The sequence below is a fragment of the Vigna unguiculata genome, chromosome 4 (assembly GCF_037176805.1).
Source record: "Vigna unguiculata cultivar grain cowpea cultivar isolate G323 ecotype 2 chromosome 4, ASM3717680v1, whole genome shotgun sequence".
NCBI classification, from domain to species: Eukaryota; Viridiplantae; Streptophyta; class Magnoliopsida; order Fabales; family Fabaceae; genus Vigna; species Vigna unguiculata.
In genome coordinates this window covers 21,296,293-21,368,381 of record NC_140795.1, presented here as the reverse complement: position 1 = coordinate 21,368,381, position 72,089 = coordinate 21,296,293, and the positions used below count along the sequence as shown (strand labels likewise).

The following is a 72,089-nucleotide window of genomic DNA, read 5'->3' as shown; positions in this document are numbered from 1 at the left end:
TTAAAACACTTAAAATGCAATATGTGACAATTGAACCAAGTCGTCTCCCAACGACCAATGTTTTTGTTCAAAGGTTCAATTTCCAGATTCAAACACAACACAATAACATAGGGGGGTTGGCAGATTTAGATTTTACAATTATGAACAGTTTGCAATTAGTAATAGAATGAATTAAAATCAGTATTGACTCCTATAATTTGAATGCAATTTTACTCATCACGTGTCATGTAATTAAGGTTTTTGTCTCACCCAACAAGACCCACTAAGTGAGGGTTAAAAACGTTTTTCGATATGCAATTAAGCAATGCATACATCCATTCATCTGTGATAGTTAATACAATTCATTAAGCATGAACGAAATCAACATGAACAACTAAACCAATATGAAATTAAGCATTAACAGATTAAAAGTAACCATTCACCACAAATTGACGATGAAGAGAGACACAACACGAATTCAAAACAGAACCTCAAAGTTGAAATGCATCTCTTTCAAGGAGTCAATACACGAATTTAGCTAGACATAGAAATGGGGAAATTAAACACTTCAAATTTGAATTCAATAAAATGGAACATCATAAACCTTAACTTACGAATTTTGCAACGAAAACTCAAGAACAAAATAGATTTTGAAACCTTTAAATCAACCAAAATTGCTGTTATCACATAAAAACTGAAAACCCCATCAATGAGAGTTGTTCGAAGTCAAAAAAATCCAAAAACCGAGCTGCCCAATCTTCCAAATGCATTGAAAACGTAATTCCCACAATGGGTTCTGATAAAAGTGCATAGAAATGGCAAAAGCTAGTGCAAAAACATCAAAAATGAGTGGAACACCTTAATGGACACACACCAAAGCTTGGAGAATGATAATGGAGGTTCGAGAGAATGAAGAAGAAGAAGTGTGCGCCTGGTGCATGGAAAAGAGACCTAATTATAGTGGTCCCATCACCCATTGCCATAGTATTTACAAAAATGCCATTTTGCCACTAAGAATTACAAAAATGTCACTCCTGGGCCTCTAATGTTGGCCCATTCACTCAGATGACGTGGAAATGATGATAGACACCGTACCCCACCAAATGAAAACACTTAAAATGCAATATGTGACAATTGAACCAAGTCGTCTCCCAACGACCAATGTTCTTGTCCAAAGCTTCAATTTCCATATTCAAACACAATACAATAACAGAGAGTGGGAAGGGTTTGACAGATTTAAATCATACAATTATGAACAGCTTGCAATTATTAATAGAACGAATTAAAATCAGTATTGAATCCTTCAATTTGAATGCAATTTTACTCATCACAGGTCACATAATTAAGGTTTTTGTCTCACCTAATCCACTCGTTCAGACCCACTAACTGAAGGTTAAAAACGTGTTTCAATATGCAATAAAGCAATGCATACATCCATTCATCTGTGACAGTTAATCCAATTCATTAAGCATGAACGAAATCAACGTGAAAAGCCAACCCAATCTGAAATTAAGCATTAACAGATTAAAAGTAACCATCCACCACAAATTCAAGATGAAGAGAGACAAAACACGAATTCAAAACAGAACCTCAATTGCATCTCCTTCAAGGAGTCAATACACGAATTTAACTAGACATGGAAATGGGGATATTAAACACTTCAAATCTGAGTTCAATAAAATAGAACATCATAAACCCTAACTTACGAATTCTTTACCGAAAACTCAAGAACAAACAGATTTTCAAAGGTTTAAATGAACCAAAGTCGATGTTATCATATAAAGACCGAAAACCCCAATAATGGGTGTTGTTCCAAGTTAACAAAATCCACAAAATAAGCTGCCCAATCTACCAAATGCATTCAAAACGTAAATCCCACATTGGGTTCTATTAAATGTGCACAAAAATGGCAAAAACTAGTGCAAAAACATCAAAAACGAGTGGAACACCTCCCTGAACACCCACCAAAGCATCGAGAATGAAAATAGAGGTTGGAGAGGAAGGAGAAAAAGAAGTGTGCGGCTGGTGTATGGAAAAGAGACCTAATTCTCATGGTCCCATCACCCCGTGCCACAATATTTACAAAAATGTCATTCTGCCACTCAAAATTACAAAAATGTCAGTCTTGGGCCTCTAATGTTGGTTCATTCACTCAAATGACGTGGAAATGATGATAGAGGTCGTACGCCACCAAATTAAAAAACTTAAAATGCAGTATGTGACAGTTGAACCAAGTCGTCTCCCAACGACCAATGTTCTTGTTCAAAGGTTCAATTTCCATATTCAAACATAACACAATAACATAGGGGGGTTGGTAGATTTAGATTGTACACTTATGTACAGATTGCAATTATTAATAGAATGAATTAAAATCAGTATTGACTCCTACAATTTTAATGCAATTTTACTCATCACAGGTCATGTAATTAAGGTTTTTGTCTCACCTAATCCACCCGTCCAGACCCACTAAGTGAGGGTTGAAAACATTTTTCGATATGTAATTAAGAAATGCATACATCCATTCATCTGTTACAGTTAATCCAAGTCATTAAGCATGAACGAAATCAACATGAACAGCCAACCCAATATGAAATTAAGCATTAACAGATTAAAACTAACCATCCACCTCAAAATCTAGATGAAGAGAGATGAAACACGAATTCAAAACAGAACCTCAAAGTTCAGTTGCATTTCATTCAAGGAGTCAATACATGAATTTAGCCAGACATGGAAATGGGGGAATTAAATACTTCAAATCTGAATTCAATAAAACAAAACATCATAAACCCTAACTTAGGAATTTTGCAACGAAAATTCAAGAACAAAAAAAATTTTGAAAGCTTTAAATCAACAAAAATCGCTATTATCATATAAAAACCGAAAACCCCATTAATGGGTGTTATTTCAAGTCAATAAAATCCACAAAATTGGTTGCCCAATCTACCAAATGAATTCAAAACGTAAATCCCAAAATGGGTTCTGTTAAATATGCATAGAAATTGCAAAAACTAGTGCAAAAACATCAAAAACGAGTAGAACACATCCATGGAATCCCACCAAAGCATGGAGAACGAAAATGGAGGCTGGAGGGAAAGGAGAAGAAGAAGTGTGTGGTTGGTGCGTGGAAAAGAGACCTAATTCTCATGGTTCCATCACCCCTTGCAATAGTATTTACGAAAATGTCATTCTGCCACTCAAAATTACAAAAATGCAACTTTGGGCCTCTAATCTTGGCCCATTCACTCAGATGACGTGGAAATGATGATAGATGTCGTACCCTACCAAATTAAAACACTTAAAATGCAGTATGTGACAGTTGAACCAAGTCGTCTCCCAACGACCAATATTCTTGTTCAAAGCTTTAATTTCCATATTCAAACACAATAGAATAACAAAAAGGGGGGAGGGGTTTGACAGATTTAGATTGTACAAGTACTATCAGATTGCAATTATTAATAGAATGAATTAAAATCAATATGGAATTCTTGCATTTGAATGCAATTTTACTCATCACATGTCACGTAATTAAGGTTTTGGTCTTACCTAATCCACTCGTCCCGAGCCACTAAGTTAGGGTGAAAAACGTGTTTCAATATGCAATTAAGCAATGCATACAACCATTCATCTGTGACAGTTAATCCAATTCATTAAGCATGAACGAAATCAACTTAAACAGCCGACCCAATCTGAAATTAAGCATTAACAACTTAAAAGTAACGATCCTCCACAAATTGAAGATGAAGAGAGACGAAACACGAATTCAAAACAAAACCTCAAAGTTCAAATGCACTTCCAATCTGAATTCAATAAAACAAAACATCATAAACACTAACTTACGAATTTTGCAACGAAAACTCAAGACAAAACAGATTTTGAAAGCTTTAAATCAATAAAATGAGCTGCCCAAACTACCAAATGCATTCAAAACATAAATCCGACAATGGGTTCTGTTAAATGTGCATAAAAATGGCAAAAACTAGTTCAAAAACATCAAAAACGAGTGGAACACCTCCATGGACTCCCACCAAAGCATGGAGAACGAAAATGGAGGCTGGAGGGAATTGAGAAGAAGAAGTGTGCGGTTGGTGCATGGAAAAGAGACCTACTTCTCATGGTTCCATCCCCCCTTACAACAGTATTTACACAAATGCCATTTTGCCACTCAAAATTACAAAAATGCTACTCCTTGGCCACTAATGTTAGCCCATTCACTCAAATGACGTGGAAATGATGATAGAGGCCGTACCCTACCAAATTAAAACACTTAAAATGCAGTATGTGACAGTTGAACCAAGTCTTCTCCCAACGACCAATGTTCTTGTTCAAAGCTTCAATTTACAGATTGAAACACAACACAATAACAACTGGGGGGTTGGCAGATTTAGATTGTACAATTATGAACAGTTTGCAATTATTAATAGAACGAATTAAAATCAGTATTGACTCCTTGAATTTGAATGCAATTTTACTCTTCACAGGTACTGTAATTAAGGTTTTTGTCTCACCTAATCTGCTCGTCCAAACCACTAAGTGAGGGTTAGAAAGGTATTTCAATATGCAATTAAGCAATGCGTACATTCATTCATCTGTGACACTTAATCCATTTTATTAAGCATGAATGAAATCAACATGAACAACCAACCCAATCTGAAATTAAGCATTAACAGATTAAAAGTAACCATTCACCACAAATTCAAGATGAAGAGCGACAAAACACGAATTCAAAACAGAACCTCAAAGTTCAAATGCATCCCCTTCAAGGAGTCAATACACGAATTTAACTAGACATAGAAATGGGGCAATTAAACACTTCAAATCTAAATTCAATAAAACAAAACATCATAAACCCTAACTTACGAATTTTGCAATGAAAACTCAAGAACAAAACAAATTTTGAAAGCTTTAAATCAACGAAAATCGTTTTTATCATATAAAAACTGGAAACCCCATCAGTGGGTGTTGTTCCAAGTCAATAAAATCCACAAAAATGCACTGCCCAATCTACCAAATGCATTCAAAATGTAAATCCCATAATGGGTTCTGTTAAATGTGCATAAAAATGGCAAAAACTAGTTCAAAAACATCAAAAACGAGTGGAACACCTCCATGGACTCCCACCAAAGCATGGAGAACGAAAATGGAGGCTGGAGGGAATGGAGAAGAAGAAGTGTGCGGTTGGTGCATGGAAAAGAGACCTAATTCTCATAGTTCCATCACCCCTTGCAACAATATTTACACAAATGCCATTCTGCCACTCAAAATTACAAAAATGCTACTCTTGAGCCACTAATGTTGGCCCATTCACTCAGATGACGTGGAAATGACGATAGAGGTCGTACCCCACCAAATCTCTTTCAGTTCACAATGGAGACAAGCTATCATAAGATGAAATTTTAGTTTAAAAGCATGCGCTCATTTATTGATGGATTAAAGCTATCGAAAACAAAACCATTATCGACGGATATTATCGACAAAAAATTTTATCAACAAATTTAGCATGGAAATCTCTTTGTAATTTCTTTAGAAATGATAACTTACCAAAGAATATTAATCTGTTGGTAATCTTTCATCGCTAATTTTAAGATTTGTTGTAGTGGAAGGTGATTGTATGAATTAAAACAATATCATAGACAATGGTTTAAGAGGTTTGATTTGGTCATTGTCTCTTAAAGGTAAAATAGAAGTTCTTATGACCTATGTGTATATCATAAGAAGATGAAAATTGGTGAGTTTGTCTACCTTTGTTGTAAGTATATGTTATGTTGATCACATCTTAAATTGTGGCTAGAGCTAGATGGTTGAAGTCATTACTACATAGTGAATTCAAGATGAAAGATATTGACACAACAAGTGATTTTGAGGATGAATATCAAGAGGTATTGAGTCCAAAAGAAGCTCTTTTTTTTTCTAAGATAAATTACATCCAAAAGGTTCTGAGAAGTTTTGGGATGGAATGTTCAAAATTCATACACCTTTGACAAACTCTATACATCTTTCAAAGTTTAATACTACTTAGATTGATGAAGAGAAGGAATACATGTCTTACACTCCTTTTGATAATCTAATGGGAAGTTTAATGTATGTGATTGCTTACAATAGATCATATGTTGCCCAAGTTGTTAGTTTGGTGAGTAGGTATCTGAGTGAACCTGGGAATGAGCATTGCTAGATTGTAATATGGATCCTGAGATACCTTAATGGGAAATGAGGGTCATGGAATTCTCTTCAAGGATAATTCATAATGTAAATTAGGAAAGGCCCTCTAACTCTTACTTTGTTGAATACTTAGATGTTAAATGGTCCACATAGGCTACTTTTTCATGATTGGCGATTCTTTAATTAGTTTAAAAGCTTGAAAAGAATCAAACCATTTTGAATACTTTAATCAACATGGTTCTTAGGGCTAGATTTAATCATGTGAAGAAAATGATGGAAGTCATCATTTATCCACATGGGTTTGTGAAGATCATCCAAGAAGAAGAAATTTGGTACAAATAAAATCATACAAAGCCTATTTTCTTCAAAAAGGTTGTAAGGAAACGTATTTGACACAACATTATGTCTTATAGTTGTATATTGAATCATGTAATTTTAACCTAACAACTTGGACAAATAACCTTTTTTTTAGGTTTAGATAGTTTAAGGAATCAAATCTTTCAAACTTTTGTTATCTACAAAGATCATGAAATTGTGATTTAAGAGGTTCAGTCAACATTTGTTAACTACATAATTGCTAGTGTAGAGTTTCAAATGTATGTAGAAGCTTGAAGGAGACAAAAAAAAAGATATCTTATTGAAATAAGATATATGATGGTCTTATTACTTTAACATAACTCCTATGACCAGTCTAGATGCATTTTTTTCCAAAACAAATGGTAGTGAGATATTTTTGAGCACTAAATTCTAGTAGGGGTATTCTTTTGGTGCAAAATCCTTGAATGAACTTCAAAGGTTGATAATTTTCATAAGACCATTGAAGCTCAAAATGATTTTTATTTACATTAAAAGGACAATGAACCATAAATTGAATGTTGGAGGGTTCAAGCGCAACAGATCCAAATCCTATCGTAACATGTAAGGTATTTGTGGGCTATGTAGGAAGGCCTAAAAACTTGATAATTGCATCCTAGACAAAACTATGAAGGATTCTCACACCTGCGCCTCATATGAGTATGTAAAGGAGGAAATGAACATATCATGCCTTGTTATCATTCCAAAACCTATTTTTGTAAATCCCAACATTTATATGAACACTATCCCAGTAGCATTGCCTCAAAATTTGGGTCACAAAAGAATCATTCTTAGCATTCCAACATTCATTGCCATTGGTTTGTCTACTATTATTGTAATTCATCTTAATAGTATATTTCTCATTAATCTTTTTGCTTGCTACTCTATATTTTGAGATGAAAATATTTTATAGTAGATGAATTCAAACATTCCTCATATCATTGAGAAAAACATCATCCAGTTACTCAATTTGGTTACAAGAAATTGCAACAAGACAAAATACTTCAAAATTGTAGAATTCAAAAAGTATTTTCTTCCTAAAAATTGTGTCTAGATTGTAGAATCTAGAAAGTATTTTTTTTTCTGAAAAAAATACTTTCAAATTTTACAACCCATAATCAAATTTCAAAAAAATAACTTTGAGATTATGTAATATGAAAGTCAATGTCATATTTAGAATCACATAATCCAAAAACTCTTTATTTTTATGCAAAAAAAAAAAAAAAGCTTCCAAATTTGTTCATTCAAGAAATCACTTTTGATTCCAAATTACATGATCTAGAAGTCATTTTTTACATAAAATGATGAGCCTTTAGGTTGTGATTTGGAATACAATATTGATTTTTGAATTACTATTTGATTGTGTAATTAAGTAGACATTTTTTTTAGTTTCAAATTGCATATTTCGAATGGTTTTCAAATTGCAAAATTCAAAACAAACTTTAAATTGAAGGACAAAATGAATATTTTAATATTAATAGGGTGTAGAAGAAAATTATAGGGTGCAAAAGGAAATGACCAACTATGAATACTCGCACTATCAACAAATATGGTGATTGGATGTTAGCCCAATTGGCCCATTAAAGTCAAGGCTTCTTGAGATTAGTTTCTTTGAAGCTATTTGGGCCAATTTGTGCCTTTATAGGTATAATTGGATTTATCTAAAAGATTTAGGTAAGATCAGAATAAATGGTTTATATAAAATCTTCAAAATCGAACACAATAAGAAAGAGGAAGAAATAAGTCTTTTATATATTTATAAGCCTAAACTTATCATCACAATAATTAGATAAGCTTTTTTTTTATAATGATTCACAATCATGGCTTAGAAAGGTCTTTACCCAAAGATGAAAAGATAGTTAAAGATAGAGAGCACATGTCAATAGAGTGACATCAATTGTCAATTTTTTTTCTTCCTATAGTTTTGCTATATCAGTTAATTGGGGAAATGAGATTGATTAATGCATTTGAACTTCTACTCTAATTTTTGGGAAGAAACAATATATGAATTAGCTAAAAAGAAAAGAGTGAGACATCCCCCATGATGTGGTTATTACTTGTTTTGTCTAACTTAAAAATTTGTCACGGTGCAATGAGATAAGAATTCTTCAAATAAAAACATAAAAAGGGACCAGAATATTACATAGTAATAAACTATGTAATCATATTATTGATTATCCTCCTATTCTATTGACATGTATAAAAGAATTTACATAGAGTTGTGTAAAAGAAAGCCAAGAGAAGAACCTTAAGTGGAGGGGTTCAATTGATAAACTCTAATGTCTTTCTTCTATCTATAAGAAAAGATTATATAATCTTATTTCCATTCCATTCATAATCATTCAATTGTGAATTGGTTCTTTTAGGTATGGAGTTGTAGTTGATTGTTGTGTCACACAAATTGTTTAACATGTGGTCCCTACTATCTATATTTCCAAATTCCTCGACCACCTTTCATTCCTTTATGTTCATTACATTTCCTCCCCCATTAAAAGCGATCTTGAATCCAAGGTTGAGATAACGGAAAGTTGATTTGAAAGTTGCATGGTCTTCCTAAATTTGATTCAATATAGGTAAGGGTTGAAGCAAACTTAAAGGTAGAGTATTGAGAAACTTCACTTGTTAACATATTAAAAAATTTTGAACATAATATTTGATAGTAATGTTCATGTTAGTGTAATAAAATTAAAAAGGTAATACTTCTTTGAGTAAGGGTATCATCTATATTTGAGGTTTAGATAACGACTTATACAAAAATCTTGAGAGGGAATTAATAACTTTAATCTTTATACTAGACTTATATTTAATGATCAAATCATAACCCAAGGCCTTATGCAACTTGTTCTATTGCTATGAGATTTGTATTGCCTAATCCATGAGACTTTGCAAACTTTTTTGATATATTTTAACTATGAAATGATGTCCTGATAAATAATGCCCAAAATCCTCCTTTAGAAGTCCATTGGCTTTAAATCCTAACACCCAATTATTTTGAGATAGAAAAATAGTAGATGACCATTTAGACTTTTTACAATACTTACACATGATTTTAAAAAGGAATGACATGATTTTAACATCTATTATGAGGCAAACCTAAGGGAACAAACACTTCCTTAAAAGTATTTAACAACAAGACTAGTTCTGGTTCCATAGTGGTAAGCAAGTCTAGCCAGTGATCCGAAGGAGATATAGAGCGAGTGTAATGCATTTTAAGCAACTAATGAAACTAGGCTTGGACTAGTAGTTTACTTTTCTCCCGATGTAAGATAATAAAGAGATTATCAAGCAAAAACTTTAAAGTCTACAATGTTATAATTTGCAATGTGTTGTAGTATTGTTGCTAACCAAGCAAGCCCAAAACCAAGTCAACACTTGGAACTAGAAGCAAGTAGACAAGTACATTCAAGGTATGATCTTGAATCTTTATTTTAATTCTTTGACCAATCCTGCAGCTACTACAACCTTACCATTTCCTATAAGCACTTGAATAGGAATTGGTTCCACTGAAAGCTAAGGCTATAAACAATTATCAAAACTCACACCGTTCAACAACAACTAAATTTTCATGCCATTGATAGTGCTTTAGAATCTTGTTAATACCAATCCAGATGAACCTTTTAATGCATTATCGGACAAAGGATGTTCTTGTAGTGTGAATGTTTCCATATTTTCAATAATAGGGTCAAATGTACGATTATCCATGTAATCTTCTTCCATCTTTAGAAGCAAATAATGCTTATTAGGACATCTATTTACTAGATAAAACTTTTCATCACAAATAAAATATAATCCTTTCTCTCTACACAGTTGCATTTTAGTAGGGGACGTTATGTTTTGAGTTCTCTTGTTTAAGGTTGTGTTGGGATTTGTAGGATTCAAAAGCAATAGTGATAAGTTAAAAGATTTTAATTTTTAGAGTAAAGTATAAGGTAGAGTTTGGGGTTTGTGTTTTGGATTAGTGAGAGTTAGTGTGAGTCTGGGGCTTAGCCATGTATTTCTACTCATATAGTTTGGATAAAGACAAAAAGCAAAAGACACAAAGCGAACCAAGGAGGTTATTGAGCAATAACATCATAATGAATGTTTGTTTTAAGTTTCCCTAGAAAATAATATAATAGAGTTGAACATCATGCACATAACATATTTGAGTAAGCTTGAAAAAGTTAGATCATGGATATTTATATGGAGAGGGGCTAAATTAAAGCTCTAGTTTCCAAGTGAAAGCCACCCATATTAAAAATATATCCCTAAATATCACTTGAAACCAAGGGATGACTTCTTTCGCTATGTGATTGGCAAGTATTGTCAATATTTGCTCATATGTGTATGATAATTATTATCCAAAAAAAAAAAATTCTTAGCCTTAAAAATTCGTCACAACACATTTGTACCATTAAATATTACAAAATCCACTTAGAAAATCCAATTTTACTTTCCTCACCTAGAAAGGAGAATGAATATTCGTGTTAGATGAGAATGATTCCACATGCTTGGGATGTTGATAGTTAATCAATGGTTGATTCCATTGTCTCAAACTGAGTAAAATACTATTTCTCTTTTGTTTCCATCAATTTCTAGCAAGCGGATAATGTCATACGAGAGCTCGTTGAGGTATGTTTTTTATCATGACTCAATGAAGGCACTAGTGTAATGGGATAAGAACAAAAATGGAAAAGGAGAATAAGAAGCTAGTAATGGACTGTGTAAATGTTATTATTGATTATCCTTCAATGCTATTGCATGCATTGAAGAATTTATAGTTATGTAAAAAGGATGAAATGGAAAAAGTAGAATGGAGAATGGAGTGATAAGACAATTGGGTGAGAATTACATAATCTTAGTCAATCTTAATGGAGACCTATTAGGATAAATTGATTTTGGATAAATAAGTTCATATTCTCTCAAAAGGTTCTAAAATAAGTATTATTTATCATAACAAGACCCAATTGATATAAGCATACTAAATCGCCTTGACAAAATCTCCAAAATACAAACACGTAAATTGACAATTCACTTGCCACTTTATTCATTATGTATATGTAAAAGATGGCTCAATATATCATCAATAGTAATACATGAAAGCATGAATAGAATAAGGAAAATAATTTTTTAATAACTAAATTTTAACAACTTTTTCTTACAATGTGAGGTGACATCTTCTAAGTGGTTTTCCATTTTCCCATTTTCTTATTTTTCTATATTCCAAAACCACTTAGAAGATACCACCTCTGGTTGTAAGAGAAAGTTGTCATAATTTAGTTGTTAAAATATCATTGTCCATAGAATAACAAAACATTGCAATGATGCAATAAAAAAGGTCTGTGCTAGAATAACAAACTAAATAAATAATTAGATTGAGAAATGTATATTGTATTATGATTGAGATTTGGATCTTCAAACCATATAACGAATGGGCTTTACCATTCTCATTTCATTTTCTTTTCTTCACCTAAATGCTTCTTGTTATTACGTGTATTCATCTCTTTGTCATTTTGATCATAAAGCTAAGCATTGATGTCATCTAATAAACTATCGGTATGTGCAAACTATAAGTATTAATTTTAATACTAAATTATTAAATATGTTTTTAATCTTTAATTTTTGAAATTTTGTTCCAATTTAGACCCTAACTTTAGAAATACGTGAATTTAATTTCTTTAACCAAATTTTGTTAAGTTAATTTGACGTTTCAAAAAAATTTTCATGATAGCATGTGACTTGTTTACAGTATTTGACATATTTCCGCTTCAATATTAGCTGAGCAACGCAAGTTTGAAATGACGAATAAACTTATAAAATTTGGTTAAAAGGACTAAATCGACCATTTTTTTAAGATGAAAGATTAAATTAATCTAAAATTTCGAAGATGGAATAATTCTAATTCACACTACAAGCGACAAAAACATATTTTTCCCTTATTTTGAATGTCCCTTGAACTTGAAGATATACCTATAATACAGCTTAAAAAATAAAACAAAGTTTACAAATGTTTGGAATAATATAAAGTGTCTTGATATAATGAGTATTTTTTACTTTATTTTTTGGAGTATTATTTTAAGAATGTAAAAAGTAATTATCATTATTTCGTTCACAAATAATTTAAAGGAAACAAAATTGAGAAGATTTCATTAATTATATAAAAGAATAATCGATTATTTTATTTTATTTGTTTTAGAAACTACATCAATAGGTAATTAATTATTTGTCAGATAATTCATTACTTGGATAATTGATTAAATGTAAATGTATGTTTGAAAACAACAATTAGATAATTAGTTATTATTAGAGATAATTAACATACTTAACTAATTACATGAAATGATAATCGATAAATATGTTCTAAAATTTCTTTTATAAAATGAAAGCTTTATAATAAATATTTATCTTATCACACTATAATCACCTATACATGATGTTCATTGTCAAAACAATCTTTAAAGTTTTTATTTTCACCTAGTTTACCCATTTTTTTATTAAAACTATATTTGTTACATCAAATTAAAAACAAAAAGTTCCCAAATAGCAGCAAATAAAATTGTTTACCCAAAATTTAAACCGTCTCTAACTTTTAGGAACAGGATATTATGTGGGTTTCAGATTTCACAGGTAACCTTTGTGCTCAAACCTAAATACCCACCTCATTAATCTAGTGTATTCGTATCCTGATTTGTGTTGTTTTATTGACAATAACTAATATATAAATAAATGAGTGAAATATTAAGATTTTTTGAATGTGTACAAAAATATCCATAGATATACATTAAAAGTGTAAATGTGAAACTTTTAAATACGTAGTAAATCTTCTTTCAAAGAAAAAAGATTACACAAATAAAAAATCCTCACAAGATAAGCAAAAATATTATGTATCTTTTGAACCTAAATCATTAAAAAAAATTATTTTTACATATATGCTAGTTCTACTTGAGTTGAATTTTTGCCTACTTAAATTTGCTTGAAGGAGTGTCTAATATTAGTAAGTATCAGGAAACTCTGCAGTGAAAGTTATCTCTCTACTTCTGAAGAAAGGTGTTGCAGAATCTAATATCATATTTCTAAACTTAGTTGCAGTAAGTGAGTTTGATTTGTTTTCTTTACCCTTTTGTTTTGATTGCATTGTTATTAAGAAACTTTGATGCATGCAGGCACCACAAGGAATAAATGTAGTGTGTGAGAGATTTCCACTGATAAAACTTGTGACATCAGAGATTGATGTATCACTCAATGAGAATTCTCATGTCATCCCTGGCTTAGGAGAGTTTGCTGATCGTTACTTCGCCACTGATGATTAGCACAACAAACAAATCCAACAAACTTTCACTTAATAGAATCTACATAAACATCTAGAACTATGAATATAAGTGTACCACACCTAGCCAAACTCGACCAAATAAATAAACAATGTGCATATCAAGGAAGCCAAGTATCTAGCCTAGACCGACTTAGCCTAACTTATACCATTTTTGACCTAAACTAAGCATCTAAAGGGACAACCTACACCAGCATAAGCCAGCATAAGCCATCAAGACAAATAGCCGGCCTAGACCGACTACTCCAGCATATCCGGTAAGTTTAGAACCTAGGCCGACCACTCTAATGAACTCAATATAACGGAAGCGTCCGCGTCCAATAAACCTTAAGGGCCTGGGTTAGGGCCCTAGCCCACTCACAAGCCCTAGCTAGAGCCCAAGTCAAGGCCCAACCCATGGGATGGTCAAACGCCATTAATGCTCTATAAATACACGTGGACCCCATCATTTAAAGGTACGCATTCATTAATCACTGATTTGACTCTCTGAGAACTTTGACTTACTTGAGCTTCGGAGATTCTTCTGCAAGTAACCCCTCCTGGGTTCAAGTTGACATGTGTCGACCAGAGAGAGGCCAACCGAAGAGATAGCGGATTACTTAGTAAGGTGACGCTTGTGCCTAACTTATCTTATTTGTTCTGCAGGAACAATTGGCGCCCACCGTGGGGCACGAGACGAACACCTTTAGTACCCGTTTTTCTCTGAAGATGGTTTTCACCCGCAGTAGAGCTGAAGCGAACAAGCAAGTGGATGGTGGTCCCTCTGGACCTCCTAGCATCACCCCTGATTTGGTCGCCATCCTAGACGGCCAAGCAAAGATGCAACAGGAACTCGCGGACCTGAAGAAGCGCAGTGCTGAAGAAATGGAGGCATTGAGACAGGAGAACTCCCGCCTCAGGTGAAGGATCGAGGCAGATCCCAACCTGAAGGGAAAGGCTAAAGAAACATCTGAAGTTGTGAAGTCTCCAGCTTTCCAGCCTACAGAGGAAGAAAGTGAATACAATCCCACCCCCCACACCTTCACCACCACCCAACAGACACCCGTTACCTCTACCCATCCCCATCACTTTCCATCTGGTCAACCGAGGCTTACTACAACCCCAATCCCCGCCCCCACCCTCCCTACCACCCATATCCCCTACAACATACCCACCGCCCTCCACACCACACATATTCCACCCTATAACCCACAATATCTTCCCACAACCCACATTCCTCCTCACAACATCACCTCCACCTTTCCCACTATGATCAACCACCCACCCCCACCTCACATGCCCCCTCCTCACCAGCCCAGACGCCGCCACCCATTCACGGATTTTATCGCCAACACCCCTCTCCCGGCGCAGTGGGAACCCTTCACCCTAGATCGCTATACTGGCGAAACCGACCCTGACGAGCACCTTAAAGTCTACATCACCCATCTCGCCTTGTACACATCCCAAGACGCAGTCTTTTGCAAAGCTTTCCCCACCACCCTCAAAGGCCCTGCCCTAGAATGGTTCACAACTCTCCCGCCCTACTCAATCGATAGTTTCGACATCCTCTCCCACATGTTTTCCACCCACTTCGCCGGAAGCCGTCCCCATCAAACCACCACCATATCCCTACTGGGTATCAGACAGGAACGTAACGAACCACTCAGAGCGTTCATTGACCGCTTTAGTAAAGCCGCCCTTTGTACACCGCACCTCAACCAGGAGATGATTCTCCAGTGCATGACTCTTACCCTACAACCCGACCCCTTCGCCAACAACGTCTACCTCCACCCACCTGCCTCCATGCACGAACTCAAGCTACGCGCAGCCGACTACGTCCGCATGGAGGAAATGCAAACACTTCACACCAAATTCTGCAACGATTACGCTGCCACCACCTCCAACCCCACCCCACAACCTAACCCACGCCCTAAACCCGCTCGCGCATTCTAGACGAAGCCCTCCAAGCCGATCTAATCCCTCCACCACGCAAGACAAACACACCTCCCAATGCCGACATGACCAAATATTGCCCCTACCACCGCAACCATGGTCACACTACGGAAGAATGCAAAGCACTCTAGGATAAAATAGAAGAACTGGTCCGTGCTGGCCATTTTCGCCGCTTCATCCGTAGGGATGACCATTCCTCCTCCTCTCGATCCCGCCACCCCCCACGACCTGACCACAGACGTCAACCAAATGACTCCCATCACAATAGCCACCCCACCCAACCCAACAATCAACAACCAGAGCCCGCCCGCACCGACATCACCCCTGCCGACGCCCCCTTACGAGGCACCATTAACACCATATCTGGTGGCTTCGCAAGTGGAGCCTTCACCTCTTCTGCCAGAAAGAGACACCTCTGCCATATACAATCTATGAACCATATCACCCATTCCCACCACAGACGCCGTATGCCCCCCATCGTATTCACAGATGATGACTTCCACGGCCTCGACCACCAACAAGATGACCCCATGGTCATCACCGTCGAAATCGAAAATTATGTTGTTAAGAAAGTCCTTGTGGATCAAGGCAGCTCAATTGACATCCTCTACTGGGCCACCTACCAAAAATTACAACTTCCTGACACCGTCATGATCCCATATGATTAGCCCATATATGGATTTTCCGACGAACAAGTATCCACCCGCGGCTACATAGACCTCCACATTGTCTTTCGGGACGGAACCCAAACTAAAACCATCCCAATCCGCTTCCTTATTATCGATGCGCCAACATCTTACAACATCCTCCTGGGCCGTCCTTCCCTCAATACACTTGGCGCAGTCGTCTCCACCCCTCACTTGGCCATGAAGTTCCCTGCCCCATCCGGCGACATCCTGACCATACACTGTGACCCACGCTTGGCACGCGAGTGCTACATGGCGAGCTTACGACCACAACTCCCAATCCAACAAACCAACCATATCGAACGACCCCCTGGTTCCAGCATAGCCCTATCCGGCGAGGACCTTGACCCCAGAATAGGCCGGGATGTCCGCCTCGAACCAGTCGAGGACACCACTCCTCTAGAGCTTCCCAATGGTCACTCCATTAACTTAGGCACCGGTTTAAACTTTGACGAGCGCGCCACAATCACACCTATCCTCATCAACAACACAGGTCTTTTCGTCTGGTCGGTCGTCGACCTCCCTGAAGTAGACCCCTAGGTGGCATCCCACAAGTTGTCCATATATAAAGAAGCCCGCTACGTATCCCAGAAAAAACGCAAGCTTGGGGAAGAGCGCCGACAAGCAGCCAAGGTGGAGGCTGACAAGTTACTGAGCGCAGGATTTATAGAAGAAGCTCAATACACCACTTGGCTTTCTAACGTTGTCTTGGTGAAGAAAGCCAATGGCAAATGGCGGATGTGTGTAGACTACACGGACTTGAATAAGGCTTGCCCTCGCGACGCCTACCCCTTACCCAACATTGATCGACTCGTAGACAGCGCGGCAGGAAACAAGGTGCTTAGCTTTTTGGATGCATATTCAGATTATAACCAAATCCCCATGGCCACAGCAGATATGCATAAGACCGCCTTCATCACGGACGATGCCAACTACTTCTATAGGGTCATGCCCTTTGGCCTAAAACATGCTGGGGCAACTTACCAACGATTAATGGGCAAAGTCTTCAGCAACCTAACAGGACACTGTGTCGAAGTATACGTCGATGATATGGTTGTCAAGTCCCCAAGCCATCATAAACACGCTGAAGACCTGGCGGCAGTGTTCTCCGCGCTGCACCAATATAACCTCCGCCTAAATCCCGACAAATGCGTATTCGGCGTCAACCGGGGTAAATTCCTTGGTTTCATGTTAACCCAACGCGGCATAGAGGCTAACCCTGAAAAATGCAAGGCTATCATCGAAATGCGCAGCCCCACTACCGTCAAAGAAGTCCAACGTCTCATTGGCCGTCTCACAGCCATCTCTCGCTTCCTACCCAAACTAGCTGAACAAACCCAACCCATAATCCAACTCCTAAAGAAATCCACCCGGTTCACGTGGATTGATGATTGTGAATAGATCTTCCAAAAACTCAAAACAACCTTAACCTCACCGCCTATCCTCCACAAACCGGACACCAGCCAACCCCTACTGGTATACATCACGGCCACCGACTATACCGTTAGCGCAGCGCTTGTTCAAGAAGTAGAAGGCACACAACATCCTGTGTATTTTGTGAGCAGAACACTGCAAGATCCTGAAACCAGGTATCAGATGGTAGAAAAACTAGCCCTATCCCTGGTCCACGCAGCATGCCGCCTTCGCCCATATTTCCAAAACCATACCATAACCGTTAAGACCGACTACCCAATCCAAAAAATATTACAAAAGCCAGATCTAGCCGGACGCATGTCATCATGGGCCGTGGAACTATCAGAATTCAACATCCGCTACGAACCCCACGCCCCATCAAAGCCCAGTGTCTTTTAGACTTCGTCAACGACCTACAACAAACACCCATTGAGGACCAGTGGACGCTTCATGTAGATGGCTCCTCAAACCCAAGGGGTGCCGGCGCCGGCATCGTCTTAGAAGGCCACAACGACATCCTCATCGAAAAATCCCTTCACTTTGCTTTCAAAATGTCAAATAACCAAGCTGAATACGAAGCCATCCTCGCCGGCCTTTCCCTAGCCCGTGAAGTCGGCGTCAAGAAGTTAACATGCAAAACCGACTCCAAACTCACTGTAGATCATCTAAATGATGAATTCCAAATCAAAGACCCCATCCTCCTACAGTATTACCATATGGTCCGTGCGGTTATTCAATCCGCTTTCGAACAAGTCCGTGTCGAACACATCCCGAGAACCGACAACGTCAGAGCCGACATCCTTTCCAAATTGGCCAGCACCAAGCTCAAAAACTGTAACCGATCCCTACTACAGCAAACACTATCCACACCTTCCATCACACACACTTGCCAAATATTAACCCACACCCCAGCTAACAACGTCACCCCCTCCCAAACCCAAAACTGGACCACCGCCTACATTCAATACCTCAAAACCGGCAACCCCCCTCGACGCGGACAAAACTTGGATGGCTAAGGCCGCCAGGTACACTATGATAGGCGATGACCTCTACAAACGCGGATACAGCCAACCCCTACTTAAGTGTGTCACGGTAGAGCAAGCCCAATATATAATCAAAGAGCTACACGAAGGACTTTGTGGTTATCATTCCGGTGCACGCACCATGGCTACAAGAGTTCTCAGAGCCGGATACTTTTGGCCCACTATAGAAGCAGACTGCCAGGATCATGTCAGGAAGTGTAAGCCATGTCAGAAACACGGCAACCTTATTCATCAGAAACAGGAACAACTACACCACATACTATCCCCATGGCCATTCGCTAAATGGGGAATGGACATCCTTGGCCCCTTCTCACTCGGCAAGGGGCAAGTAAAATTCCTAATCGTAGCCGTTGATTATTTTACCAAATGGATCGAAGCCAAGCCGCTAACCACCATCACGGCCCAGCAAGTCCAGCAGTTCGTGTGGAATGACATTATATGCAGATATGGTGTACCACATACCATTATAATAGATAATGGCCGACAATTCATCGATAAGGAGTTAGCCAAATTCTACACCGGCCTAGGCATCAAACACATCACAAGCTCTGTAGAACACCCACAAACCAATGGGCAGGCAGAGGCAGCAAATAAAGTCATCCTCATAGAGCTGCGCAAAAGGTTGGATACCGCCAAAGGCCGATGACTTGAAGAATTAATAGAAGTACTATGGGCTTACAGATGCACCCTCCAATCATCAACAAACGAATCTCCATTCAGCTTAGTCTACGGCACAGACGCCATGATACCGGTAGAAATTGGCGAACCATCCCTGCGCTGAGAACTATACGACCCAACCCGCAACCACCAAAACATGGCCTTACATCTCGACCTCCTACCCGAACTCAGAGAAAAAGTCCAAATACGCAACCTAACTACCAAACAACGAGCTGCCAGGAAGTACAATGCGAACCTACACCCACGATCATTTGTCGTCGGGGACCTAGTATGAAGAATGGCCAACAATGCTAGAAAGAAGGATGGCAAGTTCTCTGCCAATTAGGACGGTCCATACCGCATACGAGAAGATGCTGGAGGGGGAGCTTATCGTCTAGAACAATTGTTTGGGGAAGAGAATCCCAACACATGGAATATATCCCACCTCAAGTTCTACTTCAGCTAAATGTGTATTGTAATCAAACCAATACTTGTAACCCCGTGTGTACTCTTTTTCCTCACTTGGTCTTTTTTTCCTAAGGAGGGTTTTGGCCAAGGAGGTTTTAACGAGGCACCCCCTTTTTGATAAATAAAAAGAAGGGTTCTCCCTACTTTATGACTCTCTATGTGTCTTAACTCGTTCTTAATTCGTTCAAGTTCCCCACCCTTACCACAAGTAAGCGGCCTGGGTCCAACATCCTTAACTTATGCTTAATTCGTTCAAGTTCCCCACCCTTACAACAAGTAAGCGGCCTAGGTCGAACACCCTTAACTCGTGCTTAACTCGTTCTTAATTCGTTCAAGTTCCCCACCCTTAACACAAGTAAGCGGTCTAGGTCGAACACCCTTAACTCGTTCTTAATTCGTTCAAGTTTCCCACCCTTACCACAAGTAAGCGGCCTGGGTCGAACACCCTTAACTTATGCTTAATTCGTTTAAGTTCCCCACCCTTACCACAAGTAAGCGGCCTGGGTCGAACACCCTTAACTCGTGCTTAATTCGTTTAAGTTCCGCACCCTTACCACAAGTAAGCGGCCTGGGTCGAACACCCTTAACTCGTGCTTAATTCGTTTAAGTTCCCCACCCTTACCACAAGTAAGCGGCCTGGGTCGAACACCCTTAACTTATGCTTAATTCGTTCAAATTCCCCACCCTTACCACAAGTAAGCGGCCTGGGTCAACAACCCTTAACTCGTGCTTAACTCGTTCTTAATTCGTTCAAGTTCCCCACCCTTACCACAAGTAAGCGGCCTGGGTCGAACACCCTTAACTCGTGCTTAACTCATTCTTAGTTCGTTCAAGTTCCCCACCCTTACCACAAGTAAGCGGCCTGGGTCGAGCACCCTTAACTTTTGCTTAATTCGTTTAAGTTCCCCACCCTTACCACAAGTAAGCGGCCTGGGTCGAACACCCTTAACTCGTGCTTAATTCATTGAAGTTCCCCATCCTTACCACAAGTAAGCGGCCTGGGTCGAACACCCTTAACTCGTTCTTAATTCGTTCAAGTTCCCCACCCTTACCACAAGTAAGCGGCCTGGGTCGAACACCCTTAACATACAATCGATTACGCCATACATAACATACAACACAAATCATCAAAACCCGATATACACAATAACATACAAAAATTAATCGCATTAAGCATAAACGCAAAGAAATGTACCAACGCAACGAACATATTGTACCAGTTATTATAGACATAGGCTCAATAATACTTTTACATCATTAAAAAATCGATGTCCTATTCTGCTAAATCATGGGCCACCTCTACTAAATCGATGTGCTCCTAGATAATGTTGTTCTTCAGATCATCAAGTTCACCAACAGCCCCATCATACTTGTCCCTCAAGTCCTCATAGTCCTCCTCCAACTCCCCTATACGCTTGTTAAGCTTTTCCTCAGAATCCAAGCAACGCACCTTCCATGTTGCCAGCCTTTTTCTCTCCGCTTCCCAGCCATCTTTCTCCTTTTCCAAAGCCGCCTTCTCCTCCTCCAGCTTATCCACCTTACCCTACAACTCTCCCACCTCCTTTACTTCCCTCCTATAAAGAGACCCCACACGCTGTCTCAAAACTAAGGCCTTGCTCCCAAACTCGACCATTGTTCTCACAATATGCTCCGCGTCCATGTTATCGATAGAATTAACCACAGTATCTGGGAGGGTGATCGAAATATCCTTCCTAACGGATATCTCCGGCAATTCGATCAACCCGGCTTCAGGCCCCTTCTCCCCACTAGCCGACCCCGCCCTGCTAGCCGTTCCAAGAAGAGCCGCCCTTATCTTCTTCACATCTTTGCCCTTCCCGGATCGAGGCGGAAGCTCAGCCTTCCTTTTCGTTCCGCCATGTACGTGTACCTCCACCACCGATTCTTGTAGGTTGGGAACATCAGCTTTCCCAACCGCCTTGGCCTTAGCAGCCATTTCCTTCCTCAATGATTGAAAGAGCGCCAGATTCTTCTTGCCAGATTGTGCCATATGCCCTGCAATAACACATCACGACTCGGATCAAAACAACTTAGCATTATGAACACAACTTAAGTAATAAACAGATACCTTTAATATCTATTATCAGGTGCACCGAATTATAAACCCTAACTAGACCCTTAGTGGGCAACTTATCGACAAACTTCAACAACATCCCCACCACCTCCTTATCACTAACTGACAACTCCTCCATTCCCATGTCCTTATACCGAGAAGGATTGCTGGTCCAGCTAAAGGGAAACTTGGTACTCCCATCCGCATTCAAAAAGTGAGCTTTACCCCCTTCCTTGACGACGACTTTGAAGTACCCATCCTTGAAATGCTTGAAAGACTGGGAGAAGGCATCTAGTCTGCTGATGCTAGGACGACTTATCAAGGATAGCCAAGTAGCCGGCCGCCGAGGTCTAGTATCGTAAAAATACAAAAAAGCGTAAGGAATGGGCTCCAAGTATAAAGACTGGCACAGAATGCGGAAGGCCTGCAAATAAGCCCAACTGTTTGGATGCAGCTGTGTGGGTGCCACATTCAACGCCCGCAACACGCCCATAGTAAAATCGTCCAACGACAATCGCACATGAAGTTGAGAGAAGTGACACATGTACATGTAGAAAAACTTTTCGGTAGCCCCCTCCTGCCCATGGCATACCCGGTCGATAGCGCTGACCCTCTCCAAAGAAACAATGCCCCTACTGACACCCTTGGAAATAACAGGTGTACAATTCAACCAAGAGTTCAGTAAACGGGACCACCTGAACAGAGACGATTGATCACGAACATCACCAGCCACCCACCCGTAGCCGCCTTTCGCTGGCCAGTTGCTCTCCTCCAACTCTTCAAGGGGATCCTCCCGAACCTCCCTCACAACCTCCATTGACATTCCACTAGTACCAACCACAGAACTCGTACCCTCGTCACCAAGCCGCCTATCTTTACTCCTCTCCGACTCGATACTCTCGCTACTACTAAACGTAGACATGCTATCACTACTAGACATACCTGGTTATGTTTCTTACGAGAAGATGTCGGTCGAAAGTGGGGACTAGTCGGACCGTACTATGCGCACAAGATCTTTGGATTTGGAATTCTCTCAAATGAAACAAGTAACCCCTCATCTGTTTTCAAACCCACATTTATAGTCCACGATCCCAAACGACGAAACTCTTCCCGCCAAAATAATACCCCAGACCAATCGACACCATCATTACGAAGGATATGACACTTCAAAACGACGGCGCCAAAATTTTTTCGATTTGACCAACTGACACCCCTTCACCTACCTTCTGACGATTACAACTTCTTAGCCTTAACACTGTTCACCACACTTAAAGGCTGGGGGACTGGTGTATCACACCTAGCCGGTTCCGCTAGCATATTAACACATATCACCCTTGACCGACAACTCATATCGGACAAGGCTGGGGGACTAGTGTACCACACCTAGCCAAACTCGACCAAATAAATAAACAATGTGCATATCAAGGCAACCAAGTATCCAGCCTAGGCCGACTTAGCCTAACTTATACCAGTTTTGACCTAAACTAATCATCTAAAGGGATAACCTACACCAGCATAAGCCATCAAGACAAATAGCCGGCCTAGACCGACTACTCCAGCATATCCAGTAAGTTTAGAACCTAACCCTAGCCCACTCACAAGCTCTAGCTAGAGCCCAAGTCAAGGCCCAGCCCATGGGATGGTCAAACGCCATTAATGTTCTATAAATACACGTGGATCCCATCATTTAAAGGTACGCATTCATTAATCACTGATTTGACTCTCTGAGAACTTTGACTTACTTGAGCTTCGGAGATTCTTCTACAGGTAACCCCTCCTGGGTTCAAGTTGACATGTGTCGACCAGAGAGAGGCCAACCGAAGAGATAGCGGATTACTTGGTAAGGTGACGCTTGTGCCTAACTTATCTTATTTGTTCTGCAGGAACAATAGCTATCAAAATATATACATACTAAAACATAACACAATCTCAATGCCAATGTAATATTTTGTATTAATTAATGATATTGATTAACTTATTGTTAGCAACCACACATCTATTAGCTTTTTTTTAGGAAGATAGATTTCTATATTCTTTTTTTTCTTACTTTATTTATTTTTTATTAACGTAGAACTTAGACTATTACTTAGATTTTTTATATATTTTTTTATTTTTTTATTTTTAGAGATGTCAAAATGAACATACCGACTTCACATATATGAACATAGTACAATTTGAACTAAAATGAGTTAGTTCAACTGAGGTCACTTTATTTTATGACTTAACTCGATTCCTTGCAGGTTGATGGGTTAAGTAAGTTGACTTAGTTAAAAATGAATGTTTTTATTTTTCAATTTATTTTATATATTATTACGGTTCAACTATAATGGATTTATTTATAGCAACATTATCAAAATATTCATATATTTTACTAAACACGATATGAATAGAATAACTGAAAATTAAAGTATTAACCTATATATAACTGAATTAAACAAACAAATTAAATATTTGAACTATTAAACGATTAATGAACAATATTTTAGCTTTTAGAAAAAATTAAATTACCAATTTATGTAATTAGAATTAATAAATGATTTTTAATTAAAAAAGACTATAAAAGTTATTCTTGATAGATTACGTGTTATGCAAGTCGATCTATATTCAACCATTTAATCCATTAATTAAGGGAATTAAGGAAAAGTTCAATTTGATCCACGTTTAATTTATTTTTTTTAATTTTGTCTAATCCAATCAGACTATAAATCGATTTGGCACACATATTTAAAAGCATTTTAACACCTCAACTTTATTTATAATTAGAATGGTGATAAAGAATTCAAGCTTAGAAACAAGATACAATCAATAACATTTATTCAAAATAAAGCCACCGTTTATTCTACAAACAAAAGAAGTAACTACTTTACAGAGACCACATTCTCACAATTTGCAAGTAACTTTTTTTAATGCATAGAACAACCGAAAAATATAAACATATATAGGTATAAATTTTTTTAAATATGCTTTAATACGCATACATATATATATATATATATATATATATATATATATATGCTCTTTTATTTCTATTATTTTTAAATTTTGACGACTAATAAGTTCAATCAAGAAAACTATTGAATTAGTTTAATGTTTGATTTTTTAAACCAAAAAAACTATTTTTTTCCCTCGCTTTCTATCTTTTCTCTTACAAATAGTTCAACTTATATATTGTAAGTGAAAATAATAATGATAATAAATAATCCTTTGAAGAGATTTTTAATTGCCTCAGAAGTGGAAACTGAATAAATAATAGCAAATTCATTGTTGCAAGTACTATAATCAATCACGCACCGCAGTATTAGCTACAAAAATTAATTTTGTTTGACCCAATTAGTCATCAAATTCAAAGGCTACAATTAAACCATTAAAACTTTGCACCAAACAATTAAAGTGGTTGTTATATAAAACCATTACTCTATAATGGTATTTCAAATTTATTTATTCTATATTTTAAATTAATTATCTGCCCTTTTTTTGTTGAAATAGTAAGATTATTTAAGTGAAATTGTTTTAAAAAGTAGAATACTTATTATTGTTTTAAATCGGTGTTTAACATTCTTAAATTGTTCTCATTCGAACTGAGAACACTTTTTTTTTAACGTCCCATTTAATTATTAAGCGAAAATTAAAGGAAACGTCACGCAATATTAGTATAGTAGCGTAGACCTGGGGTCCTTAACGCAACCCTTACAAAACCCGGGCACACCACGATGCCAAAGGAAAACTAAATACAAACATAACAGAGAGTATAAAGTAGAAATGCATAAAGAGATACATGGGCCATAGCCCTAAAGAAAACATGAAGAAAAGCTCCAACCGAGATGGTTAAGCAGCGAAATCACCATTCCCTTGTTGACCACGAGAACCTCGCCCATCTGCTCCCATCAACCAAGTTGATGATCATCGCAAGAAAGAACAGCCACATACAACACAACCATGCAACAAAACGGGTAAGCTAGAGCCAACAACATATGCATCATACAATTAAATATATTTTCATCATCTCACATCCATATAACAACCAAACATGTTATAACTCTTCATTCAATACACTACGACTCGACTCGACTCATCCGGATACGTATAACTTAGTCGGATTCAGCGGATGCTTGCACTTGTGGTAGATACCTCTGCTCGACCCTGAGCTGCTCGACCCTGAGCTACGTGTTACAAGTGTTACGATGAATCAAATCTCCCTCAGCACAAGGTTAGCCCTTAATGAATCTCAGGCCTCCTGCTACTCTCACCACAGGAGTCAGTCCGCTCTAAGTGAGACTAACTGGCCCCTTAGAGTGTCAGGATGCAACCTTAACTTGAATCCTTACCTAGTTATACAGATGGGGCACCACCATGGACACCCACTAACAGGGGCCATGGAATTACGTCCCGACCACTGAAGCGCGGCCCTGGGAATCTCACCTAGAGATCCCCAAGGGCTTACGCACTAACACGGACCCAACAGGCATAAATCACCAATAAGAGAATATTAATCATGCTCACAATCCCATGTCAACCTCAACAAAATAACACCTCATTAGTATCGCATGTTGCACCCTTACCATTGATCACCACCACCCCATGAGTATAGGGCCTCATCTCATATCATTAACATGTCCCATAAGTTCCAACTCACTCATAAGTTTCACATGTCGAACTTCCACATTACCCATCATTTCATTCAAGTCTCATGTCACACATACATGGCGATCCATCATACATATATATACATACATCTCAACATACAAGCATACCAAAGCAATTACCACTCATCCAAGAACAACACAGCGACCAACCCACACACTGTCTCGCCCAGCCCTTCGCTCAGGCGAGACAGTCTCGCCCAGACGAGTCCCCATCCGCCTAGGCGAGGGCTCGAAACAGGAACTAGGAACCGATGCGGGTCTCGCTTAGGCGAGACCCCTCTCGCCTAGGCGAGTAGCTCGCTCGCTCAAAATGACGAGCAGGTCGCCTGAGCGACTTTTCGCGAAAACGGTTTGGGCGAGCCTTCGCCAGACTCGCCTAGGCGAATCCGGCTCGCTTGGGCGAGATTACTAGTTCTCGCCCTGGTTTCTCCTACAACAGATGCACATTCTGATCTAAACAACCATACAGGGTATTCCAAGCACAAAAAACAACGATTTCACCATACAACATCAAGCAGACTCAAGAATAGACCAAAAATCGACTTAAACCCGAAACCCTAACTTCCCGTACCTGGAAAAGGGTTAACAACTGGTTTCTTGGGCACGAACGGAGACTACACCAGCTCCTAGAGTAGTTTAGCGAGCTGGAAACAAATGAATATTATGAAACGAAGCTACCTAGTACAATCCCAGTTGGAAATCCGAAATAACAATGCTAAACAAAAGAGGTATGGGGTGGAAACAACTTACGCGGGACGGAACTGGCTCAAACAAGTGCGGCGGAGACCAAAGGTTGAACCTTAGCGGAGGTGCTTGCGGCTGCTCAAAGGTTCGGGAGATCTGTTTCAGCAAAGTGAGGGGAAATGGTGGTTAGGGCAGACTTAGAAAGGGTGGTTAGGGCAGACTTAGGGTTTGTTTTCCCCTTTTTGGGCCAACCCTAAGGCCCAAAGGTTGGGGCAACTTTTAAGATAAAAAGGCATAAAAAGAAGTGGGCCTTACATTTTTCAACATACAATTATTTTCACATTAATATTTCTCTATTATGCAGCCAATAACGATTAAATTGTGTCCCTTCACCCACAAACATAGATACATATATATCTACATCTCTCTCTAATAATATCAATTTTCAAATGTTGAAATACTTTATTTTAATGGCTTTTTATGAGATAAGGAACTCATATTTGTACATAAAATTAAAATAAACTATTACTATAATCATCTTATCTTGCTTGTTTTTTTTTTTGAAATAAATATTACTTGACTAATACAAATTATATAATCACTAGACAATAATTAATTTAATTGTTTATGAAAACGACAAACTCATATTATTATTGTTATAAGATATTATTATTATTACTATTTTTATTATAAGAGCGCCATGTTAAAAAGTAATTTAAATATCATTAAATAAGAGAGCCTTATTTTCTTTAATGTTTAGATTCTATATATTATTTGTCATTATAAACATATATAGGGTTGCTACAACCTATATATCAACCACTTTTGCTTTTCTAGCAACTTATTTTTAATTACCGTATATACAACATTAGTAAACCAATAAAAAAGTTTCAATCTTAATGAGATATATATCCCATCAACCATCATAAAAGTAAAGAAAAGAATACTGATTTCAAAAGATTAATGCCTTTTCTTAATTAGAAACCAAACAAGTCCGATTACATATTAAATAATCATTAAAAAAACAATAAGTTATTATCATTATTGTATTTATTGTTTGAATATGAAGTCTCCATTGATTAATAATGTTCCTTACATAATGCTCAAGACTACAAATACTTAGTTTCATATCTCCAACCGAGTATCATAAGATAAAGTCTTGAGTAAAATTTAATGACTAGAAAAAGCTATAGATCACAAAACAATAACGTGTAAGTAGCCTTTACAATGCACTTCAACGAATCAAACCTATCGCATTTATGTTTATGATCACAATGCCAACAATTTCAGAAGAAGAACAATGAACATTATTCAGCTTTAATTAAAGACCACCATAAATCAACCTCCAAAGCCAGTAAGATCTGTACCAAATCACATAAGAAAAGTTTGTTATAAATGCTCTCGTAATTCTTCATCCATAACCCAAAACTACTACTTCTACATTCAGTGTTAACTCACCAACCCACATCCAAAAGGTTCCTTTCAATATGACAACCTTCTCAAGTTTCATTCTTAGTTTTGTTCTAGTAATTGGGATCATTGTGTTTGGTGCTGAAGCAAGGCCAAGAGCATTCTTTGTATTTGGAGATTCACTTGTTGATAATGGAAATAACAATTTCTTGGCTACCACTGCACGTGCTGATGCTCCTCCTTATGGCATTGATTATGCTCCAACTCACAGACCTACTGGTCGTTTCTCCAATGGCTTCAACATTCCTGATCTTATTAGTTCAGTTTACACATCTCTCTCTCCCCACATTGTTTTTCTTCAATGTTCATCTTTTCAAGTTTCACTTTTATCTTGCACATTTGAGGATTTGAACCCTTTTTTGTAATGTAGCTTTTCATATGATAAAGTGTGTGTCTAACTACTGGTGACAACCAACTAAAAGTAATACCCAGAAGAAACAAACAAATTCACAAAAACAGGAGAGAATATGATGTGATCCCAATAAGGCTTATAGCTTAGGCAACGCCTAGGCCTAAATCATGCTCAAGGCCCAATCCATGGCCATCATGCACCTTCAAGCCCAAGCCCATCAAGAGGCCCAATAACAAGGGGATGCTAAAAAAGGATCAAATTGGGCTTCATTCAAGATAGCCCAAACCCACATGGACTTCTCATACTCTTCACATGGGCCAAAGAAGATGTGAAGATTTGAAGAGGTGTCTTAGAGAGCAATAGAATAGCAATGTTATTGGCCCATTGTTTAGGCTTTGCTTTCTAGAATAATAAGTCAAACAATGAGTAGTTGAATTGATAAAATTGGGCTTGACTAAGCCCAATAGGAGATTTGGCCATGAGCTATCAAAAGAGCCAAGGTGGACTAAGTGGAAGTCAACACTTCTTCCTACACCTCATGGATTCAAAGCATCCAAGGGTTAGGAATGCTTCCTCCTTTTCCAAGGGATCATCCAATGGCCAACATCAAGCCTTCTTCTCCAAGATAGCATCAAAGGCCAAGATTCTTTCTCCTTCTCATCCAAGGGTCAAGATTCCTCATGTGTAATGGCTTTAGTATAAAAGCCTTAATTTTCAGCATTGTACTCACTCTTGAATTTTTTGTGCAATAGACATGCAAGAGCCTACAAACTTGCCTTCCACTCTTCCATGTTTCCTCCATCATTTTTGTTGCACTTGGAGCTTCATGTCTCCATCAAGCTCCATTAGAAGAGGCACATAATTTTGAAGTAATGAGAGGCCGATGGATTGACTCGGAGCAGGATAATAAAAGAGAAAAGATTCTAGTCAAACTTCTGACGTTCAAGGGAACTAATGATCCTGAAGCTTATCTAGCTTAGGAGATGAAGTTTGACCATATCTTCAATTCTTATGATTATGAGGATAATGATACATTAACTATGGCCACCATAGAGTTTGAAGGCTACACTATAAATTGGTGGAATCAAATCACTTTGAATATGGCCCGAGGAAGAAGATTACATATTAATTCATGGGTGCAACTATATGAGGGAAATATGTGTACCTCCTTACTATAGGAAGGAGCTTTTCAACAAATTGCAACACTTGACATAAAAAAAATAAAAGCATTGAAGAGTATGTCCAAGAGATGGAGGTTACATTAATGAAAGCTGAAGTAGAAGAAACACCAATGGCTACAATACAAGATTATTGAATGGGCTTAATAGAGAGATTCAAGATGTAATGGAAATGCATCAGTACGAGACCTTGGTAGATCTCATTCATCAAGCAACAAAGGTAGAGCAACAACTCAAGAGAAGGAGTTCCTACAAAAAATCATCTACTTCATGGAAGGATAAAGAAAGATTTAAAAGGGAGGGAGCAATTTGTACTACCAGCAGCTTAGATAAAGAATCTACAAGTGGTAAATCAAATTTTAAACATATTACATGTTTTAAATGTATGGAAAAAGAACATATAACATCACAATATTCCAACGCCAAACGAGCCATGTTGATGGAGAAAGAAGAAGCTAGAAGTGAATCGTCAAAACAAAACATGTAGTGAATATGATGAAGTAGAAGTACTGATGAAGGCGTGACCACCACCACCATCACCTTAGAAGCTCCCTCAAGAAGGATCATTAGAAGCATGTCTAGAGGGGAGTCTTCTATTCCATCATCTTTATCTTTGTTTTGCATTACTTTAGTTTGAATTCCCTAAGTTGGTTTCTAGTTGACTTATTTTGGTTGACTTGTTGACTTTGACCCAAGTTGACCTTTTGACCAAGATTAGATTAACTTAAACCAACATGCTAATCCTTGTTTGTCTTGTTTTGTAGGTAATTAAGAGAAAGTAGAGCATGGCTAGGTGGCATATGGTGATTGGAGCACATGGATGAAGTGGAAGAGAGAGGAAAGCAAAAAGCATAAAGTAAAAGCAAAAGCAAACATGTACCTTGTCTCCTTTTGCCTTTTTTGTTTATTCCATTGAAGGCTACTTGGTCTCCTTCCTCTTTTAGCCTAGAATCCTCATGGGAATGCATCCACCAATCAAAATGCTTCACTTGGCCGAGAATAAGCTTTCTCATTAGGTTTAGGGTTTGCTAGTTCATCATTTCCATGTTTTTCTATTTGCTAAAGGAACCCTATGAACTCCTATTTAAAGGGTGCTCCTTGTCTTGAAAAAGGGTTGATCATTTTGTTTCTAAACTATTGTGTTTCAACCATCAAATTTTCGTGAGCTCTCCTTCCTAGAAGTGAACTCACCTTTGCCTTATCTTGCTTGCAAGTGGCGGTACCATCACTCATCTCTAGGGTTTGGTGGGCTTAGATCCCCCCTATGAGTGGCGTGCTTCTTCCATGATTCATCTTCTATGCTTTCCATTTTTCATGTTTTCTTCTTTCATTTTGCTCTTTAAGTGTTGTTAATGCCATGTGAGTTTTAAGTTTGAATCCAACTCTCTTCCTCCTTTTCATGAGCTTGAGAAATGAACCTTCACATCTAGATAGCTTGCTATCTTAATGTCCAGTGGGCATTTTCAAAAAGCTTTGTTAAACAACTTCACCATATTCATAACTCTAAAAGAAAACAAGATAATCCTTCATCAAGTACCATCATTCGAGGGAGATCTTTTGATGGTAGGGTCGATGTTGGGAAGCAAGAACAAAGATGGGGATATGACTCAACGAAGGAATATTTTCCATTCTTAGTGTCTCATAATGAAGAAGGTGTGCAGATTCACATAACCGATGGAGGGAGTTGTACCAATGTAGCACATTAAAGATTAGTCGACAAGTTGAGTTTGGAAACATTTATACATCCTAGTCCTTATGTGTTGTAGTGGTTAAGTAAAGATGGTGAGTTAGTGGTGGATAAACATGTGAATATTGCATTTTCCATAAGTAAATATATGGATGAAGTAGATTGTGATGTAGTACCTACGGAAGCAAGTCATTTGTTGTTAGGAAGGTCGTGGCATTATGATAGAAATGTGACACATGACAGTTTATCCAATAAATATTCTTTTCTATTCAAAGGACAAAAAGTGACATTAACCCCTTTCTGTAACACCCCAAATTGGAATGCCCCTGAAAGTTATAAAACGTACACTTTTAGCAGAAAACGATTATTAACAAACATACTAGAGTTAAAGTTCATAATTTAATTCTTAAATTTCGTAAATTAAAAGATCAATTGTCTAAATAATTTTAAATAACAACGATAGATAAAATAAATTACATCGTCTTCATTACTTAATTTAAATAAAATTAACAAAAGAGAACAAAAATCTCGAGTTCACCCCATCCTCTCATCAATCTACTCCGCGCCAGATACATCTGCATTATCACTTGCTCTTGTATACCACGCACATCATATGATCATCGCAAACCCCACAAATACACAAAATAAACAACAGGGGTAAGCTAATCATAAACGATGTTATATAAAAGAAATTTAACGAAATAAGACATTACAATAAATTATAAACATCCCATCCAACCAAAGAAAATTCTTAACCTGATAATCACAATCACACTCTGGTTTTTTGTGTTACCTATTTCCCACCACATCTTCTAGTTTCCTAGAACCAACTGGCTCGAGTCATCCTGCCATCACAACACTGGACTTGTCTCCTTTATTCGTCAAGGAATTACGAGTAACAACTTCACTGAATCACACATCGAGCACTATACTCAGTAACGAGTCAAAACTAAGGTGAAACATCTTTTCCCTCTTCATTGCCTCGTGCAAGCGAGAGAGTACAACACTCAAACCCATCCTCTTCCACTGTCTCACACAGGTGAAGAAGACCCATTTCCATTGCCTCGCGCAGACAAAAGAGTCACCATTGGGTCTTTAGGTATGACATAAAATCTCACAAAACTTATATTCCAAGATCACTCTCGCAGACTAACACAAAAACACCTGGGATCACATGAAAGTAACAAAAATAGTAGTATGAACCATTGGATCCTCTTTTTGTATTGAACCACACTCGTCGTTGATCTATTACCACATGCAAACCCTAAACCCTCATGCAACAATCATCAAAAGTAACCAAAACAAAAAGTAAAATCAGGTGTAAGGTTACACCCAACAAGTAATATAATAAGCCAAACGAAAGTAAGAAATTTGCATCAAGCATTTACGTGAAACACTACAAAGCTATGGTTACTCTACACTATAAAACTAGATGCACAAACCCAAAAAGAAAACGTGTGGTCTGCACCTTCGATCACCAATGAGAAAAGCAAAGTTCATGTGGGGTCCCTGATCTTCCTTCGATCATCTCAACATGTGATACAAAAAAAAAACATTTAAGTCGGTTTGTGGTTTTTTTATTTATTCTTTTAAATATTTTTAAAAAATTAAAAAATTTACAACATGTCAAGCCAACGTCGTGTCACATGGTTGTGCTAGGTACTACTGTCACATTAGGTATCACTATCTCAGTATCAATTTAGTCTCTGTAATTTTATTTATCTTAATTTAGTCCAATTTTGTTTTTTGGAAAATTGAGTAATTTCGTTCCTGACTAAATTGAAAACAAATTTAAGTTTTATATAAATGTTACATAAATATTTTTACTAAACATTTTTGACAAAATTAAGTTTAATTGAATTTTATTTAAAATTATTTTAAAGTTTTTAATAGAAAGTAATGTGAATAGAAAAAATTAAAATTAATTTCAACTAACAAATGTGTTAAATTTGTATTTCATAAAATAAAATAAATTTATCAACATTTTCATCTCTTTTAAATTTTAAATTTTACATTTTACTTTATTTGTACTAATATTTTATTACATCATACTTTATATTGTTTTTTATTTGAATGTATATTTTAATAATTATATATATTTAAATGTGTAAAATTCAATAATTTTTATACAAATGTTTGAGTCTATTTAAAAATAATAATTATATATGTAACGCCCCAAATAATTGGATAGCCTCAAATTACTTAAACGTCGCATACATAAATATTCCGAGAGTACAAAGTTTGGGATATGAAAGTCTACAATATACCAAACTTGTCCATACAAAACAAGAGGCACCACACTGCCTAAAACAAGGTACAATGGTTCAAAGTAGCACAAGGTCTTGTCCAGGACAAGAGAAACATAGACTAATAAAACTTTTTTGGTTGTGGGCTCCATAGTGAGCCCTATACTCGTCCATGATCATCAAGCTGCAGTATCCCTATGGTCATTACCATTGTCAGGGGTCCTTACATCTGCTCACATCAATAAAATTGATGATCATCGCAATGCAGAAAACCACACACAACATACAAGCAAGCAAAAGGGTAAGCTAGTGTAAAAGATTTTTATATCATAACACTCAACATGCAAGTTCATAGTCAAGCATAAATAACAAACATCCACACATGAGATACCAAACCATTTAAGACTCCAAGGCTCGACTATCCGGATTCGTATAATGAGGCACCACCACGAGACTCGTGGAATTACATCCTAGCAGTGAGACACCACCACGAGGCCTTCGTGGAATTATGCCCTGGCCTAGAGGCACCACCACGATACCCTCGTGGAATCATGTCCTTATATTGAGGCACCAGCGTGAACTCTCACCCCAAGGTTCATGGAATTAAGTTCAATAGATGAGGAACCACCATGGACGCTCCCTAGGAGGGTCCATAGGATTACGTCCATTAGATGAGGCACTACCATGAGCTCCTACTACAAGAGTCATGGAATTACGTCCTACTCATACTTTGTACATGTTTCACCAACCAATCATGAAGTTTCCATAAATACCAATATCATGTTGATACATATATATATATATATATATATATATATATATATATATAAATATAAACAACCAACCATACAAACTCATACTTCCCAAATCATACACAATATAGCAACATCTCGTTCTCATCTTAACCTCATATAGTAATCATGGCATCATCCATCAACTTTTATAGTAAAGCACTTAAGTCAAGCGAGCAAGAAATCACATCAGTGAACCTTTCATGCTAAAGCACAAAACCTGCCCCAGTCTCGCTCAGGCTAGAAGATCTCACTCAGGCAAGAGAGGTCCTCTCGCTTAGGCGGGCCCCTTCTCACCTAGACAAGGGCTCGAGCAGTGGAATAGTGGCTTCTGCGTTTTCTGGCTCAGGCGAGACCTCCTCGCCTGAGCAAGATCACACCTCACTCAAAACGAAAACTCGTCGCCTAATCGATAGTTCGAGTAGAAGATCATGGGTGAGCTCTATTACTTGGGCGAGAAAACTAGTGCTCACCATTGTTTACTCGTGCAAAATGCAGAAACAACACCAAAATCACATTTTAACCAATACCAGACAATCAAACCGCGAGCACACCTCAAGCATATGACTTAAACTCAGAAAACTTACGAAAAACATAAATAATCGTAAACCCTAACTTCCCTTACCTAGAAATAGCTAGAAAAAGGGGCTCGGACACCCGATAGTTGACCACAATAGCTATGAGAGCAGATTCAAGAGCTGAAAATAGTAGAATAGTTTTAAAACGAGCTCACCCTAACAAAACCATAGTTGGAAATCATGAAGAGTAGACTGAATGGAAGAGTACAAGTTGAAAACGACTTATGTGGAGCAAGAGGACGAGATTGAGCTAACTTGATGAGAACCTAGGGTTAAACCCTAGCAGAGCCTTCTATAAGGAGAAGAGAGTGTTTGAGAAAGGGGATGTTTGCAAGTGAGTGCAGAATAGGGAACCCTAGCTGCTTTAGGGGCCTTGGCAACCTATGGCCCAACCTTTAGGCCCACCTGCTTAAGATAGGCCCCTAAAATAAGGCAGGAAAAATAAACAGGCCTTACATTCTCCCCAACAACAAAATTTTCGACCTCAAAAATAAAGACTTATCAGGGAAACAGATGCGAATGTGACTTCCTCATATCCTCCTCTAACTCCCACGTAGAGTCACCTGTCCTTCGGTCCTAGATGACTTTGATGAGACTGACCGATTTTCCTCCACGTTCCTCCACTCGACTATCCTCTAAAGCAACTGGTGGTACCTCCATGATCTTCCCTAATCTGAACATCCTCGGGTTCCAACACATGAGATGGATCAAAGACGTACTTCCTCAGCTGCGATAAGGACCAAGGAACTTAAGAGAGAGCTTCCTTGAGCGGAGAGCCCTTCCCACACCAGTGGTTCTGGTCACCTTCAAGAATACATGATCTCCAACCGTGAATTCCAAGGGCCTCGTCCTGCGATCCGCATAAGCCTTCTGCCTACTCTGAGAGGCCTGGATTCTGTCTCTCACCATTCTCACTTTCTCGGTGATCTGCTCTAACAACTCAAGCCCAACAAGGATCGCTTCCCCATCTTAATACCAACACAAAGGGGTCTTGCACTTTCTACTGTATAGGGCCTCATATGGCGCCATGCCAATGCTCGCATGGAAATTGTTGTTGTAGGTGAATTCTATCAATGGTAAAACTTCATCCCAAGCACCCAGATGATCCAGTACACAAGTCCTCAATAATTCCTCAAGCGACTGAATCGTCCTCTCAGACTGACCATAAGTCTAGGGATGATAAGTTGAACTCATGGTTAGTTTGCTACCCAAATGAAGGATTGACCCCAACCAAGGATGGAGCCACATGCTTAAGAAGACTAAGCATGTTTAGAAAGGAAGTTCACTAATTCGTCATCCCTTTCATTTGTGTTTGTTATTTTTGATTCCCAAAGTTAACTTAGTTGAATCAACTTTAGTTGACTTGTTGACCTTTGACTAGGTTTGACTTGTTGACTATAGTTGACTTGACTTAAGTCAACATGCTAATCTATGTTTATTTGCTTTGTAGGTTAATTAGGAGTAAGAAAGCAATGCTAGGTGGCGCATGGTGATTGGGGAGCATAAATGATATGGAGGAGAGAGTAAAGCAATGGCATAAAGCATAAAGTAAAAGGCATGTACCAAGTGTACCTATGTACCTTTGGTCTCCTTTATTTTAGCACACTTTGGCCACTTTTTGGAGATATATGAGACACATTCTTTGTCTCCTTTTGTGCTAGAACGAAATTAGCCTTGTACACACCATAGTTAGCTCTTTTGTCTCTCATTTTTTGTAACCTTATTTGACCTAGTTTCTAGAAGCTAGGGTTAGGTTTTTGTAGAGACATCCTTATGTATCTTTTATTTGCTTAGAGGCCCCTAAGTTCTTCTATATAAGGGGTTCTCCTGGACATGTAAAAGGGTTGAACATTTTGAAGTAAAAACACTCTTGTGTCTCAACCATTTGTGAGAGTTTCCTCCCTTGGGAGTGAATACTTTTAAGCCTTATCTTGCATAGCAAGTGGCGGCACACATCCATTCATCTTCAAGGTTGCCATGGCTTCTAGCCTAGCCTTGTAATGTCCAGTGGGGATTTCACTTAGCTTTTTAATCAACTCACACCATATTCAATAAGCTTAAAAAGGAACAAGATAATCCCTCATCATTTGGTATCTAGAGCATAGGTTATCTTGAATATGGTGTTTTTCATGTGCTAACCTTGTCTTGTTGTAGCTATCTTGGTATGATTCAAATCCACTTCCATGACACACAAAAACAGTGCTGGCAGAAAACTTGACGATTTTAAAATATTAAATTGCACCAGCTCAGCGGTCCAAAAATTACTTTTTTGGTGTCAAAAGAAAGCTCTACAAGTCTAGTTTCCGAAAAAAAAAAAGAACTAACGCATTTGGAGTTCTGTGAAGAAAGTTATGATCAAATTAGTGAGCAAAGGTCAAATCTGCCAAGAATACGTGAATCAAGGTTTTCAAGTTTTGTTGTGGCAATTTGGCTACGGTTTTTGCACCTCTTTTAGATCCTAAATGTGGTTGGATAACATGTCTTTGGATGCTTAGTCTTTGAGCCTCAAATCTATGAGTTTAAATGCATGATAGCTACATGTTTGTGTCTTTGTGTATGTCATGTTGAGTCTTTAAATGTGTCTAACTTTTGCTTTGAGTCATATGTCATATGTTAACTTGAAGTTTTCTTATTCTTGTTTTTCCAAGTATTTGAATCTTGCTTTCACTTAATGTCTTGCTTGATGTATGCTCCATGAAATTGATTTTGGCCTAAAACTTGAGGAACTAAGTGTCCAAGCCACCTAAAACTCTTTCTAACCATTTTATGAAGCTAGTTGTGAAAAAAAGAAAATTTTTACACCAAAATTTATCAAAAAACCGAGAGCAAACTTGCTCATTGGTGAACTCAAAGTGTGTTTGTCACTAAGTGTTATGCTACTAGTTTTCATGCTTGAGAAATGGGTGATATTCGCAAATCAGTTCCATTCTTTGAGTTGGTTATGATCTTTCTTGGTGTATGCATGATTTAGGACTAGGGAATGCATGTTCAAGTATTTTCCATGTCATTCTTATAATGTGCTTTTCTTGTTTTAGTCTTGTTAAAAGTTTGTCTCAAACTTTTCTTCTTTAGAGTTTAGCATTTCTTTTTTTTGTGCTTTTCTTGCTTGTCTTTAGGTACTCTTGGTTTTGTCATAGTATGTTTGTCTTCTTGAAATTCTTGAGCGTTTGAACCGAGCCACTTGTATCCAAGAAAAGGATTTTTGAACAAAGTGTTTTCTTCACTCCTTGGAGGAGCTTTGAGTGTAGCCTTGCCTTGTTACTTTGGGAGAGTGGTCTAAACACTTGGGTTACATTTTGGGTTGGAATTGGTCTTGGTTTTCATGTTGTCTAACCCCTAATTAATTTATTTTGTTTTGGCTTTGAGTGTTTTGTTGTAGGAATCATGGCAAGTTCATCAAATGCACCTACTCCAAACAAAAACAATACATTGATGAGGTTGCTTCGGGATTTGGAGTTGTCTAGGAAGGAGTCCTTTGAACAATTGAGAAAAGACAAGAAGCAAAGTGACCTAAGAATCCAAGAGAACATTCAAAGGCTTGAAGCTAAAGAGCAAGAAAGAGAAGCTAGGAAAAGAGGGCATTCTAAGTAAAACCCATCACAAGAGAAGCAAACTCCAAAGATTCCTAAGTTCTATGGTGGAAGTGATCCCAAAATCTTCCTTGATTGGGAAGCTAAAGTTGAGCAAATTTTCAATGAAAATCATGTAAATGATCCAGCACAAGTTGATCTAGTAGTTTTAGGATTTTTGGAGTATGCCAATACTTGGTGGCATAAAGTTTGTAAAAATTATGACCAAGGGCCACCCGCGGCTTCTTGGATGGACATTAAAACTCTTATGCGCGCTAGATTTGTTCCTCCCTCTTATAGGAAGGAACATCTTTTGAAGCTCCAAAGGCTTCACCAAGGTTCTATGAGTGTGAGTGAGTACTTTAAAGAATTAGAGTCTCAAATGCGTAGGGTTGAAATAAAAGAAACTAACAAAGAGAAAATAAAAAGATTTGTGAGTGGTCTTAGGAGAGACATACAACACCAAGTAGAGTTGTATGAGTACTCCACTCTGGAAAATATTTTCACACTTGCCCTTGGGATTGAAATTAAATTGAAAAGAAAAAGAAAGGCAAAGAAGAGTTACTCACCCAACCACTACTTTAGTCACTCATGGAAGGGAAAGGACAAAAAGAAACATGATAAGTTCCCTTCTAACTCTCATCAAGAACCACCAAGTAAAAGTAAGTCACCAAGTGATCACATTCACCATTCCACTTCTCAAAGAACAAGTTCCATTAAATGTTTTAAATGTTTGGGTTATAATCACATTGCTTTAAATTGCCCAACCAAAAGAACCATGATATTAAATAAGAGTAATGATGTTGAAAGTGAACACTCATCTCCCCATTCTCTTTCAAAAGAATCTTCTTCCTCTAGTAAAACTAAAATTTTTGAGAAACACCCTATGTTATTAAGGTGCATGATAGGTCAATATCAAAGTGAGCTTGAGCCAACTCAAAGAGAAAACATTTTTCAATCTAGATGCACAATTAACAAATGGGTTTGCTCTCTAATTATTGATGGAGGAAGTAGTAACAATGTAGCTAACACAACTTTGGTGGAAAAGCTTAGCTTAGAGACCATTCCTCATGCTAAGCCCTACAAGCTTGCTTGGATAAGTAAAGAGGGAGAAATAGATGTCAATAAACAAGTCCTAATTATCTTCTCTATAGGAAGCTACAAAGATGAGGTGTTATGTGATGTTGTTCCCATGGAAGTCACACATATCTTACTAGGTAGGCCATGGCAATTTGATAAACAAACTTTACATGATGGTCTTACCAACCAATACATTTTCTTCATAAATAGGAAAAAGACCACTTTACAACTTCTATCACCTCAAGAAGTTAAAAAGAATAGAAATATAATAATAAGAAAAGATAATGAAGAAAAACAAAAGGGGCAAGCTTTCACTAAGGTGTTACTTGCCTACAAAAAAATTCTTCCAAAGCAAGATGTGCATCACCCTTCTTTCTCTTCTCAAGCCAAAAAGGAAGGCCCAAAGCACAAGCAAGAGAGGAAGAGTACGGTAGAAAATAAAGATGGTCTAACCAAAGCTAAGGGTAATATCCTTAGAAAGGATGGAACAAGAGCTCAAAAAAGGGAGGCGCAAATCCTCCCCCAAATCAAGTCAAGCTCCAACTACAAAGGCTTAAAGAATTTGTGGTCAAATTCTCTCCAAGGAGGGGAGGATGATGAAGGATTGACCCCAACCAAGGATGGAGGCACATGCTTAAGAAGACTAAGCATGTTTAGAAAGGAAGTTCACTAATCCTTCATCCCTTTCATTTGTGTTTGTTATTTTTGATTCCCAAAGTTAACTTAGTTGAATCAACTTTAGTTGACTTGTTGATCTTTGACTAGGTTTGACTTGTTGACTATAGTTGACTTGACTTAAGCCAACATGCTAATCTATGTTTATTTGCTTTGTAGGTTAATTAGGAGTAAGAAAGCAATGCTAGGTGGCGCATGGTGATTAGGGAGCATAAATGATGTGGAGGAGAGACTAAAGCAAAGGCATAAAGCATAAAGTAAAAGACATGAAGCAAGTGTACCTATGTACCTTTGGTCTTCTTTGTTTTTAGCACACTTTGGCCACTTTTTAGAGACATATGAGACACATTCTTTGTCTCCATTTGTGCTGGAACGAAATTAGCCTTGCACACACCATAGTTAGCTCTTTTATCTCTCATTTTTTGTAACCTTATTTGACCTAGTTTCTAGAAGCTAGGGTTAGGTTTTTGTAGAGACATCCTTATGTATCTTTTATTTGCTTAGAGGCCCCTAAGTTCTTCTATATAAGGGGTGCTCCTAGACATGTAAAAGGGTTGAACATTTTGAAGTAAAAACACTCTTGTGTCTCAACCATTTGTGAGAGTTTCCTCCCTTGGGAGTGAATACTTTTAAGCCTTATCTTGCATAGCAAGTGGCAGCACACATCCACTCATCTTCAAGGTTGCCATGGCTTCTAGCCTAGCCTTGTAGTGGCATGCTTGTCACGTATTTACCATTTCTTTCCTTTCCATTTTATGTTTTCTTCTTCCTTTAATTGTTCTTGGTTTTCTATGGTTTATGTGTTTTCCATTTCCTTTTTGTTTTAAATCAATCCATCATCTTCTTCTCTTGAGCTTTGTGAAAGGAACCTTCACATCTAGATAGCTTGCTATCTTAATGTCCAGTTGGGATTTCACTTAGCTTTCTTAATCAACTCACACCATATTCAATAATCTTAAAAAGGAACAAGATAATCCTTCATCAGATGATAAGTTGAACTCATGTTTAGTTTGCTACCCAAAGCACTCTGTAGCGTCTGCCAAAACCAGGAAGTAAATTGTGGATCCCTATCTGAAACTATGCTCGATGGCACCCCATGCAACCTCACAATCTCCTTAATGTACAATTAGGCCAACTTGGCCATAGACATCCTCAAGTTCATTGCCAAGAAATGAGCACTCTTAGTCAGTCGGTCCACTATCACCTAGATGGTGTCATGCCCTCTAAAACTTTGTGGCAAATGAGTCACAAAATCCATAGCGATGCTATCCCATTTCCACACAGGTATTTCCAAAGACTGTAGAATCCCACCGGGTCTTTGATGCTCCACCTTCGCCTTCTGACATGTCAAAGAGGCTGATACAAACTAAGCTACATCTTTCTTCATACCCTGCCACCAGAAGGTTTCCTTGATGATGAGCGAGCCTTAGCGAATACTCGCGCGAATTGATGAAATCAACACGCGAACACTCCATAGATGCCGATCTACGCAGCAAAAATTATCAAATCGGCACTCACACGAGTTCTAGTGGGGAACTCTCACTGGTTTGGATCCTAGGAGGTGAATACCTCAACTAGAAAGTGAGCTAAGACGAAAGGGGAAATTTATCACTCTCATTCATCAAAGCTACTTTACATCAAAGCTGCCTTTATATAGGTGAAGGCAGCCAAAGAAAATAGAAAGGAGAAGAAAATCAATCGGTGAAGGAAAGGAAAACGTGACTCTCTCACGAGCCCTAACTGAACGGAATCCCTATCAAAGGGCAAGTGAGACAAATGAACCCTAATTCTAAGGATTTGTAGACGGAGGCAATCCGAGGCATTCCTAGAGGCACTCCAAGAGAAAACAAGAAACAAGGTCTTGAAGAATTGGGCTCCCACGTGTTTGCTGCAGATTTTTGAAGAGATTGGGTTGAATCACACGTTGCAAGCCCAAACAGAAGGTGTTGTCTTGTTTGGACAAAAAATAGCATTGTTGACGCATGGAGAAAGGTTGATGTGCGTAGTTCAATTTCCATTTGCAAACCCAAACACGTGAATGAATAGGGCTGCACATGGAGAAAGGTGTGGTATTTGATGTAGAGAAGAATTAAGTCGTATGCCCAATCCAAAATATTTCTTTAATTGGCAGCTTGACAAATGGGCTGTAATTAAGAAAACAAACTCAATTAGAACAACATTTATTTAATTAAAAATAAAAGAAAATAAAAGAATGGGCCTAGGCATTGGCCAATGCTATGAAAAGCCTCTTAGGGTGATATTCATCATCCCTTCCCTCATGAAAAGGATTTGTCCTCAGATCAAGAGGTTTCTTTAAGGTCCACAGCAATTAAAGATGAATTCCTCCAGGATAAAAAATATGTATGCAGTAATCATCAAACAATTTTTCTGTTACTTTCTGAGATGGAAGTAAAAGATACTTGTAAGGAATATATGAAGATGGGCTTTTAAGTTTGAAAGCATTTGGTACATAGCCCACTTTACAAAAATACTGATTGTCACTTTGACTTAATTGATACCTAAAAGGTAACTCTAAGTCAAAGATGATTTTTGGAAATTATGTTGAAGTCTTTAAAATGAATAATGAAAGTGGAAAAACAATTTTAGGAAGAATTAAGACAAAAGTATTAATGACAAATAAAGAAGAGTTGATAGATGAAATTACTCCCTTGAAGTCAATGCAAGGAATTGTAGGATATTGTATCTCTACTTCTCTAAGCATGATTTCTTTTCTTTCTTTTTTCTCAATCTCTTCCTCTTTTGTTTTAAACTCTTTCTCTTGTCTTACTCTCTCTTTTTCTTCAAATTATTTTCTCTCTTTTTCCTCCTTCTCTTTTCTCAGTTGTTCCTCTTCTTCTCCCAATTCTTGCTCAAATTTCTCTCTTTCTTTTTGCTCTCTTCTCTGAATTCTTAATCTTTCCTTTTCTTCGAACTCCCTCATCTCTCTTAAAAGTATTGTGATTTTTTCCTCCTTCCTTCTTGCTATCTCAATTTTCTTTTTTTCTATCTCACGATCTAAATCAAAGGAAGGTGGTATGAATGTTCTTCTCATGCATGCTCTCAACTCACTCCAATTTTGAATGGAAGATTTTCTTCCTTTTTCCACTCTAGACTACCTATAATCCCACCACTCTTAATCATGTCCTACAAAACTAGAAATGCACAAAGTAAGAAAATAGTATTTACTATGTCTAAGATGGAATGAATGCACAAAATCATATATTTCCCTCTCCCAAGATATGTATGATAATGCACTTATGTCCTCACCAAAGAAAGGGAATGTACTCTCATGTGTATGATGCATTGTTTCCTCACAATGACTACCTAAATGCAATTCACTGTACGAATGAAAACTCATTTTCCCAAAAACACTTATCAAACAATTTTTTTCACAAAGAAACTTTAGGGATTTCTAAAGAGAAAATAATGGAAAAAATTTCTAGAGATACTCCCAGGAAAGGGAGGTGAGTCACATGGACAAGCTTAGGAACCAAGCCTTTCCTAGCCAGAGATCTCTAAATTTCTAGCCTTTCCTAGCTTAGAAATTCCTAAAGTTTCTTTGTGAAAAATTGTTTGATAAGTGTTATTGGCAAGATGAGTTTTCATTCGTACAGTGGATTGCATTTAGGTAGTCCTAGTGAGGATAAAATGCATCATACACATGAGAGTACATTCCCTTTCTTTGGTGAGAACATAAGTGCATTATCATACATATCGTGGGAAAGGGAAATAGATGATTTTGTGCATTCATTCCATCTTAGACATAGTAAATACTATTTTCTTACTTTGTGCATTTCTAGTTTTGTAGGACATGCAAGAGAGTGGTGGGATTATAGGCAGTCTAGAGTGGAAAAAAGAAGAAAATCTCCCATTCAAAATTGGAGTAAGTTAAGAGCATGCATGAGAAGAACATTCATACCACCTTCCTTTGATTTAGATCGTGAGATAGAGAAAAAGAAAATGGAGATAGCAAGAAGGAAGGAGGAAAAACTCACGATACTTGTAAGAGAGATGAGGGAGTTGGAAGAAAAAGAAAGATTAAGAATTCAGAGAAAAGAGCAAAAAGAAAGAGAGAAATTTGAACAAGAATTGAGAGAAGAAGAGGAACAACTGAGAAAAGAAAAGGAGGAAATCGAGAGAAAAGAATTTGAAGAAAAAGAGAGAGTAAGACAGGAGAAAGAGTTTAAAAGAAAAGAGAAAGATATTGAGAGAAAAGAAAGAAAAGAAATAATGCTTAAGGAAGTAGAGATACAACATCATACAACAACTTGCATAGACTTCAAGGGACTAATTCCATCTTTCAACTCTTCTTTAGTTGTCATTAATGCTTTTGTCTTAGTTCTCCCTAAAAATGTTTTTCCACCTTTATCATTCATTTTAAACACTTCAAAAGAATTTCCAAAAATCATGTTTGACTTTGAGTTACCTTTTAGGTATCAATTAAGTCTAAGTGACAAGCAGTATTTTTGTGAAGTGGGCTATATACCAAATCCTTCAAAAATTAAAAGCCCATCTTCATATATCCCATACAAATATGTTCTGCTTCCATTTCGAAAAGTAATAGAAAAATTGTTTGATTATTGCGGCATACATATTTTTGATCCTAGAGGAATTCAGTTTCAATTGTTGTGGGCCTTAAAGAAATCCCTTAATCTGAGGACAAATCTTTTTCAAGAGGGAGGGGGTGATGAATATCACCCTTAAGAGCTTTCAGCATGGGCCAATGGCTAGGCCTATTTTCTTTTATTTTGTTTTATTTTAAATAAATGTTTGCTCTAAAATTGTCTTTTTTTTTTATTAAATGCATATCAACTTTTACAAGCATATGCGTTGTGGACCTTTGGTTTGCTACAGCCCATTCCAAGCACAACCTCCATCATGCGTTTTTCTCTTGGGCCTACGCCCAATTACTTCTAGAAATCATGTGTGTGGCCACGGATCTACTTCTGCAGCCCACCCCAAATTTTATCCATGCGTGGCTTCAGCCCTCCTTCTATTTGGGTTTCCATTTGCTAAGTACAGCCCAACGTTTTTGCCAACACACCTCCAATGTTTCAGCATAGCCAGCACGTGTACCTCGGGCCATCAAATGAAGTCCAGCCCATGTGTTTATTGAAGGGACGCGAGCCACACAAGTGATCTGCTAGGGTTCTCACGAACAGCAACCCTTTGTCACCAACACACCCAACGTGCAGCCCTAGCTGCCTTTCTCCTTTAAGAAGGCCAACCCCTTATTACGGTTTTCGCGTCTTTGCAAACACCATCACGTTTTCCACCTCATTTCTCGTCACGACGTGTTCAGATGTCACGATGCTTTATCATAGTGTTTCATCCTATTAGCTAGGGTTTCTCATTCACGCCTGTCGCAACCTAAATCGCGACGGGATGACGAACTAAAAATAAATTAATTTGGAAAAAGAGATTAGAAGTCGCCACCATAGTTTATTCTGGAAAACTATGGAAAACCATAAAAATCAAATAAAGTTTGCGAAAATCAAATTTAGGGTCTGGGAGTCGGTTACGCGTAGGGAAGGTATTAGCACCCTACAACGCCCGCCCAAAGGCGGTACCTTTAATTAAATTTGCAAAAGAGATGTGTTTATTTTAAACATTTATTTTTCCCATAAATAAGAAAATATTGAACAAAATTATTTTTGATTAAAAAGGACTCGACAAGGATTAACCTTGGTCCTACGTATTCTCATTAAAAAAAATGAGAAATCAGGGCTACGTAGTTCTTTATAAAACTTGATTAAAATATTTAATTTTTAAAGTTGTCTTTTGACATTTTTGAAATTAAGTGTCATGCGATGCGTGCGGTCGGTTGACACCCAAAAACATATTTTTATTATTTTGCATTTTTTTGAGAAAAAGTGTCGTGTGATGCGAATGGTCAATTAGACACCAAAACAATTTTATGAATTTTATATTTTGAAAAGAAGTGTCGTGCGACGCGAACGGTCGATTAGACACAAAAAACAATTTTTATAATTTTTATTTAAAAAAGAAATATCGGGCGACGCGAGCGGTCGATTAGATACCAAAACTATTTTTATAATTCTTGTATTTAAGAAGAAGTGTCGTGCGATGCGAACGGTCGATTAGACACAAAAAACAATTTTTATAATTTTTATTTAAAAAAGAAGTATCGTGCAACGCGAGCGGTCGATTAGATACCAAAACTATTTTTATAATTCTTGTATTTAAGAAGAAGTGTCGTGCGACACGAACGGTCGATTAGACACAAAAAACAATTTTTATAATTTTTATTTAAAAAAGAAGTATCGTGCGACGCGAGCGGTCGATTAGATACCAAAACTATTTTTATAATTCTTATATTTAAAAAGAAGTGTCGTGCGACACGAATGGTCGATTAGACACTAAAAGATAAAATAAAGAAAATAATTTTAAATTTTCTTTATTCTTATTTTTATCATTTTTAGAAATTATTTTAGTTTTTATTTCAATTTAAAATATTTTTATTATTTTTGGAAATGATGTGATTGAAATGTGATATTTAATTAGAAAAAGGTAAAATTGGAAAATAAAAAATGGAAGTGCATAATTGTGGGTGCAATGAGAAAAAACTATACATATGAAAACATGGTGCATAACGAGAAAACGTGTGGCACATAAAGTAAACGCATCTTAGCCTAAAAAAGGAAATTAAAGAAGTGAGGTGTGTATTTAGTGAAAACACAAGTACATAAGATAAAATAAAACTAAATGTAAGGGGTGTGGAATTATTATATTAGGGAGTGCATGAAGTAAATAAATAACTAAAACCCAAATTAAAAGCAGGGGTACATGAATTAAATTATGGAGGTGCGTGAAGAAAAATAAATATGCCAACTTTAATTAAAGGTTTAATTATGCCTTTGGTCCCCATTTTGGACTCCAAATCTCAAAATGGTACCTGTATTTTTGGAAATCTCAAAATGGTCCCCTTTTAACTTTAAAAGTCTCACTTTTGCCCTTTCCGTCAAGTCTGGACAAACAGCGTTAGGTGAACAGTGACTTGGCAAGGTTAACCATTTGTTGAACAGTGAGTTGGCAGTAAAACGTTGACGTGGAATGGGCAGCTGTAATTAAATTAGTTTAGGGTAAGAAAAAATGTTAAATTAAATTAGGGTTTAGGGTTTTTAGAATTTATGGTGCGAGAATTATTTTTCAAAAAATCAGAATTGCGAAATTAGGTTTAGGGTTTTTAAAAAAGAAAGCTGGGGTGAAATTGGGGAAACTGTGGTGGAAGTTGTGGAGTGCGATCGCTGTCCTTCTCCATCGTCATCACGCGTGCAATCTGTGGATTTGAGTTCATCACATTCATCTCAAACGCTGGAGCAATCTCAGGTTAGTGAGTTTCCCTATTTTGGTTCGGTGCTTTTGTTGGGTGCATTTGGTCGGTGCGTTTTGTTTGTCGGTTGAAAAGTTTGCTTTTTGGAAAGGAAATGGTAGTGTTGTCGGTGAAATGCAGTGTATTATTGAATAGTGTGCTTATTTGAGCTTGGGTCCTTTTCATAGCATGTGGTCCTTTATTTTTTCGTTGTGGTCCCCCTTTTTTGAAAGAGATATCGTTTATTTTTGTACTTTTTTTTTATTTTTTTAATGTTTGTCTGTATATGAATATTATATAGGTGTAGTTGTGAGTATTATAAATGGACGAGGAAAAGTTTGATGTAGTGTTCCATCACGGAGGGAAATTTGTGAATGAGAGGAAACTTATATATGCTTATGGGGAAAGTACAACGCTTTCTTGTGACCCGGATCGTTGGAGTTATTTTGAGGTCTTAAGTATCCTGAAAGAGATGGGATATGTTGGGGGGAATGATTTGTGGTATTGTGTGGGAGGTGGTTCGGTTTTGGAGGATAGATTAGAGCTGTTAAATGATGATCGTGGGGCCATGCACATGGTAACCATTGCTAGGATACTTGGTGAGGTTCATCTTTTTGTTGTTCATAGGATGTGTGACGAACCACAAATAATAGAAATGTTGGAGTATAATGTTGGAACAACAGATGATGGTCAGGTGGGCGAAGTTGGTGAGTTGGGTGGTGAAAAAGAGGATGTTGTGGATAAGGTGGGAGATGCAGGTCAATCGGAACCTGTTGGAGAGGCTGAGTGTGAGTTACATAAGGTGGGAGTGGGTGGTCCTGCACATGTTGAAGCTGAAGCTGAAGGTGTTCATACTGTATCTGTTGAAGATGAACTTGTTGGAGGTGAACCTCAAAGAGGTGAAGGTGTTGAAGGTGACCCTGTTGAAGGTGAAGCTGTTCAACCTGAACCTTTAGAAGCTGAACCTTTAGAACCTCAAGGTTTAGAACCTGAACCTATAGAAGTTGAAGGTGAAGAACCTCAAGGTTTAGAACCTGAACCTTTACAAGCTGAACCTCATAGGGAACATACTGTTGGTACAAGTGATAGAGTTGCTCATGTGGACAGCTGGAGTGATTCTGGCCGTCATGGAAGTACTCAAGAGAGTGTTCATGGTATTCATGATGAATGATTAGTAGATGTCTCCGTTGATGCGGATGTGGAACATGAACCTCATAAATGGCAGGGTACTGTACCTGTTGAGGTGGGAAGCATTGCAGAGGAATTGGGTGGTCCATCCACCAATAACATGGGTTCTGATTCAACAAGTGATGAGAGTCATATCCCCCCTGTAATGGCAGATAGAGCGTTATCAGATAATGAGTGGCATTCAGAGGAATTGGACAGTGATGCACCTATTGGTGAAGGTGATCTTGATGACACAGATGATAGTGAGGAAGGTTATGGTAAATTTGATACATTTTCGATGCCCAAATCCATGAGTGAATATAAGTGGGAGGTTGGTACATATTTCGCTGAGAAGTCAGAATTTGTGGAAGCCATTAGGACCTATGCTTTGGAAAATGGAAGAAGTCTGAAAATTTTTAAAAGTGATAAAAGAAGAGTTAGAGTTAAATGTTTGGGTGCAGATGGAAAATGTCAGTGGTATGCATACTGTGGATATATGAGTTCAATGAAGACTTGGCAATTGAGGATAATAATTGACCAGCACACTTGTAGCAGAGAGTTCAATATTCGTTTAATGAATGCTAAATGGCTAAGTAAGAGGTTGGAGAAGACTGTTAGATCCAATCCAAAAACAAAGGGTGTGGAAATTAGAGAAAGGGTTAGCAGGAAATATAAGTATTTCTAGGTGTATGGCCTATAGGGCAAAATCAATGGCTGAAGAAAGTGTTGAGGGGTCATTTGCAGAACAATACAAGAGACTTTATGATTATGCACATGAACTTCTCAGAACTAATCCTAGATCAACAGTGAAATTAAAAGTGCATGAAAATGAAGGTCAACCTATGTTCCAAAGGTTTTATGCATGTTTCCAAGCTTGCAAAGACAGTTTTATGTCTTGCAGACCCATAATTGGACTAGATGGATGCTTTTTGAAAGGGAAGTATGGAGGAGAGTTATTAACTGCTGTTGGAAGAGATGGGAACGATCAAATGTTACCTATTGCTTTTGCTGTGGTGGAGGTGGAAAATAAGGACTCATGGACCTGGTTTCTGGAGCTCCTTATTAAGGACATAGGTGGGACACAATTGTGTACAGGATGTACTTGGATTTCAGACCAACAAAAGGTACACTGATATCTTCTTTAAGCTTTTATATCCAATTTTATAACTTAATTACCTACTAATATTTATTTTCTGTCATTTTCAAACATCAGGGACTGTTACCAGCTATTCAGGATCTACTGCCTGGAGTAGATCAAAGATTCTGTGTTAGGCACCTATATGCCAATTTTAGGAAAAAATTCCCAGGTAAAAATTTGAAGAGATTGATGTGGAAGGCAGCTACTTGCACACATCCAGAAGGTTGGGAGCAAGATATGAGGGACATCAAAGAGCTAAACGAAGATGCCTTCAAATACTTGTTGGCCATTCCACCTAGGTATGTTTTGAAAACTGTTATTATGTGTAGTTGTCGTTACAAAGTGGGATAATATTAATGTAATTATTGTGCTGCAGGTTTTGGTCACGATCTAGATTCACAACAACTGCACAATCTGATACGTTGGTTAACAATATGTCTGAAGCCTTTAACAGTGTCTTAGTGGAATGTAGGGGCAAGCCAATAATCACCATGTTGGAGGAAATAAGGTTGTACATGATGCATAGGTGGGCTAAGAACAGAAAGAAGGTTGCATCTTATAAGGGGAACATATGTCCCAAAATCCTGACAAGGTATAACTTGGAAGCAAATTTGACAAGGCATTGGATTCCTAGGTAAACCACTTCCTGTGCTTCTGATTTTTTTGTATGTACCCAGTTTTGTATAATCACTTATATCATCATATGCCAAAACCTTGCAGTTGGTCAGCAGACAAAATTTTTGAGGTCAGGCATGCATCACATGTTGGTGATAAGTTTGTGGTCAATATCGATGCAGCATCGTGCACATGCAGGAAGTGGAGCATCACTGGGATACCCTGCTGTCATGCCCTATCAGCCATGAGGTTTCTAAACATAGATGGAAAAGATTTCATCTCCACATGGTACAAGAAGTCCACCTACGAAGAGACATACGCATCCATTATATACCCAATCAATGGCCAAAGGGTGTGGGAGGTGACACCATATCCAGACATTTTACCTCCTCCAAAAAGATCATTACCAGGCAGGCCAAAAAAGAAGAGGAGATTGCAGGAATGGGAGCTACGCAAAGATGACACACAAATGACCAAAGCAGGCTTACGCAAGAGGTGTCGCATATGTAGGGAAATTGGCCATAATAGAAGACATTGCCCTCAAGCACCTGCAACTGAAGCACCTACTCAACCATCCCAGCCACAATCACAGCAACCAACCCCTGCAACTGAAGCTCCTACTCAACCATCCCAGCCACAATCACAGCAACCAACCCCTGCAACTGAAGCTCCTACTCAACCATCCCAGCCACCATCACAGCAACCAACCCCTACAACTGAAGCTCCAGCTCAGTCATCCCACCCACCATCACAGCAACCAACCCTTGCAACTGAAGCTCTAGCTCAGTCATCCCATCCACCATCACAGCAACCAACCCCTGCATTATCACAACCAAGTTCACAACCTACACAACCTCTACTGTAGCACCAAGGAGTTCAGCTCAACATTCTGACCAAGGATCACGTGGGCGTGGAAGACCAATGATGAGATCAAAACTGAATGCAAGGAGGGGACGCATATGGAAACCCTGACTACATGTGCTTTCCATATTATAATGTTTTGTAGCTTTGGTCTGTAATTACCAAAGACAGACCACTCCAATCAACGGTTTAACCCTTTTTTCTAATGAATTAATACATATTTTGATATCAGCAACTACTTCTTCAGACATCACGCAACTTCTTCTCATTTCTTGGGTATTCGAACTGCCACCAACAACATGTTCTTCAATCTTCACATTGCCACCAACCTTTTCTTCATTCTTCACATGCTTCCAAAGGTTTTCTTCAATCACTACAGTGCTTGCAGAACCCAGTTCTCCCATCCTATACTGATCAAACCAGTTGAAGTAATTGCACCCACCACACTCTTCACTTCCACTCTGATGCATATATACCCTTAAAGTCAGATTTTATCACAAAACACAAAAAATAAGACAAAAACAAAACAGAAAATACAAACAACATTACCTTGAAGTTTGGACAGCCCCAAAACCTTTTTCCTTTGTTCTTGGCTGTTCTCGCGGTTCTCAACACAGCCTTAGCACCACAATAACAACTGGGCGTCACATTGGAGCTTCTACACCCACCTTCATTGCAATTGACGCTGCTCTTCTACTTTCCTCCAACATCTGAACTTGAACAAGACCCACAAGACACACAACTGGCTGGATTCATCACAGAAGAAGGGAGAAGTTGACAACAAAATTAGGGATTGCAATGCTGGTGGCTTAAATAAATCAACATTTCCACACTAATACACCTGTATTTGACACGTTTCAGTAACAGAAAGTCACCTCAGCAACCACAAACGCCATTTGTCCAGACTTGACGGAAAGGGCAAAAGTGAGACTTTTAAAGTTAAAAGGGGACCATTTTGAGATTTCCAAAAATACAGGTACCATTTTGAGATTTGGAGTCCAAAATGGGGACCAAAGGCATAATTAAACCTTAATTAAAAACAGGGTGCGCGAATTAAATTATGGAGGTGCGTGAAGAAAAAGATTAAAAAAACCCTAAAGTCATATCAAAACGCAGCATCTGAACTTGACCCTTAAACTTCGTCTCCTTCTTTCTGCAAACGGCCACCACACAAACACCATAGGTGCCCCATGCTTGAGACCCACGACCAGACCACCGGCGGCGAACGGCCAACAACGGCGCTGGCCTCCATCGTCAAACCATCACCAACGGCAGCGCTTGCCACCGCTTCACTTCTCTCAATCGCGCGGAGCGGGACTGCATGACCTTCATGCTCGTGTCTCCTCTGCTTGGCCAACACCATGACCATAGCTGCCCCTACTCGAGACCACCGACAACGCGGCTAGCGAAAACTCCGGCCACCATCGTCGCGTCAATACGAACAACGACATTGACCACCATTTCCGAAACTACCGTCTTTCACTGCCAAAACCTCCGCAACACCACAAACCCCTTTCTACTCTATTCAAATCCCATCCTTCCCAATTCAATTTTATTTTGGTTGTGGTTTATGTCATTTGAGATTTTAACCAGAAGGAGTAAAAATGAATCATTTGTTGGAGCATTAAATTTATCGTTCAATTAAACACTATAGTAGAAATGAGTACCTTTGTTACTCCTTGCCTATCTGAAAAAAAAGGTTTGTCATTCTGGAAAATGATGAACTTTGTGCATTGGATGATTCTGTTACGCGTGTAGCACTTTTTCTTCTCTTGCCTTTTCTCTTATTATATGATGGATAATGTTGTAATTGAGGAGTGGTTATGGTGATGGTGCGTGAACGATGGTTGAATGAGTTGAAGTTGGTGTTGAATGAAGATCAATTACAATGGTGGTGGAGGCCTCAAATAATAAAAGTTGGAAGTGAAAAAATGGCCTCCGAACAAATGATTGAATGTTATGTGAAGATGATGAAGTGTGATGATTGAAAAAAATGATTAATGAAATTGGTACTCCATCGGTCAATTAGAGAATGCCCGAATCCGAGAATGGTAATGGTGTATTATAAGATGTCAATCGTGAATTACAAAATGGTGGAACAGTTGGAGCAGTTTGAAAATCACGAGAAACCGTTCCTCCAATTTTTTAAACTGTTTTTTATTTTTTATTTTACTTTTTTTTTAATTTTTAATTTTTAATATTTTAATTTTTAATTTTAAATTCCTGATATTTGATTTTGATTAAAAAATGAAAAATAATTAATAATTAATAATAATAATTTTTTAATCTAAAAAAATAAATAAATAAAAACATAAATTAAAGAAACATTTTTAATCCCTTTTTATTATTATTTAAGACAGATTATTTTTATCCTTTTTATTTAATATTTATTTTTTTTTGAATTTTTGGAAACAATTTTTTTAAAATTATCCGGACGAAATTGGGTGTTGACAACGTCTTTCATCTTTAGTTTTGATTCACGTTTTCCCTTTTCTTTGTCTTTAGGATTGTTTGTTAGACGACTTTTCCTTCTTATTCGTTCGATTTTCGGCTGCCTTTCTTTCCCTATAAAAGGCAAGCTAACCTTTTGTACCGTTAGCTTTGATGAATGAGAGAGAGATTTTAATCCCCTTTCGTCTTAGCTCACCTTGTAGTTGAGGTATTCACCTCCTAAGATCCGTTTGTGATGAAGGATTGACCCCAACCAAGGATGGAGACACATGCTTAAGAAGACTAAGCATGTTTAGAAAGGAAGTTCACTAATCCTTCATCCCTTTCATTTGTGTTTGTTATTTTTGATTCCCTAAGTTGACTTAGTTGAATCAACTTTAGTTGACTTGTTGACCTTTGACTAGGTTTGACTTGTTGACTATAGTTGACTTCACTTAAGCCAACATGCTAATCTATGTTTATTTGCTTTGTAGGTTAATTAAGATTAAGAAAGCAAGGCTAGGTGGCGTATGGTGATTGGAGAGCATAAATGATGTGGAAGAGAGGGTAAAGCAAAGGCATAAAGCATAAAGTAGAAGGCATGAAGCAAGTGTACTTATGTACCTTTGGTCTCCTTTGCTTTTAGCACACTTTGGCCACTTTTTGGAGACATATGAGACACATTCTTTGTCTCCTTTTGTGCTAGAACGAAATTAACCTTGCACACACCATAGTTAGTGTTGACAAAAAGAAGAAGATGAACATCTTCCTCCAATAAGGAGTTTTGATGATGATGATGACTTATGAAGAAGTATGGAAGACTTGATGATGATGCATGGAAAAATGTTGAAGACTTAAAAGAATGCTTTGATTCAAGAGATACATTGAAGACTTAGGGGTTTAGTTGTTTAGGTCTTGCAATTTGTGTTTGTTATTTAAAATAATTAAATTAGTATATCAAGAGTCAAGAAGGCAAAACCCAAGTAGTAGAGCACTAAAAGAATTTTATTTATCTGCAAAACTTACTGGAATAATCGATTATTCTTAATGATAATCGATTATCTTAGTTAAAACTGATTTTTGAGAAAATCCTCCGGAATAATCGATTATCACTGCTGATAATCGATTATCCTGACTGATAATAGATTATCACAGCGAGAAAAATGTTTTTAGAAAAGTTTCTGTGATAATCGATTATCACTTATGATAATCGATTATCTATGGCAGTTGTGACTTAACTTTTCATATTCTTAAACTAATTCCTAAATAGGCTTCTATAAATAGAGTAGTAGGCTTTCATTATCAAATACACAGAAGTTAAAGAAGTCTGAGTACTTGAGAACTCTCTGTGGGAAGGCTTTCAAAAACCTAGTTTGGGTAGAGCGATAACTTTCATCAAGTGGGATCTTGAGGGATTGAGTGTTGCTGCTGTTGCTAGGAGAAGCCGATCATCCTTTGTGTGATTCAAAGGAGGTGTTCATTCCTTGTGTGATTCAAGGAAGGTGTTTTCATCCCTTGTGGATTTCAAGGGAGGTGTCTTCATCTCTTGTGTGATTCAAGAGAGGTGTTTTCTAAACCCTAATCTTTCTTATCATTGATTGTAAGTTTGGTTTATTTTAGTGATTTAGTTAATCTCGTTTTTAAAAGATTAACAACTGGACGTAGGGTCTTTTGATCCGAACCAGTATAAATACTTTGTGCAATTTTCTCTTTTCTACTCTCTTTATTTTATTGTGTTTATTAGAAAATAAAGGAAAGAATTTTAATTGATCTTTGATATTAAAAGGGAAAATATTAAAATCACAATTTTTATTAAGAACCCAATTCACCCTCCTCTTGGTTTTTGTCCACACGCCCAAACATTCCGCTGCACGATACCAACAGTTAGCTCTTTTGTCTCTCATTTTTGTAACCTTATTTAACCTAGTTTCTAGAAGCTAAGGTTAGGTTTTTGTAGAGACATCCTTAGGTATCTTTTATTTGTTTAGAGGGCCCTAAACTCTTCTATATAAGGGGTGCTCCTAGACATGTAAAAGGGTTGATCATCTTGAAGTAAAAACACTCTTGTGTCTCAACCATTTGTGAGAGTTTCCTCCCTAGGGAGTGAATACTTTTAAGCCTTATCTTGCATAGCAAGTGGCGGCACACATCCACTCATCTTCAAGGTTGCCATGGCTTCTAGCCTAGCCTTATAGTGGCGTGCTTCTCACATTTTTACCATTTCTTTCCTTTCCATTTTATGTTTTCTTCTTCCTTTAATTGTTCTTGGTTTTCTATGATTTATGTGCCTTCCATTTCCTTTTTGTTTTGAATCAATCCATCATCTTCTTCTCTTGAGTTTTGTGAAAGGAACCTTCACATCTAGATAACATGCTATCTTAATGTCCAGTGGGGATTTCACTTAGCTTTCTTAATCAACTCACACCATATTCAATAATCTTAGAAAGGAACAAGATAATCCTTCATCATTTGGCATCTAAAGCTTTGGTTGTCCTTGAATATGGTGGTTTCATGTTCTAACCTTTTCTTGTGTAGCTATCTTTGAATGGTCCACATAAAAACAGTGCTGGCAGCAACGTGTGCGTTTTTGAAAAAAATACTGCAGCTAGCACAGTGGTCCAAAAGTAACATTCTTTATATCAAAAGAAAGCTTTGTGAGTCTAGTTTCCAACAAAAAAAGAATTAACGCATTTGGAGTTCTTTGGAGAGAGTTATGATCAAATGAGTGAGCAAAGGTCAGAGCTGCCAAGAATACGAAAAACAGCGTTTTCAGGTTATGTTGTGGCAATTTTGGCTTCGGTTTTGTGACTCTTTTGCTCCTAAATGTGGTTGGATAACATGTCTTTTGATGCTTAGTATTTGAGCCTCAAATCCATGAGATTAAATGCATGATAGCTACATGTTTGTGTCTTTGTGTATGTCATGTTGAGTCTTTAAATGTGTCTAACTTTTGCTTGAGTCTCTTGTCATATGCTTCTTTGAATTTTCTTGTTCTTGTTTCTAAGTTTTTGAACTATTGCATGAGATCTATGCCTTGTGTTGTTGTATGCTCCTTGAAATTGATTTTGACCTAATTTTAAGAAACTAAGTGTTCAAGACACCCTAAAACATCCTTCTCATCATTTTAAGTACCTAGTTTTGAAAAGAAAAAGTGTTTTCAAGACCAAAAATAGTTTGGCCGAGAGCTTTTACAATGCTTGGTGAATCCATTTGGCAATTTTTACTAGCTGTTATACTACCAAATTTTATACTTGGATTTTGGGTGATATGGGCAAATTAGTTCCATGTTTTGACTTGGTTATGATCTTTCATAGTGTATGCATGATTTGAGGTATAATCTTGGCTTGTTCAAATGCTTTCCATAGAGTCCTTAAAAGGGCTTTTCATTGTTTTAGTCTTGTTAAAAGTTTTGTCTCAAACTTTTCTTTCTTTAGAGTTTAGCTTTCCTTATTTTTGTGCTTTTCTTGCTTGTCACTAGGTGTTCTTTGTTTTGTCTTAGTAGTTTTCTTTTCTTAAAACTCTTGGGATGTTGTGGCCAAATCACTTGTATTGCATTTGAAAGGTTTTGAACAAGTTTTTAAAAGTGTTTGCTTCACTCCTTTGGTGGATTTTGAGTGCTAGCCTTGCCTTGTTACTTTGGGAGAGTGATCTAAACACTTGGGTTACATTTTGGGTTGGATTTGGTCTCGATTTTCATGTTGTCTAACCTCTAATCCCTTTATTTTGTCTCAGATTTGAGTGTTTTTGTTGTAAGAATCATGGCAAGTTCATCAAGTGCACCTACACCAAACAAAAACAATACATTAATGAGATTGCTTCGGGATTTGGAGTTGTCTAGGAAGGAGGCCTTTGAACAATTGAGAAAAGATAAGGAGCAAAGTGACCTAAGAATCCAAGAGCATATCCAAAGGCTTGAAGCTATGGAGAAAGAAAGAGAGCCTAGGAAAAGAGGGCATTCTAGGCGCAACCCATCACAAGAGAAGCAAACTCCAAAGATTCCTAAGTTCTATGGTGGAAGTGATCCCAAAATCTTCCTTGATTGGGAAGCTAAAGTTGATCAAATTTTCATTGAAAATCATGTAAAGGATCAAGCACAAGTTGATCTAGTAGTTTTAGGATTTTTGGAGTATGCCAATACTTGGTGGCATAAAGTTTGTAAGAATTATGACCAAGGGCCACCCGCGGCTTCTTGGATGGACATTAAAACTCTTATGCGCGCTAGATTTGTTCCTCCCTTCTATAGGAAGGAACTTCTTTTGAAGCTCCAAAGGCTTCACCAAGGTTCTATGAGTGTGAGTGAGTACTTTAAAGAATTAGAGTCTCAAATGCGTAGGGTTGAAATAAAAGAAACTAATAAAGAGAAAATAAAAAGATTTGTGAGTGGTCTTAGGAGAGACATAAAAGACCAAGTAGAGTTGTATAAGTACTCCACTCTTGAAAATGTTTTCACACTTGCCCTTAGGATTGAAATTCAATTGAAAAGAAAAAGAAGGGCAAAGAAGAGTTACTCACCCAACCACTACTCTAGTCACTCATGAAAGGGAAATGATAAAAAGAAACATGTTAAGTTTCCTTCTAACTCTCATCAAGAACCACCAAGTAAAAGTAAGTCTCCAAGTGATCACATTCACCATTCCACTTCTCAAAGATCAAGTTCCATTAAATGTTTTAAATGTTTTGGGTTATAATCGCATTGCTTTAAATTGCCCAACCAAAAGGACCATGATCTTAAAGAAGAGTAAGGATGTTGAAAGTGAACATTTATCTCCCTATTCTCTTTCAAAAGAATCTTCTTCCTCTAGTAAAACTAAAATTTTTGAGAAAGACCCTATGTTATTAAGGCGCATGATAGGTCAAGATCAAAGTGAGCTTGAGCCAACTCAAAGAGAAAACATTTTTCAATCTAGATGCAAAATTAACAAATGGGTTTGCTCTCTAATTATTGATGGAGGAAGTAGTACCAATGTAGCTAGCACAAGGTTGGTGGAATAGCTTAGCTTAGAGATCATTCCTCATGCTAAGCCCTACAAGCTTGCTTGGATAAGTAAAGAGGGAGAAATAGATGTCAATAAACAAGTCCTAATTAACTTCTCTATAGGAAGCTACAAAGATGAGGTACTATGTGATGTTGTTCCCATGGAAGTCACACATATCTTACTAGGTAGGCCATGGCAATTTGATAAACAAACTTTACATGATGGTCATACCAACCAATACATTTTCTTCATAAATGGGAAAAAGACCACTTTACAACCTCTATCACCTCAAGAAGTTAATAAGGATAGAAATATAATAAGAAAAGATCAAAAAGAAAAAGAAAAGGGGCAAGCTTTCACTAAGGTGTTACTTGCCTACAAAAAATTTCTTCCAAAGCATGATGTGGATCATCCTTCCTTCTCTTCCCAAGCAAAAAAGGAAGGCCCAAAGCACAAACAAGAGAGGAAGTGTACTCTAGAAAATAAAGATGGCCTAACCAAAGCTAAGGGTAATATCCTTAGAAAGGATGGAACAAGAGCTCAAAAAAGGGAGGCACAAATCCTCCCCCAAATCAAGTCAAGCTCCATCTATAAAGGCTTAAAGAATTTGTGGTCAAATTTTCTCCAAGAAGGGGAGGATGATGAAGGATTGACCCCAACCAAGGATGGAGGCACATGCTTAAGAATACTAAGCATGTTTAGAAAGGAAGTTCGCTAATCCTTCATCCCTTTCATTTGTGTTTGTTATTTTTGATTCCCTAAGTTGACTTAGTTGAATCAACTTTAGTTGACTTGTTGACCTTTGACTAGGTTTGACTTGTTGACTATAGTTGACTTCACTTAAGCCAACATGCTAATCTATGTTTATTTGCTTTGTAGGTTAATTAGGAGTAAGAAAGCAAGGCTAGGTGGCGCATGGTGATTGGAGAGCATAAATGATGTGGAAGAGAGAGTAAAGCAAAGGCATAAAGCATAAAGTAAAAGGCATGAAGCAAGTGTACCTATGTACCTTTGGTCTCCTTTGCTTTTAGCACACTTTGGCCACTTTTTGGAGACATATGAGACACATTCTTTGTCTCCTTTTGTGCTAGAACGAAATTAACCTTGCACACAACATAGTTAGCTCTTTTGTCTCTCATTTTTGTAACCTTATTTAACCTAGTTTCTAGAAGCTAAGGTTAGGTTTTTGTAGAGACATCCTTAGGTATCTTTTATTTGTTTAGAGGCCCCTAAACTCTTCTATATAATGGGTGCTCCTAGACATGTAAAAGGGTTGAACATTTTGAAGTAAAAACACTCTTGTGTCTCAACCATTTATGAGAGTTTCCTCCTTAGGGAGTGAATACTTTTAAGCCTTATCTTGCATAGCAAGTGGCGGCACACATCCACTCAACTTCAAGGTTGCCATGGCTTCTAGCCTAGCCTTGTAGTGGCGTGCTTCTCACATTTTTACCATTTCTTTCCTTTCCATTTTATGTTTTCTTCTTCCTTTAATTATTCTTGGTTTTCTATGGTTTATGTGCCTTCCATTTCCTTTTTGTTTTGAATCAATCCATCATCTTCTTCTCTTGAGCTTTGTGAAAGGAACCTTCACATCTAGATAGCTTGCTATCTTAATGTCCAATGGGGATTTCACTTAGCTTTCTTAATCAAGTCACACCATATTCAATAATCAACAAGATAATCCTTCATCGATGAAGGATTATCTTGTTTCTTTTTGAGATTATTGAATATGGTGTGACTTGATTAAGAAAGCTAAGTGAAATCCCCATTGGACATTAAGATAGCAAGCTATCTAGATGTGAAGGTTCCTTTCACAAAGCTCAAGAGAAGAAGATGATGGATTGATTCAAAACAAAAAGGAAATGGAAAGCACATAAACCATAGAAAATCAAGAACAATTAAAGGAAGAAGAAAACATAAAATGAAAAAGAAAGAAATGGTAAAAATGTGAGAAGCACGCCACTACAAGGCTAGGTTAGAAGCCATGGCAACCTTGAAGATGAGTGGATGTGTGCCGCCACTTGCTATGCAAGATAAGGCTTAAAAGTATTCACTCCCTAAGGAGGAAACTCTCACAAATGGTTGAGACACAAGAGTGTTTTTACTTCAAAATGTTCAACCCTTTTACATGTCTAGGAGCACCCCTTATATAGCAGAGTTTAGGGGCCTCTAAACAAATAAAAGATACCTAAGGATGTCTCTACAAAAACCTAACCTTAGCTTCTAGAAACTAGGTTAAATAAGGTTACAAAAATGAGAGACAAAAGAGCTAACTATGGTGTGTGCAAGGTTAATTTCGTTCTAGCACAAAAGGAGACAAAGAATGTGTCTCATATGTCTCCAAAAAGTGGCCAAAGTGTGCTAAAAGCAAAGGAGACCAAAGGTACATAGGTACACTTGCTTCATGCCTTTTACTTTATGCTTTATGCCTTTGCTTTACTCTCTCTTCCACATCATTTATGCTCTCCAATCACCATGCGCCACCTAGCCTTGCTTTCTTACTCCTAATTAACCTACAAAGCAAATAAACATAGATTAGCATGTTGGCTTAAGTGAAGTCAACTACAGTCAACAAGTCAAACCTAGTCAAAGGTCAACAAGTCAACTAAAGTTGATTCAACTAAGTCAACTTAGGTAATCAAAAATAATAAACACAAATGAAAGGGATGAAGGATTAATGAACTTCCTTTCTAAACATGCGTAGTCTTCTTAAGCATGTGCCTCCATCCTTGGTTAGGGTCAATCCTTCATCAGTTTGAGTGAGAGTTCCCCACTGGAACTCGTGTGAGTGTTGATTTCGTTACTTCAGCTGCGTAGTTCGCCATCATTGGAGTGTTCGCATGCTGATTTTACAAGTTTGCGCGAGTATTCGCTGAGGCTCGCTCATAACAAAAGAAAAAAAGGAATATAGGGTTATCATTTTCTTCTTGCTCTTGACAGAAAACCTTTGATTTTGTAGTGAGGGTTGAGGATAGGGTGAACGGTGACGATAAATGACAAAGGTGAACGGTTCAAGATGAGAAATGATGTTTGTTGGCCACGAATGGTAGAGGTCCAAACTCTGTCGCGAGAAAGACGATTTGCATGGCGGCTTGCAGTTGGTGCGATTTCACGAGCTGACGTGGTGGAAAAGTGTGATATCTGATAAGTACTTCTCTGATAGCCACAACGGTTTGGTAAGCTTCAAAGAGATTCATTGTTGGCTGATAGGAAGGTGTTGTGGTGGCTGTGGTGCGAGTCCAGGCGACGAAGTGTTATAGGGCTGACTTTAGACTAAAAGGAGCCTGAGGATTAACTCTTATGTGTTTCTTTTAGGGTAAAATTTTCTTTTAAGAAAAACTGACTTGAGAAATTTTTTTTTTCTTTTAGGGTTATCAGTTTTTGTTTTAATAAAAAATCATAAATGAAAGAGAGTTTTAATAAAAATAAGAGGGAAAGATGGGCGTGGGGAAATATAAGTGCAAGATCTGACAAAATTAGTATAATATATAATAATGGCATTTATAAATGTCACAATTTGCATACAAAATGTGGCGGTTATAAAAATGTCGTATTATAGATCAAATTATGGCAGTCTTTTGGAACCACCATATTAAAACTACCACATTTACTTCAATTTTTTGTAGTGTGGATATGCCTTGGTTCTTAAAACTAAGCGAAATGGCCAAAATAACTGCGGCCAAAACCCTTTCCTGCACTGGTGTCTGTCACTCAAGTAAAATATTCTAAAATAGTAGTGACATTTTTAAAATCATTAGCAACCTATAAGTATTGATTTGTAGACAACCAAAGCCTATTTAAAGTATAGGCTTCAATTTTACAGAGAACTGAAGTCTATACCTCTATTAATTAGATAAATATTTAAAAAAAAAATGAGATTTTTGAAATTATTGAGAACCTATAAGCAGCGATTCCCAAACATCTGAATGTTATTCATATCAGACTTTGATTTTCTAGAAAATCAAACTCTATATGTTCCAAATAAATTCAAAACTGTCATCTCATTTCTATAAACTTTGTTTTTAATAAATCCAAGGCATGTTAGACAAAAATGGTCTCTTTGCAGTAGTGAATGAATCCTCCCTTGAAAGACATTAATTTTTAGAGTTTTGTAGATATATGAATGAGCTTCCTTTGAACCTTAATTAGACATTGATTTAGACTTGAAAATCGGCCAAAGAACCTTAGAAAATTTTGGCCAAATCATGGATCAATGTAAAAAGAAGATGTTTGAAGCATGGAGTCTCACGTCTAAGAGTGCTTTTAGTCCCACATCCTTTGTGTAACCAAATAATCTCGGACAAGGTATGTATAAATAGACCCTCTAGTTCATATAACACTAAACTACGTCTGTTTTCTTTTTGTTCTTGAAGTTATTAAAATGAGAATAATCTTCTCCTCATTCTTTCCTAAGAAACCTATCTTCAAAAAAGAACTTTTAAGTCTTTTATGAACATAAGAATTTAACATTTTGTTTTTTCTCTATCTTCTCCTTGTAGAACAATGTTCTTTCTATTAAATATAAATTATAAGCCTTTTTAGTCTAAGTTGAGATTTAGAAATGGCCATAAGTTTATATATATACAATGGCGGAACATGGTTATGACTAAGGGGAGCCATGACTCCCCCAAAAGTCTTTAATTTTATTTTTTTATATGTAATTTATATATTTTTAAATTATAATACTTTTATATATATATATATATATATATATATATATATTTTATATATTATTATATTATATTATATTATATTATATTATATAAATATATATATATATATATATATATATATATATTTATTAAGTTTTGAAATTTTTTTATCATTTTATTTATTTACATTATTTATTTCTGTATTTTTATTGTTTATAAAATAAAATAAAAATCAATTTGATGAATGTTTGTGAATAAAAAGAAATAGGATTTTGTCTCTGTATATAAGGTTCTTTTTCAGTAAATTATTAAAAAATATGAAAGTAAAAAAAAAAAGATAAAAAGATAATCGATAATCGTAGAAGAGATTGAAGAACAAATAGATTGAAAAAATGTATTATTACAATATATCTCATAAATCAATATTAATAGTCTATTATAATTTATGTATCTTAAATTTATGATTCTCTTATTCCTATTACGATGTTTCCCCAACTTAAGTTTTTCCCATATTAGTATGAACCCTAATCAAGATTTTAGGAATTCTTGTATGAAATTGGCATGAACACTGATTATTGTTTTTCTCATATTAGTATAATTATAAATTATGAAATTTAGGGATTTTGTATTTTCAATTTAAATTTGTAAAATTTTATGAATGTATTTGGGTTTCATTACAAATTTTATTACTCATAATAAATTAGTTGAATAGTCTTAAATTGGAATAGAAAGCAAAAACATTAGAAATTGAAAAGTACAACCATGAATCAATGTGAAAAAATAATTCAAGTAGCGGAAATGAAAAGTTCATTTATTTAATTAATAAAAATAATCTATATATAAAAAAGAAATTAATTTGGCACCCCTAAAAAATTTGTATCCATATTATATATATATATATATATATATATATATATATATATATATATATATATATATATATATATATATATATATATATATATATATATATATATATATCATTTCTTTTCTTTAAACAAGAAAAACAAAACATATTAGAAGATAGGATTTTCCATTGCCCTTTTATTTTAAAAAAAATATTCTGAAAACTAAAGTATAAGTTGTGATGAGATACATTACATTAATACATGGACAATATATAAGTATATGTAGAGATGAAGCAGGGAGAATAACACTACTAACAAACGAAACAAAAAGTGCAACTCATAATTAATGGTGGTTGAAGGCTTGTTGAGTCCTACTTTGTTGTTCATCTTTTTCTTCACATTTGGACAACCTTGTGTGTTGAAGAGGCTCTAAAGTGTTTGATGAGGGTGTTGTGTCCATTGCAAGGTCAAAAGCAGCAGGGTTATTGTTGAAGCTGCTCAAGTTCATAAGGTTAGTGGAAGCACATGAGTTGTTGGAATATGCTGGTTGTAGTGTTGTTGCATTCATGTTATTTGGTTGCTGTAGTTGTGTGGTCTGAAGAGCACTTGCATAGGCAAACTTACTATTCATCACTTGAGTTTGCAACATAGCTAGCTCTGCTTGCAGAGATGCTACCTGAATTGGACAAAGCTTATAGCTATTTGATGGAAGAAAATGAAGAACTACTTAAAAATATTAGAAGTGTAAATTAATTTAATAATTTTAGAGTATGGTGTGTTTAAAAGACTTTTTCCTCCAAAATGTTTCATCCTATCTGGAGATCAATTTAGACACCAAATACCTTGATAACTAATGTTAGTGATAAATTTAGAGACTAATTATATTTTTTTTTAAACTATTTTAGTTACCAATAACTTTTAATTTATAAATTGGTTACTTTAAGGTTTAATTATTTTTTGTCACTAAAATTATCATTATTTAGAGATTTTTTTTAGTGTTTAAACCTAGTTTTAACTATCAAATTCATTATCATGTTGATTTTTTTTTTCGTTTAGAAGAGATGTAGAGAGATTCCAACTCTAATGAGATGTAAGAAAAATCATAAAATCACCTATAATTTAAAATTTTAAGATAATAATTTTGTAGGCTTATATATATATATATATATATATATATATATATATATATATATATATTGTTTGTTCTTTTTATTGATTTATACACACTACTATTCATTTCATATTTCTCAGCCACATATGATATTAATATTTTAATCGAAAGTTTGATTACATTTAGTTTTTCAACATTTATAAAATGTGTAATGCAATTCAAACCATGCTAGTATTTCTTAGAAGTTTAGTGTAGGTTGTGAATTAAGGGACAGTTATTGGGTAGGGTTATTTATGAAACCATTCTTTTTATTTCTACTTTTAATTAGAAAATCATTACCTTTATTTATACTTTAAATTCTGGTTTCCAAAGTGTGTACACAAAATACAAGAAGAACTTTTGTAAGTAGAATATAAAAGAAAATTAGAGGGATTTTTCGTATTTGAAAAGAAAATTATGTTTTATATTTTAAACTACATAAAATAAAATTTCAAGTAATTAAAGACAAAAAAATTAAAAAATAGCACCCCCATTTTTGCATTGATCTATTTAAAAGGGTAAGAAGATGCGTAATATCATTTGCGATCCAACCGCTAAATGATAACACGATCTTGACCCATCCTTTAATAAAGGAACTAAAGAAACGTTTTTTTCACAATTTACTTAAGAAAATATATTAATAATTTAATACATATAAACTGAAAATAGAAAGAATTAAACTTACTGTGACTTATATATAATTTATTTATTGTATTACCTATGTCCTTTTAATTGAAAGATCAAACTTTTGGGAAATAGAAATAACATATCGTCAACAACGAAAGAAACAAACGCATGTAATATATATTAGAGAAAAGCCACAATGAATTTTACGTGATATTGAATAAACTAAACTGAAAACGGATTTTCACGACGACTTACAGAATAAAAACGACAAATAAATGGAAACTGTAGTAACCATATTCTTGAATTCTTTTTCTAACATTTAGCAGTTTTATGAATAAAAAAATATATCCCCAACAAATAATAAATAATTATGTTTCTTTAGAGAATAAATATTTTTGTCAATGTATAAAGTTAGTTTCTATAAAAATTAATATTACATTTTACTTTTCAATTTTTCAAAATTAAACAAAAAACATTAACGTGCTTTTAGTTATAATAATACTATGCATGATGATACATGACACTCTCATTTCTATCTACTCCTAGGCCTACACACAATACCAATAAAAGTATATTTTTATTTTAAAATATAAAATAATTTTAAAAATTAAATAAAAAAGTAAAAATATTGGGGTAGAAATATTTAATGGTGTTCACATAGAATTTTCCATTTTCGTAATACTTATTAAGGGCGAAACCTAATTGCTTAATTTTAAAATAGTAAAACATTAAATACATAATTAAACTTTTATGCAGACTAAAAATAAGTATTCAAAATATGGAAAACAACAATTAAATTTAGTCCTGATAATACATACACAAGTTAATATACATGTTAAAATATCTTTTTTAATCTTTAAATATTAATGTAAAATTAAAATTCATTTATACTGAATTTTAATATTATTTGGTCCCATACTTTAAAATTAAATGTTTATAGAGTTTTTTTAACTTTGTTAAATTAACGTGTAAAACAAGTTTCTTGTTAACATTGACAAGTATCATTTCAAATGTAAACATAAGAACATCATTTAACAATGTGTTTAAAGAAACTAATGTCGTTTAGTTAAAAAGATTATTAAAATGTATTAAAGTTGGAAAGAGGAGCGAGTTTTAATTTGATGTTTACGTATGTTTAGGATTGAAACTTGTTTAACATCTATATATTTATATATTAAAACATGGTTTAGTGAGATTTAAAAGTAAAAAAGAAAAGGATACCTGTTGTTGCATAGCAAGGATGGTGGAGACACAACCATAAACCGGATCGGAGAGCCTGGCTTGAGCCTCATAGGATATGGTTGTTGCTGCTTCATGGCGGCGGTTGGATGGAATGTTAGACAAGAGCTTTGACACATTGCTAGCGCCAAAAACCTTGTGCACAGCTGCAAATTTGGCTGCCCCTTGGTCTGTGCCAAAGTGGGGTGCAAAGATGCACCCTCCAATGCACTTCCTCCTCAAGAATTTGCAAGCCCCACATGGTGTTGCAGGTGAAGACCCCTTCATTGCTTCATCTTGCGTTTGTGTTGCCATGGCACGCCTCAAAACAGGTCCTTTACGTCTGTTTCCTGATCCACCATTACTATTTCGAGCCTTTGCCTCAGCCATTCTAGTTGTTAGTTGGAGTATTATGGTAATAGATAGTAAAAGGGAATGGGATGACGTTGATGCTTATATGGTGTGTTGTGGAAGTGTGGGGGAAGTGCACGTTGGTCTTGTGAGTGGGTTATGGTTTGAGAAAGAAGACGTTTGAGGTTGGTTAGGGAGAGTATGAGAGGGACCACGTGCATGTGATGAAAATCTTGTTACTATTTGCATGTTTGTTACATTTATATTTATAATATTGTCTTAAGGATGAAATATTAGCTGTGTGAAACTTCAAAAGGTTGTCTTTGTGAAGAAAACACAAGAACTACGCTGTATTTTTTATTATTATTATTATTTTTATATTATTACTATTATTATTATCAATTATTACTATAATTATTATTATTATCAACTCTAACTATAATTATTATAATCATTATTACTATCAACTATAAGTATTATTATCATTATTATTAACTATAATTATTTTTATTATATTATTATTATTAAGAACTATAATTATTAGAATTATTTTTATTATTTTTATTGTTTTTATTATTATGGTTATTTACACATTTTACTTTTACTTATTATGTATGGATCATGTTTCAATTACTTGTCTTTTTTATTTGTTCATTTATCTTTACATTTGAACAATTATTTTATTTCAAAAAAATAGTTACTAAAATTAGTAAAATAATAAAACTGAAAAAATATTTTTTTATTATAAATAACTATTTATATTTAAAACATAATAGTTAAGAGGATAAAATTGAAAAAAATACAACCACTAATTTTGGGTAAGCCAAAATAATATATTTAAAATTTGTATATTTTATCATTACTACTAATATAACAAAACTAATATGTATTTTTTATATAACTATAACTATAAAACACACACACACACACACACACACACACATATATATATATATATATATATATAATAGATAAATTTCTTTTCTTTTAAATTATTTGAATCCATGAGTAACTAAATCAAATTCTGAAATTTTCAGCTATTTCTTTTTTAATGTAAACAACCATATTGTGTGCATGAAATTTATCTCCCTTTTTTAGATCTTGTTTCGATAAATAACTGCAAATAAAATTCTATCCAAGTAAAATATAATTCTTATTTTTGTTAAAGATTAACATAATTGAATATGGTTTATATAAATTCTTCAAATTTAAATGGTTATGACACTAGTGCAGTAAAGGCTTTTGGTCCCGGTTATTTTCAATATTCTGCCCCAGTTCCATAATTGATGAAGGCATGACCACCTCCTTAGAAGCTCCATCAAGAAGGATCACTAGAAGCATGTCTAGAGGGGAGTCTTCTATTCCATCACCTTTATCTTTGTTTTGCATTACTTTAGTTTGAATTCCCTAAGTTGGTTTCTAGTTGATTTATTTTGGTTGACTTGTTGACTTTGATCCAAAGTTGACCTTTGACCAAGATTAGATTAACTTAAACCAACATGCTAATCCTTGTTTGTCTTGTTTTGTAGGTAATTAAGAGAAAGTAGAGCATGGCTAGGTGGCACTTGGTGATTGGAGCACTTGGATGAAGTGGAAGAGAGAGGAAAGCAAAAAACATAAAGCAAAAGCAAAAGTAGACATGTACCTTGTCTCCTTTTGCCTTTATGGTTTATGCCTTAGAAGGTCACTTGGTCTCCTTCCTCTTTTGGCCTAGAATCCTCATGGGAATGCCTCCACCAATCATCTTCCTTCACTTGGCCAAGACTCACTCTCACATTAGGTTTAGGGTTTGCTAGTTAATCCTTTTTCATGTTTTTGTATTTGCTAAAGGACCCCTATGAACTCCTATTTAAAGGGTGCTCCTTGTCTTGTAAAAGGGTTGATCATTTTGTTTCTAAACTATTGTGTTTCAACCTTTAAATTTTCGTGAGCTCTCCTTCCTAGAAGTGAACTCACCTTTGCCTTATCTTGCTTGCAAGTGGCGGCACCATCACTCATCTCTAGGGCTTGGTTGGCTTAGATCCCCCCCTATGAGTGGCGTGCTTCTTCCATGCTTCATCTTCTATGCTTTCCATTTTTAATGTTTCTTCTTTCATTTTGGTTCTTTAAGTGTTGTTAATGTTGTGTGAGTTTAAGCTTGAATCCAACTCTCTTCTTCCTTTCATGAGCTTGAGAAATGAACCTTCACATCTAGATAGCTTGCTATCTTAATGTCCAGTGGGAATTTTCAAAAAGCTTTCTTAAATAACTTCACCATATTCATAACTCTAAAAGGAAACAAGATAATCCTTCATCATTTGGTATCTAGAGCTTTGGTTGTCCTTGAATATGGTGTTTTCATGTTCTAACCTTGTCTTGTGTAGCTATCTTGAGTGGTCCACATAAAAAACAGTGCTGGCAGCAACGTGTGCGTTTTTGAAAAAAATACTGCAGCTAGCTCAGTGGTCCAAAAGTAACGTTCTTTATATCAAAAGAAAGCTCTGTGAGTCTAGTTTCCAACAAAAAAAGAATTAACGCATTTGGAGTTCTGTGGAGAGAGTTATGATCAAATGAGTGAGCAAAGGTCAGAGCTGCCGAGAATACGAAAAACAACGTTTTCAGGTTATGTTGTGGCAATTTTGGCTTCGGTTTTGTGACTCTTTTGCTCCTAAATGTGGTTGGATAACATGTCTTTTGATACTTACTCTTTGAGCCTCAAATCCATGAGTTTAAATGCATGATAGCTACATGTTTGTGTCTTTGTGTATGTCATGTTGAGTCTCTAAATGTGTCTAACTTTTGCTTGAGTCTCTTGTCATATGCTTCTTTGAGTTTTCTTGTTCTTGTTTCTAAGTTTTTGAACTATTGCATGAGATCTATGCCTTGTGTTGTTGTATGCTCCTTGAAATTGATTTTGACCTAATTTTAAGGAACTAAGTGTTCAAGACACCCTAAAACATCCTTCTCATCATTTGAAGTACCTAGTTTTGAAAAGAAAAAGTGTTTTCAAGACCAAAAACAGTTTGGCCGAGAGCTTTTACAATGCTTGGTGAATCCATTTGGCCATTTTTACTAGGTGTTATGCTACCAAAATTTATACTTGGATTTTGGGTGATATTGGCAAATTAGTTCCATGCTTTGACTTGGTTATGATCTTTCATGGTGTATGCATAATTTGAGGTATAATCTTGGCTTGTTCAAATGCTTTCCATAGAGTCCTTAAAAGTGCTTTTCATTGTTTTAGTCTTGTTCAAGTTTTGTCTTTAAAAAACAGGTTTCCTTAGAAGTTAAACTTTCTTGTTTTTTTTTAGCTTTGCTTGCTTGTCTTTAGGTAATCTTTGTTTTGTCTTAGTAGTTTTCTTTTCCTTGTCTTCCTAGAGTGTTGTGGCCGAGCCACTTGTTTGAGCTTTGAAAAGGTTTTCATCTCTTTAAAGGTGTTTTCACTTCTTTGGAAGGTTTTTGAGTGCTAGCCTTGCTTGTGTGCTTTGGGAGTGTGATCAAAAACACTTGGGTGCTTGAGAAGACCACACTTGGTCTCGGGTTTGGAATTATTTGTTAGCTAACCTCTTCCTTGTCTCGGTTTTTGGTGAGTTTTTGGTGTAGGAACATGAATATGGATCCAATCTTGGAGGTAGAAGAAGAGGAGGAGTCGGCCTCACCTTATTCCCCTCCCATGGTGACTCCTATGGCCCAAGAAAGTGGACAAATAACCCTTGCCAACAT

General features: G+C 36.5%; 1 protein-coding gene and 1 pseudogene across 1 annotated transcript; one reads left to right on the top strand and one right to left on the bottom strand.

Moving 5' to 3' along the window:
- The first annotated feature begins 49,636 nt into the window (after positions 1 to 49,636).
- Positions 49,637 to 52,592, top strand: LOC146886930 (uncharacterized; annotated as a pseudogene).
- A 12,674-nt stretch (positions 52,593 to 65,266) lies between these two features.
- On the bottom strand, positions 65,267 to 68,431 carry LBD20 (LOB domain-containing protein 20). Its single transcript, XM_028066877.2, has 2 exons — positions 68,040 to 68,431; positions 65,267 to 65,717 (listed from the first exon to the last, which is right to left on the bottom strand). Exons 1-2 carry the CDS (start codon positions 68,424 to 68,426, stop codon positions 65,385 to 65,387), a joined length of 720 nt encoding a protein of 239 aa, XP_027922678.1. The 5' UTR covers positions 68,427 to 68,431; the 3' UTR covers positions 65,267 to 65,384.
- Between the last annotated feature and the right edge of the window lie 3,658 nt (positions 68,432 to 72,089).

Bases quoted from the DNA above. Each gene is read 5' to 3' on its own strand.
- LBD20 (XM_028066877.2), bottom strand. From the start codon at position 68,426: ATGGCTGAGGCAAAGGCTCGAAATAGTAATGGTGGATCAGGAAACAGA. The intron at 65,718-68,039 runs GTATCCTTTTCT...TGTCCAATTCAG, and splicing joins TCCTTGCTATGCAACAACAG to GTAGCATCTCTGCAAGCAGA.